The sequence below is a fragment of the Candoia aspera genome, chromosome 8 (assembly GCF_035149785.1).
Source record: "Candoia aspera isolate rCanAsp1 chromosome 8, rCanAsp1.hap2, whole genome shotgun sequence".
Classification (NCBI taxonomy): domain Eukaryota; kingdom Metazoa; phylum Chordata; class Lepidosauria; order Squamata; family Boidae; genus Candoia; species Candoia aspera.
Window position 1 is genome coordinate 7,015,782 of NC_086160.1, and position 71,922 is coordinate 7,087,703.

A 71,922-nucleotide genomic window follows, 5' to 3' on the forward strand; every position below is an offset into this window, starting at 1 on the left:
TGCTGGGCCACCATCTCTTACCCCATGTCCATCTTGGACTTTGGCGGGGTGTTTCTTCTAGGAGACAGAAGAGACTTGTATGAACGTGGGCACCCTTGTATGTGTTCAGTGTGAGAAAGTGGTCTGAGTGCATGTGAGAGAGAACATGGTTCATCTAAGCAAATAGTGGATCAACTGAATTTACTGAAGGGGCGTATTACTTTACAGGCAATTCACTTTAATCCATATTTATTAATCCTTTTTTTCTTTTTTCTTGGTCCTAGGTCTGTCAGTCCCTTTGAGAATAATAGAAGACACCCACTAATATTTTCCTGTTCTAGGATTCCCGTTGTTGTTGTTTATTCGTTTAGTCGCTTCTGACTCTTCGTGACTTCATGGACCAGCCCACGCCAGAGCTTCCTGTCGGTCGTCAACACCCCCAGCTCCCCCAGGGACGAGTCCGTCACCTCTAGAATATCATCCATCCATCTTGCCCTTGGTCGGCCCCTCCACTCTCCCTAGCATCAGCACCTTGGTGGCATAAATATCCAGGCTTGGTTTCATCTAGCGTTAGAAACTTAGTTTGACATCATGGGCATTACACAAGACATTTCCCTTCTGTCCTAACAGTCAGAAATCACGCTGAGACGAGGAGTAGGTCTCTAGTGTTTATTACTGCTACATAAGACAGAAAATCCTAACGAACTGAAGAAGCGTGGGAAAAACCCAGACAGATGAACCCCAAAAGTGGGGTTGAATGTCATGCTGCCTTTAAAACAGCTCCATTCTCCTATTGTTTTATGAAACACAGCAATAGCAAGAGTGCAATCAAAAAGGAGGCACCCATGCATAAAAAGGGAAAAATAAGCCACAGATAATATTCTATCCAATCTTTTCTCTATTTGCAGTAGACATTTCTCTAAAGAGAAAGGCAACATTTCATTTTAACTGTGGCTTGCTTGGGTAACTAGAATAGGAGAAAACAGTGCATTTCTGCCCTTTCTTTGAATCTACAATTAAATGCTGAGTTTCAGGTCAATCTAGATGTTCCAGAGTACACCTTCATTTTATGTCTCTCTGACCCCTACAACACAGAATGAAACTCATCATATGACATGAACAAATTACATTTCTTCCCTGGGTGTGTTCCATAAGTGGCCACCATTAGCACGACAGACAAACATGTAGCTATCATATAAACAATAAAAAGTGTTATGGCATCCTGGAATGCAGAAATAGTCACAGGATGCAGGTATTCTGGAGACTGGAAAGAACATCAGTTAAGCATCAGACCAAGGCCATCTCTAACTTTTAATTAATTCCATCATTAACTTTAGCTAGATTTTCATACAAAGGCCATTGTAATTGTGTGATCCTATGGATGATTAATAGGAAGTCCCAGTATGTTTATTGTGGCTTGTTTCAGACTATTATAAAGTTGCAAAGAACTAAAGGCAATTGAATAGTCTTCCTGTATCTGATGGTCTCCAGATCTGTTGAATGATAACCCCAAAAATCCCCACTTGTGTTGGGTGAGAAAGACTGAATTTTCACACCAAGATACCTAGAGACCACCAGGTTGGGAAGAAGGGCAATAGAATAAAAGATTTTTTTTAAAAAGGAAAGGTTCAGAAATGGGATAGGTAGAAAGACAGATCGATCTTGAGAATTTTGTGCAGGATTAAAAAGAGGAAAGGAAACAGTCATTTTTATATTGTATCAGTAAAATGGACTCTTTTGATTAATCATCATCAGTATTCATATAAAGAATAATGTGGCAATTAAAAAATATCGTGCTATTGTTCCAAAAACGCAAAGAGTTCTATGAAAAGGCAAACATTCATTATTACTAATTTGCAAATAAAGTATACTTTCTAAAATACCTGTGGTGGTGCATTCATCATCAAAACTTGAGGCATCATTTAATTTCTTGTCCTGAAATTCTGCTGGACCAACACACAGGACTTCCGAAACAGTGGAATTTGTCATCTTTAGCCACAGAAACAACCACTTGGCTTTGCAGTCACACTCAAACTTGTTTCCCCTCAAATCCCTAAAAATACATTAAAAATAAAAGTGTTTTGCAAAGATTTTGGAGTCCAAAGTCAAGAGATCCTTGCAATGTTTTCTTTTCAAAATACTGGAGCAGTTCAGACTTGACTGTAGTCAAGAAATAAGTAGTCACAAAATGGGATCTTTAAAGGCAGTGCATTGAAAGGGGGGAAGTTGTTTGTCAACGAAGTTTAATTAATAAAAGTGCTTTCTGTCATTTATGAGCTCCACAAGAAAGCAAAAAATAACCATTCCCACTGATTGGACTGAGAAGTGACTTTCAAGGATAATTTAAGGACACAGGTATTCCAACCCATGGCAATATTCTTAGGTACCGATTCATTCTTTAAATAGTAGTCCAAGAGCCTCATTAGCTGATGCCTTCATAATATTGCCAGGACTTTAACATGATTGGAACCAATTAAGAAGGGCTGAGTAATTAAGAAGTGCGTGAATCCAGAGACAGCAGAAGAATAACATGCAAAATACAAAGACAAATGTCTACCACTGCTTTTTTATTATTATTATTCTCTCCCACAGACTGAAAGTATTTCTTCATGCTCTTAGGAGTGAAATAGCACAAGCTTTTAAAACCAAGGATGAGATTAAAAACTGTCCTGAGTGCCAAAACAAGTGCACAAGACATCATCTGGTCTTCCCTGTTACATCCCAGCTTGCTGTTTTTGCCATATATAAATGCCATCATCCCCTACCACCAGGCTGGTTGAAGTTAATGGAGCTTCTAGTCCAACACAACTAGAAAGCACTAGGTTTGAGAAGGCAGTTATATATCACTTTGGGTTCCAGATTTTAACAACTTAATCAAAATTCTTCTAGAGCAGCATAGAACTAAGGTTGTCCCCACTGGGGCTGTTAGAGAAGAACTACAAATGTGAACACCTAAATAAAAACACAAAAATTGTAAGGTTAACACTATATGCCACATGGTTGGCTGTGGTACTTTTATCACCATAGCCAACAAATATTTTCTTGTGTTCCAAGAAGATGGTCTTGATGGAGACATGCAAGAACCTTTGCAAAAGGGGCTGAAACATTTTTTAAGTCCAGAATAATGAGACAGCATTCAGAATTGGCTCAGGCAGACAACTCCCTAACTCACTGAACTATAAGAAGGAAGAGGAGGCACAGCTCAATCAGACTTGCAAGCTTCTGTTATTAGAGCCAATAGCAATAAAAATAGTTTTAGCCTTCCCGTGGAGTTGGCTTCCTGGTCTGGTCTATCTAGTGGGGCTGACATCCAGATGATCTTTAATTCTTTTTTGTCTAAAATAAAAAGTGAGAGTAAGTTCTGTGTAGTGATTAAAGGCCCTAGGCTAGAAACCACGTAGTTTGCTTGGCCAGAACCCAAAAGGAAATTTTCAACTCTCTATAGAGCCTACAGCTACGGGATTTCCTTGGGCTCTCCATGTATCTCAAGCCTCTTCATGTACTATCTATGTCAACTTTGGTTTCTAGAGAGCTACTCTCAGATGCTCATTGGGCACTGATGAATAAGAGAAGCTTGTTGATTATAGGGCTCACCCTTTAGAACAGTGTTTCCTAACCTTGGCAACTTCCAGGTGTGTGGACTTCAACCCCCAGAGTTCTCATCAATGCCCATGCGGGCTGTGGAATTCTGAAACTTGAAGTCCCCACGCCTGGACATTGCCAAGGTTGTAAAACCCTGCTTCAGAAATTTGCCAGTGTTGTTAGAGTTTCTATTTCCTTTGGCACTGCATTCAGTGGCAGACATTTATCTGCTTTTTTTATTTATAATGCAAAGCTATATCTTGCGTGTATTATATGGCACACTCTAGTGGTCCTGAATTATTTCAAATAAATAAATACATTAGTAAAAGAACAACCATTCAAATCCAGCAGAGAGTCAGAAAATGAATGAGAACAAATGTGCTCAATGTTAGTCCTAATTTCAAGTCTTAACAGCTAAAATGAAATTCTGAATGCTAAGATCAGGTTTAAAATCCACAGAACAGTAATAACATGATTTAGCTTTACTTACAGTTCAATCAGAGAATCTAAGTCACTAAAGATGTCTCTTGGCAATGCTTTAATCTGGTTATTGGCCAGAGAACTGGAAAAATAAAATTAGATGTTAAAATGGTGTTAAAAACGACTGGAACCATATAGACAACAACTAAATTCAATAACACTTAGCATTGTTAATCATTGGAAGCTGCTCAGTTCCCAGTGTTGACATAGAAAATAATAGGATTAGGGACAAAATTAATAAAAACGTCTAAAGTGGACAGAAACCCAAAACATTTCAGAAGATCAGACAATGCTGAGTTCACTAGCATTTTTAAAAAATATACATATAGCATTGCATATTGTAGAGTATTATACTGAATCATGAAATCTTGATGGATTTTCATTCAGCCCTTTTGGACCAGCTATCCAGTCTTCGACAGAGAACTAACTTCTTATGTTACCAGCTGTTAATTATGCATCGACCTGACTGCAAACAGCCTCTATGAGATCACGAAAAACATTTTGTCCCCTTAGAGCCATGGCTCCAGTTCAGAAGTGATTAGCCACAGACCAAAGACAGGTACAGCCACCTAGGAATATTATCACAGTGGAGAAAGATGTCAATAAGGACTACAAAACCCATTTTGGGAATGCTGAGGAGCTCTGAGGGACAGAGAGATCAAACCTGACCTAAATACCTTCCTGAATGAGTGCAAAAAGAGGTATGTTGGGCTGAGTTTGCATGGCATGCAGGGCTAAACATGGTTCGCTAGTTTCCAGCTCAGTGTTCTGTGCACTAAGCCAGCCAAGGTGATAGGCTTATGGTTCACACCATAACTGCATTATTTCATGAAGTCATGGTTTGATTAGCTGTCAACTAGCATGCTGCACAAACATTAGGCATGTACGACGCTTTCTGAGCCAATTTTCAAAAACATCTTTTGGAGCACGCAAGGGTCTAAAAATAGTCCCTCGCTGCAACTCTTTAAAGCAGTAGCATCTTTTCCAAAGATGGCATCGCTGCACTCTACAGCTGTCCCATAATCCCAGGGAAAAATGCAGCCACTTTAATGGACTATGGTTGTTCAGCCACACAACCCACCTCTTTGGAATCAAAGCCAATGTCCGGCTTGGACTTGATAAGTAGTCACTCCCTTAGATCTCAGAACTTCACACGAGGGACCCACCATTTGCTTACAGACAACATCAACAACTGCTAATTTCTTCATGAGACAAGGTGCTATCTGATATCTAGTTACTGTGGAGTGGTGTTAAAAACACAATTCGAGTGATAAACTTATGGGCATGAATCCAAGCTAATTACAGTGAAAGTAAATATAGGATTTAAACATTCCAGCATAAATTGTTTTGTATCAGTGCAAGCTAGTGAGAGCCAGTTTGGTGTTGTGGTTAAGGCACCAGGCTAGAAACCAAGGGACCGTGAGTTCTAGTCCCGCCTTGGGCACAAATCTAGCTGGGTGACCTTGCGCCAGTCCCTTTCTCTCAGCCCTAGCAAGAAGGCATTGGCAAACCACTTCTGAAAAACCTGTCAAGAAAACTGCAGGGACATGTCCAGGTGGTCTCCGAGAATTGGACATGATTGAAAGGATTTGGAAAAAAAAAAAAAGGCTGGTAAAACTTCCAACGCTGTAAAATCTGAATGCAAACATGTCTGAAGGGGGCACTCTTCTAAGTTCCTATCCCAGAAATGTTTTAGTACCCCTCTCCTACACTTCTCATGCCAAGAATTGTAACTGTTCCTATATCTTCTTCCCAGAATCTCAGGTTGGTTCCAGCAGGAGAAACCAAAGTGTAATACCAGACTTGCACCCGTCCTGATGAACACCTATAATTATTTCCTTAATCAAAAAAGGAATATTGAAATAAAACATTTGCATTTGAAAAGGAATTGAATGTATTGTATACCACTTCGAAAAATTTTGGGGGGGATGGCAAGTGGTGTACTAATGTTTTCAATTAAATGGATGAGCCTGTTTTAATAATACTATTTTTCCCACACATTTAACACATTGATTACATATTTTAAGCGGGTGCATAAGCGTGCTGAATTATCATGTTTCATCAACATCTGAAGCAGGATTTATTTAGCATTTAGCCTATTTCAGTATTTGGTCTTGGCTGCAACAAATCTGCTTTTATAAAGATATGTTTAAGGAAAAGGTAATAGGACCATCTGTGTCTTTTTTAAAAAAAAAAAAAGCTCATATTCCCCATCCACTTTTCTTTGAAGTCTTCAACTGTTTTTATTTTTATTTTATTTTTTTCAATTGTCTTGGTGTAAATTGCCAACATCTCTTCATTCATGGACAAAGTATTACTTTGGCTAGTAACACTACATAAATCCAGTTCTTCTGGATCTTAGAACCAGCTCGCAGGACTAATTCCAACTGGTTGAGGAAAACTGGAGTTTTGGGGAACTTAGTTGAAGAAATAATGTGCTAAAAAACAGAAGGGAGCAAGGGAACAAGACTGGAGTAACGGCTGGTTGAAATTTCAGTGACCCTCCCTGTTCCCCTGACAGCTACTGGAGTGAATTGCTGGTCTTAAATTTCTATATGGGTAACTCTTCTAAAAGCAACAGAAGCTCAGCCGTATTGAAAAGAATAGCCTGTTCATACTACATACATCCCTACATACATAGAGGTCACACTAATACCTTTCAGGATAACAGGCTATATAAATTGAAATCAATTAATTAATTAATAATGAACATTATGTAAAGTGCAGAAAAAGAGTAATAAGCAGTCAGGTAAAGACATTTAAGGCAGGAGATAAGACACCCAGGGACACAGCCATTGTCATTTCTTCTGGCATGTTGTACTAAACCCAAACCAACCAGATAATGGCTTATCATGATCTGTGAAGTCCACCATTCTGGTTGGCAAAACATGGTTTATGCCGCAGTATTTTGGGTGAACCAGAACACAATGATTTATTTGATAAGCCACATTTAAAACAAATCACAGCTTACTGTAACATGTGGACCTAGCATTGAATATCATTTAGACATAAACATAACTGTGGTAACAATGATTCAAAATGTGAATTTCTTCTCATGGAAAGAGAGCATATAATCTAAATGATTTGTGAAGAAGATCTTACGAGGATCTCAGAGTACATCCTCTTCCATTCTCAGCTGAAGATTTGTTGATTCTTTGGTCTTAAAAATGTGTTGTGCTCATCTATATGTAATGCCGAGCCAACAGTTTTAAAATTATAATTTGCTGAACGAGCCACCTGACTCCGTGTAAGAACAGATGAGTTCATAAACAAACCACTTTAAGGCTTAGATATATGGACAAACCAGGGTAAACATTTATTGAAAGCAATGTGGACTTACTGTTTCATAAGAAACAAGATATGCAAAAAGCAGGAGACGGTGGTAGGAGTTTCCTCTGCATTATACTTGTATGCATAGACACATGAAATATAATTCCATGCTACTTAGCCAGGCATACTAGCATGTTCAGGCTTAAGCAAGATATAAAGTATTCAAATTAGCATGAAAAAACTTACAGATGGGTCAGGTCTCGAAGACCACGAAATGCATTTCTTGAAATGGTTTCAATTTTATTTCCTTCAATAAATCTAAGCAAAAAGAGTTATATGGAGATATAAAGAGGAGAGGTTAGGGCAATAGAAAAAGCAGGATGTTCAGGAACAAAGAACTGGAGAAATGCAGAGGAGGATGCAACACAAAGGGCATTATTGACCCTTTATTGGTCTCGAGGGTTGCTGTAATTTGACCAAATAGCTTCTTGTCCGTTTGCCTGCATGTTATACAGATGAGAAGCATTGCCAAGGAACAGTGCAGAAACTCTAGGTAAGCACTGGAGCTACTGAGTAGGCTTGGATAAGGTGGCTTTTTTCCCTACAGAAACCTCCATGCTGCCACCATTTCCATTTTGCAATGCTCCCTCGAAAGCAATTATTTTCACAATTATTTTCACTGCCACCAACCTTGAAACACCGAGAAACATGCAAGAACCAATCAATGTACCATCCAGTCCCTAATAAGAAACTGCAAAAAATAGCATCCTGTCCATGTCCCACTCCCAAACAGCCTTTTTCTCAAAAAAGGAGGAAAAAAAATCTGAGCTATCACTATGAGAAGGAGCTGCAAAGCTGCCATGGCACTATTCCTCTATTGCATTTAAGACCAGTGAAAAAATAACGTCTTGCCACCTTGCTGTGATGGAGGGAATTTACTTGTGCCTGAAATATAAGGAGAGGCAATAATGCCTACAATAGGGAACAGGCCTGCTCACTAGCTCTACAACGTTTCACCATTGCAAGTGGAAAAATTGCCTTTCTTGTGATTTCAGATACACTGCAGCCAAGTTAGAAACAAGCTGCTGAAAAGAGGCAACAGTGTAAGATTCCATTGCTGACTTCCGAACCCAGAAATGCCCTATGTGGCTATTAATTTATCAGCTGCAATCACAGGACAGACATTTCGGGTTGAAGCATTATCTCCAAGTACTAGCTAAAGCTTGTCTAGAGCCATTTAAGCTACGTGGTACCTTGTTCTGCTAAATGCCTCCTAATTCCACCCTGGAAGGACGTGCTCTGGCCAGCAGGTTTCCCTGCTGCTGGATAAAGCAAAGAAATCACGACAGCTAGCCATAAGTTGATTTAGTTACATGTCCTGAAACATTATTTTTATTTATGTTTTTATCTTTCTGCAGTTCAAGGGTAAGTGGTTAAGTGCCGCACCCTCACTTGACTGACTCTGCTTTTCAAGACGGTTGGCATCCCCGTTCATAACACTCCTACTGAAATGTTTCTCCTACTGAGTCCACATAATGCATCCCAATTGGAATGAGATCACAAATTTAGCATCAGCATATCAGGCTAGAATCCAAAGCGTTATGCATATCAAAGGCTATGCTTCCCAGGGGGGCGGGGTGTCTTTAATTTGGCTGAGGAGGCCCCTCCCATGTCATAATGCAATGCTGTGTTTCAAGGTCTCTTGACCTGTGGAAGTGGTGTCACATTAGCATAGGCAGTAAAAGCTTTCTGCTCAAAAAAGTCACTTCGGAGCTTGTCCTTGGAACACAGATCCCCAGACACACCCAATGCAATGTCAAAAGGACACCTTCTCCCATTTCTGCTTCCCACTAGAGATTGCATGGGATTAGAGGGGCATATGCTTGCTGCACAAACAGCCAGAACATCTGTAAATGCGAAGCTTCAGCATTTGGGGGTTGCAGAAATGCAGCACCTGCTATCTTGCACATGACAAATTGCAGTGGCAGGTAGAACTTGCGGCATGAATGGCAATAGAGTAGAAATGTTTTCTCTCCAAGGACAGCATGCCACTCATAAATGATCACAAAAGCGTCATTTGTTTAAGTCTTCGCATAAGATAGTAGAAGCATTGACTTACAGGTACTCTAAGTGAAAAAGACCACCGAAGGCATCGTCCCGTATGACAGTAAATGAGTTAGAATTCAGCAGCCTAAAAAAAAAGGGGGGGGAATGCAGATATCAAGTCTAAAAAATAACACTTAAGCTCATCACTTTACAATTACATACATCCCTGGGGAAAGAAAAGAAATCATCCACGCAAAACTTCCCTGAGCATTTAGCTACACTTGCTGGGAATGTATGCAACTTGAACCCCAACAGATTGAGGCTACAAGGTCAGAATGGCTGATTTATACTTTTGGAAAAGAACATTATACCTTCACAGTGGATAGACAGAGACAAAAAGGCTGCAGGAGTGAGAATCTTGCCAACGTTAGGCTTGGCGGTCATTTTTTCACTGACCCCTTGACCACAGCCCATTAAAACAAAATGGGGGCCAGGTGGAAGAGGGTTGGGCTACAGAAACATGGATGACAGCTAGATGGCGGCAAAGAACTACAGAACACTCTTAACTCTTTCACCCCATCTAGTTCTTGCCGGGATGTATGCTTGCAACCCCAATTTGGTGACGCTAGAGTAGATATAGTATATTTCCATTTTTTCCATATCTGATGTTTGTTCCTGTTAACTTCAACTGACTATTGGTCTGAGATGGAGCGCTTTTCCAGACAATGAGAAGCAGGCACATTATCAGAGGAGTAGCTAGACCTTTGCTCACCAAAATACGGTTCCCAGGCAAAGTCCTAGAGTTTTCTCCAGCAGGAATGCATTTACAGCCATTCATTTTTATGGGTGAAATTACAGTATACATTTGGCGTTGTCTGTTAGTAACCAAGTCTGTCCTTTTCTTGCACAGACTCTATCTTGGAGTCTTGTCTTTGATTAGAGGAACCTTCCTCAACTTGGAGCTTTGCAGATATGAAGAAGAACTCCCAGAATTCCTAACTACTTGGGCCATGGCTGTACTTCCTTGGAATTCTGGGACTTGTACCAAAATATCTGGAGAACACCAGTTGGGAAAGGCTGTGCTGGGATGTGATAAAAGGATTAGCAAGATATGGAAACTGATTGAGATACAAAGGCCAACATGGCTCATCTTTACTATCTTAATATTTCATTGTCCCATTTGTTTTGTATTTTAGAAGTATACAGAGCAGCATAAACTGTTCCATTTATATGGAATATTCCACAAATAATAACATAAAGATCCATATAATTATTTTTACTGAAGCCATGGAGGGTATCCATTAAGACTCCCAGCCCCATTTTTATGGCCCTTGGATCCAGCCATGACTGTGGAAATTCAGCAACTAACCAATTACACAATGGTGCAGCTTTCCTCTGGGTTTTGCCCCCAGAGCAAGAAAAACAGGTATGGTCAATATATCAACATTTTACAAAATCTCACTCTCCCAAAAGAAAGAGAGAGAAATTCTTTGATGACATTGTTACTATTGTACATCCCACAGTTGCAAAATTAAGTTTGACCAACTCTGCTGAAAGATCTAACTCAGATCAGCGAAACCATTTCCACAAGCAGTGTTCCCTTGATCTTGACCTCCAGGATGCTGCTCTTAATAAAAAGGGGCATACACAGAGCAGAAACAACTGACCAGCTTCATACCATAGTTTGTACAACTGGAACCCCATAAATACATGGTGTGAAAGCCAGTAGAACATAGCAGTGAAGGTGTTGCACTAGGACAGGAGAACCCAGGTACAGCTATACCCTCAACTATGGAAGTTCATTGGTAGTAAAATTATATTCACTTAAGTCAAGTTATTTTTACTTTGGGCCGATTGCTCTCAACCCTGTCTGGGTAGCTGATTTTGGAAAAGAATTGGAGAAAGTAGTACTGTACTATGTAGAAGAGAGATTGGATATAAATCTCATGCAAAAATAAATGTATTGCAAGGGTAGGATCAGCTGCTTAGCCATTAATACATAGCCAGGAGCTTCTTCCTTACTCAAAAGAAAGGTGTGGGTGCTTTTTTGAATGCAAACCCATTAAAAACCCAAAGCTTACCGAGAGTGCTTTTGGGACAAAAAGTTATTCTGCATCCAATCTGTGAAGTAACACAGGGCACATCCACACCATCATAGGTTTCACTCCCCAAACTTACCAGTGAAGGCTTCATTTCTGCCAACTTGTAATGTAGAAAATGAGAGAAAATCACTGCCCCCAAATTTAGAGGGAGGGAAGTCCAGCAACTCTGAACTGAAGAACAAAGGAGAGAAACTACCACATTCTTCTGGAGGGCAGAGAGGGGGCTGCCAAGCCATCAAGAGGGATTCCACTTACAGGACCTGAAGCTGACAAGCTGGGGGAAGGAATGGGGCAAGTTCCCTCCAATGGAAAACTGAATGACAGCATCTAAAGAAAAGAAAGAGCTTCTCTCTTACTCAGCAGCTGAGATTGAAATAAACCAGGGCAAGTGGTGCGCAATCCTTGCACGGAAATGCCTTGAATTCATGCTTTCCAACACGTACCTTGGTGCCCAAGATTCACTCAATGCTACTGCTGGCCCTGAATTCTGCCCCAGTCAGACTTCCCAGTTGCAACTGAATGGAACTGGTTAAAATATAAGATGAATTGTACTACAATCTTAAAGCAGCCTTCAGAATATCTTATAAATCTATTCCACTCAGCAATCATACAAATACACTCAGAGAGAGAATTACGGGGGCAATTCTAGTATCATCTCCGGGGACTTATGGAAGCTATTTTAAATCCTTACTGCGATGTGGGGCAAAAACGTTCTCTAAGATCTGCCGCATTTTGGTTCCTATTTTGGTAAAGGGGTGGCATATGAAAAGAAAGGGGCACATGGGAAGGGGGGCTGCAAAGGGATGCTGGCAAGTGAGATGGGGACCCCCATGGACCAGGCTGCCTGTGCCTGACCCATAGATGTTATTACATGTCTGTAGAAAGATCCCTGGTTGCATGGTAGGACACTGCACAGCTTGTTTTGTTCTATTCCTTCCCCAAAAAAGAAAAACAAAAAAATTCATGTGAAAATTGGACTGCAAATAGTACATAGCAACCACAAAATGCACAGTAGGTGATGAGTATAGCTCATTTCAGACCCCCAAAATTGAAATCTAGCATAACAGTGACAGTGAGGATAATTTCTCCATAAGGAGTGAGAAGCTGGCCAGAATGGAACGGATTTCTTCAACGCAGACCCCACTATTTTGCCCCAACAGACTCTCAAGGTGGCTGACGGACTTTAAGAAACACAGAATGGAACATTAAAGTAATCACCCAGCTACAAGCAAGAGAGACTTTTTGCAATTTTACTGACTTTGGGCTCAGTGTTTTGTGCCACAATCGCCAGGGATGTGTACTGCTAGTGATGAGTGGCAGAGATGAGTGAAGTGCCAGAAGTGAGACTACCTTTCCTACCTGGGTGTAGGAAATTTACGCGGATCAAACTAGACTGTGGAGGAGCCTGTGCACCCGCTGGTTTGGCTGAAAGATGTAAGAGAGGTGTTACTCTGCAGCCTTCCCCGCTGCTGTGATCTCTGCTGTAGGAGACAGGCTTGCTTGCTCTGGAGATCTCAGAGGGCTTTCCTGAGGTTGTGGGTCTTCTCCAGCACCACAACACCATCACCGGCATAGTGTGTTTTTCATGTTTTGCCCACTTTGAATGAAGATGTCAGACCCCAGAAATTTTTATGATGTTCCCTCTCTTCCCACATCTTCCAAGTAAACTAACATGAATCAGAGAGGTTGCTTTACCACTGCACGGCGGTGAAGTCAGGGTTTTGCCCGTGGTGTTCCACAGAGTTTTTTTCTACGGCTCTTCAACTTTTCATTTGCTTTACTGGACCCCACAGTTCAGGTTTCACTCACCTGCTTCCAGATCAAGAGAAATCAAATTCACCATGTCTTTTTCATAAGGAACCAGAAAAAGGGGTCCCAAGGCTGTTGACTAACCAGGAGAGGGAAAAGGGAAAAAAAAAAATCCCCAAATAAGGCATTTTCTTCTGAACCTTTTTCATCCTGCTGTCAAGAGAAGAACATAAGCATATCCATGTTCTTAGTACTTACAGCAGCTGCAGGGAAGGCAGGTGAGAAAACATTTTTTCTTTTATTTCAGAAAAGGTTCCATTTACCAGGCTCCTGAAAAGAGGCAGCGGAACAGAAAAATTGATAGGAACCCATCGCAATACTTGTTACTGTAACCTTCCCCAACCTGGCGCCCCCAGACGTCTGGGTGATCATTTCCATCACCGGCAACTATCCTGCTGGGAAGGATGGGACCTGTCATCCCATGCAGGAGACCCTCCTTGGTGCCCCCTTACTGAGACTGTGCCTCTTTCATTCTGCCCAACATCTGGATGTACATGCACATGTTCCCATTTTGGATTAGGGCCATAAGATGTCCTCCAGGATCCCATTTCACCATCACCACTGGTCTAACCTCACGTCTCTCCAAAAGCCCCATTTCTTTGCTCATCTTTCGAGGTTACTGTTTTAAAACTTTGGGGAAGGGGGCACCAAAGAGAATTCAGCCACGGGAAGCAGGCTGAAAGAGGGCCGGACTCTTCAGTCCAACAGAAGTCTGCTCAGCTCCTACAAGGCTTACAAGCCTCGGTCTGGATGCCGCCGCCGCCGGTGCTGCTGCTTCTAAGCGCAGCAAGTTGAGCCCTCGGCCGTTCCCCAAAGCGGTGCCGCTCACTTGGAAGTTCACCCAGCTTGCGCGCCCCTCTCCCCCAGGCAGCGCGTGCCCGATCGTGGATCGCCTGGAGGCGAATCATTCCCTTCCTTTCCTGAATACGGCCACGAGCTCTACCACCCGAGCCTTTAGCTTAAAACACGGGTGCCTTTTAATGTCACGGCCTTTGGGCCTTTGGGCGCCTCTCGTGTGGAACTGCCCTGCACCGGCACCAGCACCAGCACCCGCACCCGACGGCGAGACTCTTGAGCAGGAGAACGCGAGGGGGCACCATCCTGCTGTAACCTTTTCCTTGCCTCCGACGCGGCCCGGGATGGGGGCAAAGTAGCTTTCTGTCCGCCCCGGCTCTCTGCCCTGCCCTGCCCTGCCCTGCCCTGCCCCGCACTTACAAGGAGCTGATGTCTCCGGGGAGGCTCCGCGGCACGCTGGCCGAGCCGACGCAGATGATGGACTCTTTGGTGCAACTGCAAGTGGCCGGGCATCGGAGCAGCTTCCTCAGCTGGGCGCGCTGCAGCAGGCACGCCGCCGCCAGGAGCAGGAGCAGCGGCCAGAAGGCGCCGCCGCCGCCACCGGCCCGCCCGCCAGCCATGCTGCGCTCTCCGCCGCCGCCGCCTCTCCTTCGGGCCCGGCGCGCCCGGGCTGAGCGAGGCTGCCGCCGCCGCCGCCGCCGCCGCCGCCGCGGTTGGAGAAGCTGGAAGTGGCGCGCCCGCCAGGCAGCATGCTGCAAAGGGGCTCGGCTGAGCCGCTCTCGCTCGCGCCCTCGCTCGCGCTCTCTGCTGCTGCAGCGGCGGCGGCGGCGGGGAGCCTTCTCTGCAAGGGCTGCAGCTGCTGCAGCGGCTGCTGCGGCGGCGGCGGCGCTGCCTCCCCGCCTTGGCTTTTTCGCCGGCCCCTGCGCCTTCTTCTGAATAATTCAGCCAGGGCCAGCTGGGAGAGTTTCCAAAGGCTACCTGTTCGCCCGGTGCCAGCTCTCTTCCCCATGTGCCCCTCCAGCCCCTTGGCATGGAAAGACCCCCTTTTCTTGGGAGGGCAAGGAGGTGGCGGTGCATGCCCGCCCACCTGACTTGTTTTAACCCAACCCCAACCTGGCAAGGTAGGCTAGGTTGACGCAGCCATCACTCTGTGGGCATTTGCCAGCTCCTCAGCTACGACCCTGGGCCTAGCAAGTGACTGGTGAAAATCCAGGTCCAGCAGCATAACCATGGTGCCACATTCCTTCTACTTGTGCATCTGAGGGTTGGGAACAGGGTGAGGTCATCGGCAAGGATTTGCACCCTTGATTCCACTCGTGCAATGTCTGCATCAGGATGTAGGGGAGTCCCACATAATCCCAAGAATCAGATCATGATGGCTTGGCCCACTGGGACTTGTAGGGGACAAACCCAGTGGATAGAGATAGCAAAGCCCATTGCTTCTACCTGTCTTCCCATCCTCTTCTTGGATAACAGCCCTGCTAAGCCTTGCAATACAACTTGTTAACTTGCTTAACTGAACTTCAGCATAACAGCTGACCCTGGTTCTCAAAACTTGCAAGTTCTCATAGAGGATTCTCTGGTGGAGAAGACCACCTCCTCCAGTCACTCCACCTTCTGACTGGTCCACTGTTCCAGGAGGAGAAACAGCAAGCTTAGGACCAGGATGGTACCAGGACTGGGTCTTCAGATCCCAAGCTGGAGAGTAGAGAAATTGAGATCTTCAAAGGGCCATCTTCCCAGACTTTGGGGACTGATGGCTTCCCTCCTGCTTGGCCTTAATGGGTAGGTGGCCCTTGGCAATGTCCTGCTGGGCCTCTTCTCACCTCTGCCCATTCCCAATTGGTGGAAACGGGAATTGGGCCAGGGCTGCGATGTTAAATATTTATTGTCTTTTTATACGACTAGACTTCAGACAACTCCTGGCAGTTGGAATACAATGTACAAAACGTAAAACAGTACTCAAAGATGAGATCAAATCACTGTTGAAAATGCTCTAAGCCTATTGACAGGAGGAGGCAGCTAAAATTAAATAATAAAAGGAGAACGCCAATGGGAATTAATGGCATGGATCCCTCTCGATTTAGGGCAACCAGATCTGGTAAGACAAACAGGAGCAGTATTAGAGCACATGGATCAGAGGGTGTTTGGTCTTTGGCTAAGGCCATCATTCAGGAAAGAATGTTCTCAATGTTCTCTTGCTATTAATAGTCTTTCTTATTGTTTGCTATGGAATAGTCTGAGGGAGCCTTCTCTAGGTTCCCTGCTGATGGATTTCTACCACGTAACTCTATGAAGTGGGATTCAGCTTTGACATTAAGTCCAGTCGTGTCCGACTCTAGGGGGCGGTGCTCATCTCCGTTTCAAAGCCGAAGAGCCGGCGTTTGTCCATAGACACTTCCGTGGTCATATGGCTGGCATGACTAAACGGAATGCCGTTACCTGCCCGCCGAAGCGGTGCCTATTAATCTACTCACATTTGCATGTTTTCAAACTGCTAGGTTGGCAGGAGCTGGGACTAGCAATGGGAGCTCACCCTGTCACGCGGTTTCGAACCGCTGACCTTCCGATCGGCAAGCTCAGCAGCTCAGCGGTTTAACCTGCTTGCAACCATTCAGACCAGGTTTCCACACCATGTTTTAAGCAGCTTTTTACATTTTGAACGTGACCATCCACATCAAAGCAGGCCTAATAAAGACTGAATCTGGGGCCCAGATGAAGATATCTCGCTTTTGGCTAAAACTGCATTTTTCGTAAGGGTTGAGCTTCTCTTGAACACTGAAATGTCCCTTTCATGCATTTTGGAAGCTGAAGGTAGAGGAAAAATTCCACCACCCCCCTGGTGGTGGTGGGAATGGGTTCCAACCAAGCAAGGGAGACGATGAGATAGAGGCCTGCTGAAACAGATATGCAGGAACATCCATACAAATGATTAAGAGAGCACTCAAGAGAATCTCACTCATTGAAAACTCTGCCCATGTGGGACAGATGGAATAGGAACACATACCCACATCTTTCTGTCCTGCTTCTTCTGTAAGGACCTTCATAACACCACGATAGCCTTCTTAACGCATGCATTTCCATCTGATCTCAGTGACTTTTATATTGACTTGCAGACAAAGGTTCTAAAACTCACGTGGTGAGTAGCAAAATTTTGTTTAGCAGCTTTCAGAGAAAGTGAAGGAAGATGGAAATCAGCAGCCTTCCCTTTTATTGTTGCATTTTGCACTGATTCGGTATGATTTTATGCAACCCAAATAGCCATTATTTTGTTTTTATCATTTGAAGTAATGTAATGGTTTCTTTTTTAGTGGTTGAGCCATAACAAAGTGCATTGATTGGGATTGATTGATATTTATTGAGTCAGTTTTATCCTCTCTCATATACACACACTTTCTGAAGAACAACAATTTACAGGAACTTCGCATAGTTTCTTCCCCCATCATGTACAAGTCACTTTTTAGGAACTAAACACTGTCTCCCAACTTCATTCCATGTTTACTGTTTACAGTTAAGAACAGACTCTCTTCTCCCACAAAGCAGCTGCTTCTTTCTATCTTCGTGCTCAAAGGAAAGCCATGATGCTTCTCTCTTCTCAAAAGGAGACTGTTTCCATACAGGGAAAAGGGCTTTTAGAAGAATCGGAACCAATAGCAGCAAGCTGGTATTAAGCCTAGGTCAAGCCGCCTCTGCTGGAATTGGCACATGCATTGGCAGACATTTTCACTGCCCCTCCACACCCTTGATTAGTCAGTATCTTCAGTAGGACTAGGGACGCGGTGGCGCTGTGGGTTAAACCGCTGAGCTGTCGATCGGAAGGTCGGCGGTTCGAAACCGCGCGGCGGGGTGAGCTCCCGTTGCTCGTCCCAGCTCCTGCACACCAAGCAGTTCGAAAACATGCAAATGTGAGTAGATTAATTGGTACCGCTTCAGCGGGAAGGTAACGGCGTTCCGTGAGTCATGCTGGCCACATGACCCGGAAGTGTCCTATGGACAACGCCGGCTCCAAGGCTTTGAAACGGAGATGAGCACCGCCCCCTAGAGTCGGACACGACTGGACTTTACGTCAAGGGAAACCTTTACCTTTTACCTTTCAGTAGGACTCCATTAGCCAGCCCTGCCATTCTTCTGCTCCTGTTGTCCCTGGCTTCACTTTCCTTTGTTTCTTCAGAGGCAGAGATGAGCTTTGTCCCTCACCTAGAATCTTAAGAGTGGAAGGGATCTTGTAGGGAGGAATTAATTTACCAAATCCTACAACCACAGGACTGAGGATGACTTACCAGGCACTACACCAATGTGGAGTGGTTGAAAAATAAGGAAGGCATCATGGCTGGACTTGATGGGGCAGATTCTACTGAGTAATGTTTGGCTGCTTGTTTATTAATCAACGTACTGCCCACTCATATAGACTCTGGGCAGTTTACAAAGTAAAAACATCAGAAGAAAATCCGAGCATTTTCCCCAATGTTCCCTCAAACGTAATAAAAATGGGAACTAGGAAAACAGGTGGTTCAGAGCAGACTTGGGTGACAGAGGCACAGATTCATACTCCTGTTCAGCCATGCAACTTTCAGGAGGGGGTCTATGTTCCCATTAGCAGGAACCCTTCCCTCAACCCAGCTCCCAGCAACTTAGCTGAAGCCAAACATTCCCTGTTGGGCTTCAGCCACTGTGGCATTATGCTGAAACATGGGATATCATGTTTTTTTTTTAATGCAACAGAGAGTTGGTATCTTGGCAGCTTTGGGGCTTCCACTTCAGAGCAACCTCTCAGTTTCATGAATGAAAAAAAAAAATGGGCATGGAACAGATAGCATGTATCTTCCCTTTTTGTGTGGGGTGAGAATAAAGGATTTTTGTAACTATGCGATCAGAAATACTAACGAGCATTGATTTTTGGACTCTCTTATCAATCAGCTGGCAAGAGAATGATGTCCACAGCATTTCTCAGCATTCTGAGGCTGCTGGACATGAAGACTACCATTGGGTGGAAGTTGCCATAATCTGGGTCAAGGATTTTCCAAAGACTGCTGGGGAGGAGGGGGAGAACCCAAATGATTGTTGCTCCTCTGCTTGGGGGAAAATTCATTTGTTAAATCAGTTTCCACTTTAGGCAAAGCACAAAATCCATGATAGACCTGAGCACCGTTCATATTTCCTTTGTCCTTTAACTTGTACTGTTTTAACCATTTTATCTAATAAAATGTTCTTGAAAACTGAAAAGCGTGTACACTAATTAGTAACTCTGAACTGGATGAACGAAAGAATAGCATAGCATAGCATAGCATAGAATACTTGATTGGCCAAGTATGATTAGACATACAAGGAATTTGACTTTGGTGGAAGAGCATTTGAAATATTTACGTCACATCAAAAATAAACAATAGTAAAGTAATAATGTTATTTACTAAAACTATACAATCAAGAAAGAAAAAAAGATGGAGGAAATAATGCTACAGCTATTAACTAACACACACCCATATTTAAAGGGAGAATTAAGGGGCAACATACTGCATCTGTTGCCTAACATACATTCACAATGAACAGAGCATTACCGGTCACATCTTAGCAGTCATGTCAATCATTATACCAGGCTACATTGATTAGGAGTTCAACAGAGCACTGGCACAAGGGAAAAAACTGTTTCGATGTCTAGATGTTTTGACATACGGTACTCTGAAGCGCCGTCCTGATAGTAAAACTCGATTGTCTTCATGTGGATTTTGAATTTCCTTTTCCTTACAGCAAACACAACTTCCTTCGCCTTCCCTCCCTCCCTTACTGATCACTTAGCCCAATTTTGTATGGTTAAACATTTGCTCCAAGCGGGAAGAGGATGAATCTCCACTGTGTGCTAATCTGCCTTTCATCTCACACTGGTACCATTAAGATACATATTTAAAGGTGGAAGCCTAAAAGCCTCCCAGCTAGGTGGAGTGTAAAGGCATTATGCTGTTGTTGCTCTATGAATAATAAATACCTATGCAACGCAGTATAAAGAAGAGAAAGAACAAGAGGATGACAAAGCAGTTTTCAAAAGCAGCAACTTGTTGCACTTCGTTTTCTTCACGAAGGTAATTGCTCTTTTTCTAACCCAACAAGTTAATTTTGCCATCTCTGCTAATTCTTTCACCTTTACCAACCATTTCTCCCTTGTGGGTATTTCAGAATCTTTCCATTTTTGCACATATAGTAGTCTCACAGTAGTGGTCATCTATAAAAATAACCTTCCATGTTTTTTTTCTAGTTGTTTGTCCATTAATCCCCACAAAAAAAAATATGGTTTCAGTTGAATATTACTCTTTACAAATCTTTGTATCATTGTACGTACTTGAACCCAAAATTTTCTGGCTTTTTTACAAGTCCACCAAGCGTGATAAAATGACCCTTCCTGTTGTTCCACATTTCCAACATAAATTTGAGGAACCTTTATACATTCTTGATAATTTTTCTGGAGTCATATACCAACAGTACATCATTTAATAAATATTCTCCTTTAGATTATAACATAATGTGAATTTCAGTCTTTTCAACCACATGTTTTTCCAATGTTCCAACAATATGTCCAAAATTCTTAGCCCGCTTCACTTGTTCATCTTCCATTTCACATTTCAGCAAGAGCTTATACATTTTGGCAATGACATGTTTATCATTTGTACATAATTCAACTTCAAATTATGTCTTCTGCTGCCCATATTCCAAATGTCCTATTATCTCCTGTACCTTGAATCTTTCTCTTAACTGTGCATACGAAAACCATTGGAAACTAAATCCCTCTGAAACCAGTTGTTTTCTTAATTTCACTTTATATTCTCCATGCTCTTGTTCTAAAAACTCCCAGCAGATTAACCATTTCTCTTTACCTGCTGTTTCTTTCCTATAAAATGCTTCTTGTATGGAAACCCGTAAAGACATTTTTGGGCACAGTCTGGGTTTATATAAGATCAGCCAAGTTCTGGTGGGTCTATATGTTTTTATATTTAGTTATATTGTATTTTATATTGGTAATTTGTTTATTTTATTGGATTTTATGTTTATTGTTGTGGTTTGAATTTTATTGTGAACTTCCCAGAGTCCCTCTTGGGGGAGTTGGGCAGTAACAAAATTTGAATAATAATAATAATAATAATAATAATAATAATAATAATAATAATGTTGCTGTGAACCTCCTCTGAATGGCCCTGCAGAGTAAGAGGAAATGCCTTGTCTAAACTACTTCTTTTCATCCCCAAAACCCATCAATATGGTCTGAAACTTAGAAGAGCAGCATCATGTTACACAAATGCTATTTCCTTCATGCTCTATGAATGGACAGATAGGACAAAAGGTAAACAGGACGAATAGAGATGGATTCAGTTTCAACTATTAGAGCTATTAAGTGTAAAAGGTTTGAAGAAGTCTGTAACTCCTAGGATAGCTCCATTTTAGAAAGAAAATACTGGTGAAATATAGCAAAATACTACAACAAAATACACTAATGATTGTGCAGTTCAGAAAACCCTACCTGGGTTATGGTCCTTAAAATAAATTCAACATAAATGAGGAAAAGGGAAGTAAGAAAAAAAGAAAAAAGAAGATCCATATAGCATCAATATACGACTAATTCAGTCCTTAAACTCGTCATTGAATCTAGACCATATGGAAACATACTGCATATTTTTGGAATATAAAGACATTTTGAAATTTGATAGTTAAGTTTCTCTCCATTTACAAAGTTATCAGCATTAACAGTGATGTTAACAGTAGCTGGAATTCTTATGACCCCATGGGGCAAAATAATCACAGTTTGTTGACAGCAAAAAAGACATGGTCTAAAACTCACAAGGGCATCCCCTGGAGGGTCAAAAAAGTCAAGATGGCAGCTTGAACGGCATGATTGGAAATCCATCCATTTACAAGTGAGGCTTTGCTTGTGTAGTCATAGCTACCATCTTGACTTTTTTGACCCCCGTCTCCCAGGGATGTCCCTGAAGACACATTCAAGGGTAAAAAATTCAAAACAAAAGAAAAAGAGATATAACCAAGAGGAGTCCTTAAATTCCAGCTGATTTGCACAGGAGATATTTAAGGGTATTCTTCACCCTCTAAAATGAAGGAAATGTAACACTGCAATAGTTATGCGTTATTAAAATCTGCATGTAAGAACGTATTACATTAGCATGTTCCAGATAAAGCTATTACTTTTATCAATAAATCAGTTACAGTCACATTTTTTTTTTAGCCAAGAAAGGTGGACTTTTTTGATCCACTTTCTGTATACAAATCCACTTAAATATTTCCAAGGAACGTTGAGAGGCAAAATAAGAAATTCAGGGAGAATTATATGTTCTCTTGAGGAACAGTCACATACAATTCGAAATACAGGAAGGTACAAAGCAGAACCTTAACTTGGCAAGAATTAAATGGCACAGAAGCTCTTAGCTTTTGGGTTTATGTTATGAAGGGAAAGTATATTAGCAGGAGTTAAATATTCTGGTCCAGACGTCTGGATTAGTACTGGATGTACATTGCCAAAATATATTGTTGCGACAGCTTCTCCATCATCCATTCACAGCATGCAATCTTCAGCCATGCTAATTAGCACCCACATCCATCCTTCTTCCATTTTGGCTTGGAAGGAGCCCATTTATCCTGCCAGTAACTGTTCCTCATGACTCACAGGACTGCCTCTGGAAGAGAGGGGCACAGAACCTCTCCCCAAAGGTTTTTAAGGAATTTGTCTTTTGTTTTTGCCCACTGTAACCCTCCCCTTGGAAGACAATGGAGAGATTGCAATGGTTTGATCCCGCTGATCTTTGCCACACATATAAATAAAAGTGGGCTGAATAGATGGACAAGGAGTACTCCTGTTTTCCCTGAGAAAGCCAACACCTTTTCTGTTACAGTGAAAAGGACATTTTTGCACAGCTGGATCTTCTTCTTTTCAACCATAAAGCCCCTGAAAGGTGACATGGTGTTGTCCTTTCTTCCTCCCTCATTCAATCTATTCAGTTTCCCTTTTTGACTAGAAAATCTTATAGGCAAAGCTCCATTCTGGATCTGGCATGAAATGAGTTCCCTGTTGATCCGATAACATGGTCACTTGGTGGTGGCCCTTGTGTCAGATTCTGTTAAATTCCTGCTGCATTCAACATATGAGGCCAAGCCATTTGAAGATGGCTCATCCTGCCTTGGAAATAACAAAGCAACACAACTTTTCACTTTCATGGGACATCTGTGTTCCCCTTGGAGAGGACCCTGCTCTCATTTTCTATGTTCCCAGCCTCTATTATCTTAAATAAAGATGCTCAAATGGAAAACCACCATCACAGTGGGCTCAGGAGTTTGGAAGTCACTGGCGGCTTGCCATTTGTGAAGAGTGAAACAGTTAGCAAAGTTGTTCTCTTGCATTTTTGTCAAAAGAAGAAGAGATCTGCTTTCAGGATCTACCTGGGGTCAAACAAGTCTGGCTGGCAAGCAACCCCACTGATTGGGTAGTCATTTTTGGGAAGTTCATAAACTCCCTAACATATAAACATGCCCATCTTCATAGTAGGATGGTACCACGCTGGACTGAAATTGGACCAAACAGCCCATATCCATTTTTTAGATTTTCAGGTAGATTTGGAAAGTCTGCAGGATAGAAAGACTAATTATCTGGAAGTACCCTAGGAAAGAGAAAATTCATTATAATTATTTGGCAACTGAAGCATGTCCTTCAAAGCACACCTAGCTCAGTTTCATTCATTATCAAATACAACATCCCATGTAGGGCTTAGACTTATATTTATTCCTGTTATTGTACTTGATCATCCAGAGATTTAATTATCTTCTCAGGATTTCAGTAGCACTTTCATCTTTCAGAATACTCTGCCCACCAAGATCAAAATGGCTCCCTCCCGTTTGTCACTCAGAAAGGGGTCAAAACTATCTTCTCTCTCAGAATGATAGGTCCTCAGCAGGGGACAGCAGCAGCTAGAGATGTGGTCTATTTTATCTTGAATTTATTGTATGATTGTGTTTTTACACTTTTAATATTTTTATCATTACAAGCCATCTACAGTCTAACTTGTGGATAGCATGCGAATGAATGAATGAACGAACGAACTGAAGTATGGCATTCACATACTTCATTCATCTTTTTATGAAGGAGCTTTATTCTGACACAATTAGACAGACTTACATCACTGTTTTCCATGTGGCTCTTTTTGTTTAACTTTCCATAGTGCTAAAAAAAGACTAAAAATAATGGGCACAAGCATTATTACCTTTAACATTTTACCAATGGTATAATTGGGCAATTTTAGTTTCTGGACTTATTAAGAATTTCCTTTAGACAGCCAAATGTATTTCTTCAGCTGTGAAATTCTGCTAATGTTGATCATTTCTCCACTTCTATCACTCCATGCTTTACAGATGCTTTTACATCTCTGCTACATTGCAGTGAGAGCCAAAAAAAGAAAAACAATTCACTCTTGATCTCTATACTTGTGGTTTCATCCTTTAACCATGATTAAAGAAAAAAGAAAAGGTATAATTCTGAGTTGCCTCTGAAGGAAAAGGAGAATGAAGTTGGTATGCTCCTTTCAGAAAAGTTCAAGTTTTCTTGCCTTCACATATCTCACTGGGAAATCCTTGATCAGCTTCCAAGGAATGAATCTCTCAAGCATCATAAATGTTCAGTTAGATGCCCCACGGTAGCTTTTGAGAAATGGGGACCAAGCTCCTTAGAAGATAGCATGGAAAAGAGCAAATGAAGTCCTTGATGATGGCACTGAGGAAGTTTCTTTCTGCACACACAGAGGCACCAGCGTCTAATCTTGGCTCTTCATAGCAAAACCAGAGTGTTTCAGTGAAATTTGATTCAGCCAATAGTTCATTTCACACAGTGAGCGTACCGCCTCTCTCTCTCTTCCAAGATTTGGTTGCTGGGTAAATTCTTAGCAGGGGGAACTAATTTGTATTCCACACTCTGAGTCCTGATGATCAGGAGCAAAATACTGCTAGGAAACTGCACAAATGAAATATAGCACGCAGGAGGGGCGCTATTTATAGAAACAAAATATCAGCATTTTCCACACATTTACACAAAGCAATTTCAGGCTCCTCATGAAGAGAAAAAGAGCAATGCTGGCACTCTTTCATTTGCCTTCCTCGCAGCCCCTCGTTCTAGTTGGAGAGAGCCCAGATGGGGGGAAAAGATCTCCCAGGAGGGCAGATTGAAGACTGATGACAGATTGTCCTCCTGACAACTTCTTGGTACTAATAATGAAAAAGGAACTCACTTCTTTTAGACATTGAACAGAATCAAAGGGGTGAACTGGTGAAGTGTATACTAGGATGTAAGTTCACCTTGACAGTGACATTTGGCCTAGTACTGGAAGACTTTTGCAGTCACTGGGGCTACTCAAGCTGAACTTACCTCACATGGTCATCATGTCCTTCACTGGTGCCACCTCACCCTGCCCAGACAGACAGTTCCCAACAGCTGTGAAAGCAGAAAATGGCAACTCGATCCAACTCAGAACAGCCCTGGGAGCTGGCAACGTACTAAACAGGCAATCTAGGAAGCTATAGAGAAAGTAGAAGTCCCTTTAGTATATATTTATTCAACCTATGTATTAATCCTATGTCTGGACAGGGTTCAACCAAGGGAAATGCCAAGGGAACAATAAAATCCAAGAAAACCAAGACAAAGAAACACAAAATATGCCGACAGAGATGGACACCTACAGCCAATCAAAGGGAGCAAAAAGCCTGAAGAAATGGGAAGCTTTTCATGTTCTTCCAGAATGTGGGAAGCAATAGGGAAGGCTGTTTCCTGGGATGGTGCCACCATGGAGAAGTCCTGTTGCTTTCTCTAAGTCCCATGAACCGCATGAGGGGCAGGGACTCACAGCAGGACTTCCTGAGGTTTTGTCTTGTTGTTTAATTTTAAGCCCCAATAGGAAACATCTAAGTAAAGTAGCTAGTACAGAAATATATGTTAAGTTTCTGTGAAAAATTGCAAGGATTTGCCCCAAATGTACAATACTTTAATTTCAGACTTTTATCATTGGAAAACAAAGGACAAAGCCTGAAACCCAGTAAGCTGTTGCAGTTCCCATCATTTAGATAAGGGATCAATATTCTTCTTATGCTCCATGTTGCTTAGAAACCGAAGGCTGCCTGCTGTGTAAGTTTGTGCTTTTTATTTATCTCTGTCTCATAACCAGACTTGGCTTGGTACTTTGTGGTTGAAGTCTTCTCTTTCTCGTCCCTTCCACCTACTTGATTTCTTTCAGAAATTGCTGGGCTGAGCACCTGTCAATGGTATTTAAAATTGCCACTCTCCCCTGGGTTTTATATCACAAGGGAAACTTGCTCAGCAAATCCTTATAAATGTGCACAATGAATATGCCAACAGGTATCCAGTTTTTGGGATTGATGTATCTGCCTTTCATAAAGGAGTGCTCAGAAAGACATGCAACCACATGGCTCAAGTTGCTGCTGAAATACACTCATTGTTAGGCACATTCTTTGCTCAGATGTACAGTCTTCCCTGCAGAAGGGACATAAGAAATAGATGTTTCTTTTTGTTTTCAGCCAAAGCTGACTGTGCCAGACTTCAGGTGGCCCAAGTCCCAAATGTCTTTATTCCCGAGTCTCGAATGGAACGGAAGCCAATGGAAGCTTGAATATAATGGGCTAGAAGCTGTAAAAAGGATATGAGCATACACACAGCTCTGTGGGAAATCCACTAGGATTCTTCCCTGCTTGTGCCTGTGAGAACTTCACCTCTACTCCAAATTCTGAAACTCTGCCCCTTATACTGGAACAAGTTTGGTCTGCTCAGTTACTGCCACCCAAAAATGTCTATTTCCCTCTGTAATTAAATTATATGACCAGCTGATGTGCAGTGTACAAGCATTCAGAATCCAAGATTCAAGGGAAATCAGACAAGTTGTCCTGCCTTAGATTATAACCTAAAACTTCGGCAAAAAGGATGAATTACCCAGGTTTATTCACAATAAGATCGGAAAGCTAGTCTGGAATTAAGGTATACAGGCAAAGTACAAGAACAAGTGCAAAGGGCTGAGTAGCAAAACATACTCTAACAAATAGTAAAGAAAGTTGCTTAGGAAGTCAGTGCTTAGGTTCACAAGTCATGAGCAATGTTTCTCAGTCTGGGCACCTTCCTGATGTGTGACTCCAATTTCCAGAATTCCTCAGCCATTGGTGAGCATTCTGGAAGTTGAAGTCCATCCTTTTGGAAACTGCCCAGGTTGGGACACATTAGGTCAATGGATATAAAGTAAGGCTATTGCTCAAGATATTCCAGGAGAAACACTGGGATTTTTTTTTTCTAGTAACTATTTTCCATTCATGGACTTCAGGATGGGAAGGCAGACAGCTGGAAACTATAACTTTGCCAATAACTACATGGCAGTTGCCAAGTACATCCCTCATATATGCTTTTCAATGGTTATGTCTTCCTTAATCTTTGGACAAGGATGTAAATGGGTTTAATGAGCTCAAGGTCTATGGATATCGGGTCATCTCCAGTGGCCCTGTGTCTGCAGGTTGAGCAGGAAGGCCTAATGGATGGTTCTACCTGTATTCCCTGGGAAGTTAGAGGTCAATACTGTTTAAACACATTCCGTCTTGAGGAATAAGCCCAATTGATCACCAAATAATAGAGTCAAGACAAGAATGGCTAAGTACAGTGTTTTGCCATTAATCTTTCTGGTGATTTGTTATTGCTGAATCATTGGCAAAAATCCAGTCAGGAAAGAACGAACAGAGACAAGAAGGATGGATTCCACCTTTTTGGCTGGTACCGGTCCTCCACCTTCAACACACGTCATTATACAAAACGTTATCCTGGAATCTTATCACCAAATGGAGTGTCACCTGTCAAAGCATTGGCTCCTCACACCCCTTGAAAGGCAGAGAAGACAGAGCACATAAAAGTCTTGACAACTTAAACAAGAACATTTCCTCTCAATGACAAACTGGCCTTTATTTCCCGGAATATTCATTTTGCAGCACCTGGATGATGATGATGATGATGATGATGATGGTGATGATGATGATGATGATTTATTAAGCCCATCCAACTTCAAGAATACTCTGGGTGGCTTGCAAAATATCAAATTTGTAATTTAAATGCAGCTTTAACAAAGCATGACTGCCTGGATAAGACAGTGACATTAAAAAAAAACTTGGGGAAAAAACACAATGGGGGGACTCAACAAGCACCCTAACCTGAAACAATGCTCTTCTAAGGCTATTTATCTTTCCTTCCAAGATATGTCCTTGTCCTAACGGTCAGGAATCACGCTGAGACGAGGAGTAGGTCTCTAGTGTTTATTACTGCTACATAAGACAGAATCCTAACAAACTGAAGAAGTGTGGGAAAAACCCAGACAGATAAACCCCAAAGTCAAGGCGGGTCTGATCTGTCTCTCTCTGAATGGCTGCTTAATTCCTCAGTACTACACATGCGTTTTCCCCCCTGGATAGGGGCCCCCTCCTGCTCACCATCAGTACTCATGACAGTCCTCTTTGATTCTGGAATGCAGCCCTCTTCCCACACTTACCTCTGTCAAGGTCAGCGGGTAATTTCTAGGCAGAATTTAAGAGAATTTGCTTACTCTGGATAGAAATGTTGCTAAGAAGGGGACAAAAAAATAATGACCCTATTGAGGGGAAACACATGCTGTGGTATCGTATCAAGCTTGCCAGCCCTCCCCTCCTTTTTTTCAAATTGTTCCATAAAGTTAATTCCCCATTTCAAGCATTTACATACCACTTCCTCCTATAACATATCTCAGAGTTGAATCTTAAAAATATTAAGAAGCAATAAGGTAAAATAATGAATCAACAATATGCACATTGGAAATGGACGGGAGTATTTTTTAAAGCAGATTTTGTCTCTATTATTCATAGGGGGAACAAGACGGTGGTTAAGATGTTTCTTCAAAGGTATGTTCCAAAACACAGAGGTCCCAAGATTTTTATCCCATGAAGACTTTTAACAGAGATTGGCTGGCACAATGCACTCATGTCACAAAAACTTACACATTTCCAAGTGTAAGTTTTCATGGAGAAAACCTATTTATGTGGCCGCTAAGAGTCAACGACGACTTGATGGCACATAATCACAGCGTAAGCTTTGTTTGGAGGGAAGACCTACAGTGTGCCAGCCTCAGGCAGCTTTTTAATGATGGTGACCTGAGAGTTGTTCTCCTGAGGAGGCCCAAATGGAAGAGCCATCTTGAGACGGTAAGTATTGATTTCTTATTTGCTAGATTTCTACCCCATCTTTCCTCAAGGAACTCAAGGCAATGTTCATAACACTCTTTCCTTCAATTTTTCCCAACAATGGCAACCTTTTGAGGTAGGTTGGGTTGAGGGATTGGCCCAAGTCACACCGTGAACTTCCATGGCTCAGGATGGACTTGATCTTGAATCTCTCCAGGTTCCCTAACTCACACGTGGCATAATGATTCATCGCCATTAGACAGTATCTGAAGAAAAAGCGAAGGTACAGTTTTGTTTGCAAGCTTGGAGGAATATGGCATTTAAATGACTAATGGTGCACATTTTGGTCAGTCATGATTGAGACTTGACAAATCATCTAAGGATGAATCATTGGCAAACACACACTTCTGGTTTGGCTAATTCTGAACTTTGGTTGCTTCTGAAACCTTCCAAAATGAAGTTCCCTAGACTGCATCGGTAAAACACTGCAAATCTGCAAGAAGGGAATGCTACCTTCATTTTTCAGAAGTACAGATTGCTGAAAAGTAGGGCAGAAGTTTGCAGAGGAAGGAGAATGCACAGCAACCCCAAACAAAACAGAAATAAAGAAATAAAATGCTGATGCAACACAGATTACTGGGTAAGCATCTGCGCACCAGCCTCTTTCAAAAACTGATGATTGTACAGATCTCTTGGCCTGCACAGGTTTTAGCTGCAGTGCCAACCTTTTCCACTTATAGCTCTTTTGCTTTGCTTAATATAAGCCTGGTTGCTGCATTTTATTGTCTGGGTTCTGTGCTGCAGCAATAAAAAAAAAAAAGCCACTGAAATGTATGCATCCTGTGTCTTTGCATCACGATGCTCCCTATAAATCTATCTTTCAAATGCACCAGGCTATGGGGCGACCATATCTGGGCTGCAGAAATGTTAATGGCCTCCAAAATGATACAAATAGCACTTGCAGTTCTAAGTGGCAGATACGGGTATGGGGAATGCCAGGTTTTGCTCAAACAGATGCAACTTCTTTTTCCATCTCAAAATCATGGCAAAATTTTTCTTCTCCTTTGTTGCTTGTATTCCAGTTATAAAAACAATTCTGCAAATTTTAGAATGGCTGTCAAATTTTGCCTGTCTTTCTGTTTCTCTTCAAGTTAGGCAATCTTTTTAGCCTTTTCAGTGTGGAGTAAGTGGTTGGTGCCTCAAAAATCATTACTAGTTGAGTTTTTTTAAGAACTTTTTTTAAAAAAATAAATATTTTAAGGAATCTGATTCTTTTGGAGATACACAGAGAAATCACAGGTCACCTGGCTAAAGAATTACAAATACAGGATTTGTTTTATGAGTTACAGGTGAAACTGTAGCTCTGTTGCATGCAGCTGTTACTTTCCATAGGTGAAATCTCAAACCTGCCCTTCCCAGCCTCCCACTCCCGCCCACCCCAGTCCACAGTTGGTGGCTCCATCCACAACCTTGCTAGGGGTGGAGGAGAGAGGAAGATTTGCAGATGGAAACAGTTGGGAGAGCAGAAGAACAGAAAAGGGGGCTGCATACAATATAATTCTCCTTTAATAAATCCTGGGGTTATCATGGGGACCTGCATGGGCCTGTAAAACGATATGAAGAATGAGGAAGGCAGGAAGAGGCAAGAGAAAATGCTTGCCTTAAACCAGAGCCTCATTTCTGGGCAATGACCCAGCAAGCCCAACATCCTGGCAGCTATCTTCAAGCAACATGACCCACTATTGTTTCTCCTTCCTTGCTTCAAATTCCCCTGCGTTATCGTGGAATTAGAAAGGATCTAAAATAAATTAAAGCACCCCTGACCAACAGCTGTCCAGCTCTGCTTGAAAAGATCCAGTAATGGAGAAGCAAGGCCATCAAGACGACAGCTGCAACTGAACAACTGAAGCTCCCCACCCACCCCATTTTAACATGCACTGCACATGCAACTCATATTATAATTGGGTGGTGATTCTATCACAGCCACCATCTTGACTTTTCTGACCCCTTTCCAGGAAACCCATGATTGCTGCTAATTGGTTTCACTCTCAAATTGCTCTTTACTTCTGGTCGTTATATCCCCAAAGCAATATTGCAACTTATCACCAATATTAATGTGATTTTATATTCTTAGCTCCACGGCATTGTAAGGAAAATTAAATGAGAGCTTGAGTTGTTGTGCCCAGGTAAATCTGACAGAACTTATCAAATCCAGCCTCTATGGTTTTTTTTAAAAAAAAAGTCAAGAAAAACGGAGGCAAGGATATCAATTAAAATGGAAGGTTCAAGAATTGCTGGGCTCACAATTTAACTGCTACTGTTGATAGTTATTAATAGATTTATCAGTCGTGGAATTATTCCATTTTATAAACCATCATCATATCACAGAAACGTTCTGTAGTATTCTACACTGTGGGAAACGGCAGAATGTACTACTAAAAGAGGTTCAGAAGATCAATGTACGAACAAAGTCAACACACCAACAAAACACCAATCTATTCAAGTGAAAATTGAGACCAAGAACGTCTGTGTGTGTGTGTGTGTATGTGTGACCCATAAAACATGCAAAACAAAAGGTAAATTAGTTTTAATTTATATGATCTGAAGAGAAACCAAACCTAAAGCTGACATCATTTGAGAGTGGTCATGTGCGAAGCAATCAATGGTAAATCAGATTGAACAGTCTTAATGTTAACAAATCAAGGGATTCTTTGGTACACAGAATAATTTTGCATAGTTTTTGTTAAGTTTTATTTTTGTTTTGTGCCCACTGGCAGAACTTCACCAGTTGGGACTTGCTTTCTGAATAATTTAAGGACAGAGTAGGAATTGAAATATGGCTAAATGATTTTGGTGAAGTAGACGCCTTAGTGAGATAAGTGTGACATTCCATGTAATCCTGTAGAAGAGGGCTCAAAACAAATGAGGGCTTTTTTCCATAAAAAAGAATGGAACAACAAGAGGTACAGCTTCCTCATCTGAGCATAGCTTTGCGATTCTGACAGCACTGATAGGACTGTTCCATTTATTTATCAATGAATATTACTGCTTTATATATAAATAATATACATAAGAAGCCTGCTTTTACCAAGTTCACTCAAACAAGGGTTAAAAGTGTGTTGGGCATGCATGTGAACCCTGTCTCTGTCTTCTCTGTCGACAGGTAATTGGGGCTCCACAGCAGTTTGGATTCGGTTCCAAGAAGGCAGAGGCACAAACAGAACCAGCATGCAATTCCTTAAAGCTTGTTGGGTCTTCCCCCAGGCTGCCATTCAACCTTGGAAAAAGATGCGGCTGCTTTAATGAGTTGCCAGCAGGTACCACCATATTTGGTCCTAATAAAGGCATTACCCAACTACAGAATTTACAAAGAACTCGTTTGAAAAATAGCAGATAACATGCAGAAGGGTAGCCACACAATGTCAGTTGCTGCTGAATGCCAGGCTAATGAATGAACTCTACTTCTCTTTCCTCATGATGTGTGACTGTCCCAATTCCTCTGAAAAAGTTTTGAGATGATCAACTCAGCTCTCAAAAATTTAAAATGGATTTATATGAATCCTATGTGGAATGGAGGGCTTCTATTGTTTTGCTTAAAATATATCTAAATCTGTGATCTATGAATCTTTTTAGGTAGGATAATCTCTTCCGTAAATCCAAGTAGGTGAGCACCACAGGGTATCCATTCATTTCAATGGGACGTGTCTAGCAAGAGAGTGCCCTGAGTTCATTTACATCTGATTATTTTTCTACTAAAAAACATTCTAAGCTGGAAATAATTTTTAGTAATTTTAGTAAGTTTTAGTAATCTAGTAATGTTGAATATCTCCTTCTTCTATGTTGCATTTTTCCATATCAGAATCAATATCTATGTTCATCACAGGTGAATCTTTCTGGTCCTTTCCTTTTCTTAGAGCCTTCACACATTTATCAAGCCTTTTCAAGAACACATCTACATCTTCTTTCTTTATTCCAATGGCTGAAGCAGCATTGAGGTACGAGCACTGGTATTTGTCTGTATGGGCCATAAATCCTTTGAAAGTGTATCCACTCACAGTCTGCAGAGTCCCAAGGGAAACCACCCTGCAAGCAAAGAAACTTGAGTCAAAATGCATTTCTAGCACAACTTGATTTGGAATAAGTTAGGGTTCAGTCCTAGCAATCAAAGGAAATAAAATCCACTAAGAGTGTTATCTTCTGTGGATCTGCACAAAAGCAAGTTCCTTTAAAATCAGTAGGACTTACTTCTGAGTAAAAATGCAGTGGTTAAGCTGTATATGCTCTGTTTGACAGACTCTGCATGTCTTTGGGATCAATTCAGATAATAAGTTCTCTGATACCCTGAAACGTGAATTGAATATTTTTTTATTTATTAGACTATTTAAAGCCTGCCTACTATCTGTAACTTGTCTGCAGGCAAATTACAATCCATAATGCACATGGCATGCCATGCAAATAAATACTGTAAAATATTAAAATAGCAAAAGTTAAGAACTCAAGGACCACAACAGTTGAGAGTCGCAGATTTTCACAAGGGACCCCAGGGCCCAACCAGGCTATGAACCGAGATATTCCTGAATTGAAATGTTAATGAATGGACCAACCTTGCTCCAGAAACTTGTCTGGTGAAAAGCATTGATCCAAGCTGTGTAACAGCTTCAGGGTTTTGTTCATCTAGCTCTTTGAGTGACATGGCTGAAAATACAAATAGCTGGGTTAGTTTCATATGTAGCAATACTGTACGCATTTCTCCTTTTGACTCTCAAGCGCTCTGCAGCCCTGGAGAACATTGTTTAGAATGGCAAGGAGGAAAAATGTCTGTAAGAAATTTTTCATTTTGCACAAAAAGGCAAGCACAACAGATTTTTTTTAAAAGATCCAATATTTCAGGCCTCAGCACATTGTGGCCATTGCAGACACAATTCTGCTGTTGTCTCAACCAATAATTAAGAGATCAAGAGTCAGCAGCAGAGCCGTACATTTTTTTCTTTTCTTCTTTCCAGACCCAATGAAATTACCACTAACTCTCTTAACATGGTTCAGTATTATATAGGCATCAATTTAAATATGCATATTCACCAAAGCCTTGGAATCAGAATTAGGTGCTCAAAAGAAGACTGCAAAAGATGTTGAGGGTGAAACATTCTGATCTCAAAACCAGTATTTTCAAGGGTAATTGGAAGTGATCCAATCTCAAACAAGGAATGTTTTGGCTCTGGAATGTTTTGAACATCCCTAATACTTCTTGCCAATGCATAATTACAAAGTAACTTACTTAGCATTAATCATCTTCCACAACACAGCAAATGTAGTTAACAACCAAAGAGCAGCAAACATAGAGACCTAGGTCCTTGGTGGAGAGGTATTTTAGCACATATCTGCATATTTAGATCTGTATATTTATAACCAGCAGTAACTCTGATTCCTTCAAAACTAAGTCGAAATTTAACAATGACTGCATTTTCGGAAAGAATAAACACGACGAATTAAAAATGCTAAACTTCCCACACCCTCCAGAGCAGACTGTTCATGAAAAAGATAACTAGTACCAAATTTAATTATGAATTAAAATCTTACATCAGTTTATCTTTTTAATCCTCATAACACTGCAAAGTAACCTAAAAGAGTTTTGCACCAATGTTGCAACGATTTTAAAACAGGGAACCTGGAGGAATCAGGTTGGTTACACCTCAGTTTTTCTAACAGTTTTACAAAGACAATTTTTCAAAAGCTCACTTTATTTACAATTCTCGGCAGATCACGCAAAATGACAAGCCCCATGTGGTTCTCTGATAGAAGATGCCTGTGCAGTCCTTAATCTTAAAATACTAATTCCAGCTTTCTGTGTGCAGACAGACGAAGCAGCTAACAAATAAAATGTACAGAAAGTATAATAAAAACATGTTCAAATTAAAGTAATAAAACAGCACCTGAATCTGAAATATAAAATGAGCAGAAAAGATAAAAATGGAAAACAAAAGTTACATCGAGGATCCAAATAATTTGAAATCTCTTCTCCAAACACCTTTGGAAAGACAAATGCTTCACACAAAAACACATTTCAACTCAAGGATGAGGAATCACAAAGAAGGGTCCCATCCAGGTGAACAGATACATTTATGAAGGAAGAGATTTTGATGCCAGCCATTTGACCCTTAAAAGATCACAAACAACCACTTTGAACTTCCCACTTTGAGACAGGTTGGCAATGGAGAGCCACGTTTCAGTGCTCCATTTCATGCCACTAGCAGGGCCTTACCCTCTTCCAAGCAAACTCTTCATGAACAGCATTCCTGATGCTAAGGACAGGCCGAGCTAGCATTCAGTTGGCAGATAAATGAATTATGAACTGCTGATCACTCGGGCTGTGGATAATTTGGGACCTGGCTGCGCTCACAACTGCACTTGAAAAGAGTGGGCAAATGGCATCAATAGCGGCATACCAAGATGCAGTGCGAAGAGAACAGCTGTGATATTTAAGCCTGAATGAAGCTACCAGGATACACAGCTTCTCCTGCATAACTGCAGATGTGCCATGACCCAAAGTCATTCTGCCCTGAATCTGACTTATAATGCACCATATACTGCTACAGGAGGGAAATCAGCAGCTGTTACAGGAGGGAAATCAACAGTCATTCCATGATGCCAACCTTACCTAGAGAGATAGGATTGTGAGGTGTATCCAACAATCTTTCATTGTAGCTTCCTGCTAATTTTTTCACCTCGTTTGCAAGGTAGGAAAACATTTCCTAGAAAAAAACAGAAGGGAAAAACAACTTGTTTTGAGTCTTGCTAGTCTCTGGAACAAGCTTCAAATCTTAAGATGCCAAACATTGCCTGCAAAATGCACGCAGGAAGGGTCTGCAACTGCTTTGACTCCTGGGAACCACTCTGCACCTCTCTTAAAATATGTGCCATGGGTGTGACCCATGGTTGCTGTGGCAATAGGGCTAAGCATAAAATATTGGGAGTGCTTCTCCTGCCTTTGTATGAGTTTGCTCACAGGTAAGAGAGGAGGAAGAAAGATGGGAAGGTGGGAAACAGAAAAACAGACTGATGAATGGAGAAAGACAGAGTGGAGACCGGAGAGATGCAAGACGAGCAAGTAGACAGGGAAGGACAGAACAGTTTTGCTTTTTTTCCAGTAGGAGAATGATTTCCATCTCAATTCAAATAAATGGGAGGAAATAGCTCCATTCATCTGATAAAGGAGAGGACCCTGAAAAATTGCTGAAGAGCGATGAAGTCAATGAAGTTGTCGCCCAAGAATCTGGCCAATTTTTGGATGAACAGAGATCTTCCCCAAACAAAGCCACTTGGCAGATTCTCACCTCCCCCTTCTCCCTCCCAGGTATACCTCTGGATGAAATGAAGAAAAAGCATACCCATAGCCCATGCCAGGGAATAATATACATCTTGGACAGATACGTTCCAACAATAGAGCACAAGGAACACACTGGGGATTTTGAGAACACATTGGAGGCCTTCTTGCAAAACGGCTGATGGATGCGTTTTGGCCGTGTACAAAACAACTGCCATGGGGGCCCAGAACATGGATTTCTACTAGCCACAACCTTGAACCCTCTTCCTATTTGCTAGATGCTTTCTACCCTATTTATCTGTGCCCATTTTCTTGCCATATGGGTACTTTTACAGTTGCAGCTACCCTCATTTCTATTTTTTGAGAATGCCCAGAAGCATTCTTAGGAATCTAGATGATGTTGGTTCTTTGCAGACTGCCAGCTTCCATTTTTTAAAAATAGGTTTTAATGTAAAAGGTCAGTTTGGAAGGGACCAAGGGAGATTTCCATTGCCCCACTGATGTTAAGGGAACAGGGAAACAGTGCTCCAACTTTGCCCCTTTTTCTCAGCACAGTAAAACAAAGGAAAAATGAAACAAACAGCTCTTACTCACAAGACGGTCTACATTTAAGACTTTGTTTCACTGTAATTAGCTCCTAGATCTTACAAACAGCTAGCTAAGCAATTTGCTGCACAATAAATTAATTGTCTTTTATACTGAGTACTATTCTGTTGGGAATTTATGATGACGCCAAGCACAAGTCTTACTTTAAAAATGTAACTGAATTCTATTGATTTTTCTACATTGCCTATCCTATATTTAACCCAGACAGAAAAGAATATTATCATGCTAGAGAAATATTAAACAAGTTATGCACTAAAATGTCACCTAAATTGGGGTAAGTTAGTAAAAAAAACAGCGAAGCAGTCAATTAAGCAAGTCCAAGCAGCAAGTTTGAACAAAAAGCAACCCATGCTTCCTTTAGCTTCCAGCGCCTGAGTTCTAACTATTAGAATGGAAGGTAGATTTGGTCACGTGATCATGATTTCCGATGTTTCCTGCCAGATTCCCACAAGCAAAATCAATGGGGAAGCAGGCAGGAAATTGGAAATCGCAGTAATGTGAGGTCCTCGCTCAAAGACCCATGTGGTCGTCACCGAAAGATGGCAACTGGGACTGCCAGAATTGCCATAGCTAAGTGACATGGTCACGTGACATCGCGTTTTATGACCGTGTCGTTGAGCAACAGCAATTCCAGTCCCACCTGCCGTTGTAAGCCGAGGACTGCCTATATTATGTATGCCTGGGGCTTCGAACAAACACGGAATGCCTTATGCATTCAAGAAGACCAAGATTCAAAACAGAATTGTGCCAGAAATAGCACCATATAGGGCTTCCAGAGAGAAGGGCCCTTGTACTACCAATCTAATGCCATTGTTTAGTCAGTCAAACTTTTCCTTTCCATGGTAAGGAAAATGAAAACACGGGAGAAAATGGAACATGGTATCTTTTAGACTCCCTATGAAACTCTGCATCTACCTGAAACTGGAAGATTGTGTGGGAAAAGCTTTTTTTGGGAGTACTCTTATTTCAGAACAGTATTCCAACATAATTACCGAGATAAAGTGTGTTTCCAAAGAAAGACTGTCGGATTTGGAAGAAGAAAAACTGCATTTTGGTCCCTGTTCAGCAATAAAGATGGGTAAGAGAGGAAGGAAGGGCAAGCACACTAGAAATAGGAAAAAGATGGTTTACAAGTTGTTCTCGCTTAAATGACCACTACTGGGACCAGAATTTCAGGTGCTAAGCGAAGCGGTCATTAAGTGAATCCGACCCATTTCGTGACCTTTTCTGCAGCAGCCATTAAGTGAATAACCACAGGCGGCAAGCAAACCACATGGTCGCTAAGTGAATCATGCAGTTCCCCATTGATTTTGCTTGCCAGAAGCCAGTTGAAAATGGTGATCACATGATCATGGGATGCTGCAACGGTCATAAATGCAAACCTGTTGCCAAGCACCCAACTTGTAATCATGTGACTGTGGGGATGCTGCGACTGTTGTGAGTACCAGTTGTAAGTCGGTTTTTCCAGCACTGTCGTAAGTCTGAACCATCACTAAACAAATTATTGTTAAGTGAGGACCGTATTGCGTCTTACCTGCTCAACCGGTATATTTTCAAGCAAAAGAGATATTAGAAAAGACCAGCTTTAAGAGGCTGCCATGAAACTTGACCACTATTTAGAGATTTCGAGAGCATTAAAAAGAAAGGTTCATTTGTACCATGTGAAAGGAGAAAATCTGCAGAACTATCTACTTCTGCTGCAGGGATTAACCTCTCCTCTGCAGGATGCTACCTAGGTTTCCATTCACTTGTGCTCAAATGATCTACAATGTATTATTGATGTGGGGATTAAGGAAGGAAAAGGAAAACATTGCCCTATTGAAAAAATGGTCTCCCCCCCCCCCCCAATTGGTATAGTGGAACCAATACAGAAAAGTACACTTGGTGTCAAAGTGTAGCTCTACCCGAGAACATAATAGCTGGGACTTAGCCTTCACAGAGCATAAGGTAATAAACCATTGCTATTAAATTTTACCATTCAGGAACCTGCCAAAATACATCCCCAAAGGGTAAGTGGGAGTATTAAGTCTTATTTCTTCAACGTATCTAATAGCAATGGATTTACAACATTTCAAGAACTGGAGTTACAAAACCAAACTACATTTTAGATGAACAAATTTATTTTTGGACTGAAATGGTTAAATAGCTAAGGCTTTGTCCTGAATGTGGTATGATCTTGAAGTTTATTATCTATCCACCAATCGCCAATTTGTAGTTCCCAGCAATCTGTAACATTCTCCAGTATTTATATATTTATTGCTATTGTAAATACTCAAATCGAGAGAGCCAGTTTGATGCAGTGGTTAAGACATCAGGCTAGAAGCTGGAAGACTGTGAGTTCTAGTCCAGCCTTGGGCATGAAACCAGCTGGGTGACCTTGGGCCAGTCACTCTCTCTCAGCCCTAGGAAGGAGGCAATGGCAAACCACTTCCTAAAAAAACTTGCCCAGAAAACTGCAGGGACTCATCCAGGCAGTCGCCAGGAGTCAACACTGACTTGAAGGTGTACACAAACACCAAAAAACAAAACAAAACAAACCCCCCCCCTCTAATCGAGATAAGCTTTCTGCATGGAGGACGGGAATAGGCACAGCAGCACCTTCTTCCAATGTTCAGGAGCTCTTCTAGGAGAAACACTAGCAATTTTTTATCGCCTGCCTGCCCAGCACCCCATGACTTTTCTTGAGCAAGTAACTTGCAGTTTCTGCTTTATGAAGACTGACTCTCCCCATTTATTATAAAGACAAAATCCACATCCCCCCTTCTCAAACATCAGATGCATGTTGGCTCTTCCTCTGGAAAGTCTTTTAATGCAGAAATAGAAGCATTTCTTGACCTCCCATGAGCTTTGTTTGTTCTGTGTGACTCCTAACTCACTCTGCCTCTTTACAAGAAGGTGGCAAATGCATTACAAGGACTCATACAGAGACAAAACAGGGAGCCTCCTCTGACAGCAGGTATTAGGCCAGGTTTCTCTATCAGGCAGGACTGACTGGCCCAGCTACACCAGATACGGCCATAACAGAATTACGCCCCTGCCCTGATTATTTTCCTCCATCTAACTGGAAAGAGGTAGGATCAGAGCCATACTTAACAGATTGATGGGAGATGCACATGACCTATCCTGCTTATACTCTGGATTTGCAGAAGCCTTGGATAATTTATTTAGCATGGGTATGTTACTATGCCTCTGTAGTTTAAGAGTTATCGGTCTAACTTCAATATCAAAAGATTCTTAGAGCAGCTGGAGATGTGGAAGAAAGGGTCGTGGTTAAGAGGTCACCTCCAGCAATGACTTACTATCAAAGTTTGAACATGTGTTTTACTTTACAAGCAAGTGAACAAATGCTACAGTTGTTCCCCCTATCAATCAATCATAGGGGATCCTACTTCAGATGACACTGCCATTTTGCTTCTGTCTCATCCAGTAAAATAGCACTAAGCTTGCATAAAAGGGTTTAGAACTAAACATGCCCAAGTCACGAGATTCAATCATTGAAGTAATATGAATCTAAGAAAGGTGGTGCCATTCTGGAATCCCCTGATTTATTAAAGGCTTTATAGCAAGAAAAACCTGCATGCAAAGTTTGTGCACTTTCATCATTTTCACCTCCCTACTGTTGAAGAGTATGGTTTCTATTCTGTAGTTTCCTTAGTGCTGCAAAAAACAAGTTCTAGCTAGAGATTCTCAAAACCAAAGTATTTTTTTTTCTTGCAACTCCCTCCTCATATATTCGAGCAGGATAAATGTACACATTCAGCAGAATCAAGGAGTTAAGTCCAGCTCAAGTAATAGACTCTGTATAAACCCAAAGCCGTGAGTTTCAATACTTTTATAAAAACGCTAAAACCTAATTTTTAATTCACCACTGGCATTTCTGCGCTGCTGTGCTCCAACATGGCTCTGAGCTTTGGGAAGGTGCAGTGGTGGTGGGACAAGTTCATCCCATCCTTCTTCCCACAGGACTAATGTTCTGTGTTAATTTTGCAAAATTCCACTCATTCGTATTGCCGCTCACAATAATTTGAAGTGGTATAGTCCAGAAATAGTTCTTATTATCTGATTCTGCTGACGCAAGTGGAGAAGGCAGGGTCAGGCAATCAAATGGGTTTCGTTCTGCAAGCCAGTACCGAAGTTGCAAATAACAAGATGATATAAATTTATTTAATAAATAAAACTGCATTGTGAGTGATGTAGATTGAAATGGGTGTAGAATTGGTCCGCTGCTTCTAAACTTTGTCCTCCTGTTGCTAAGGGTTTTGAAGCCCTTCTGAAAAAACACAGAACAACACTAAGAGGAGCTGTCCCCTCTACACTGCTGAATCTTACAGTGAAACTGCACTTGTGATTACATTTTATCGTTTTAAGCTATGGGACAATAGGGAAATTACACCCTATTGATCGTATTAGATCTAATAGCAATTGACATGGTTCCTTGCAGAAATGTTTCTTAACCATTCTACTTCTTTTTGCAGGGGAGGAGTGGGATGGTTGCTAGCAATCTTGCAAGACCCTCCCCAAATCCATTTTGATCAATATGTATACCATGCGCTTCATAAGAGGGAACAGAGCAGCTGATACACTAATACCAATTCTCTCATTTTCCTTCACTGTAGCATAGATTTCCAGCCTGAGAGGAAATCAGGATGGTGTGAAGAGAATGAAACCTAGCTAATTTGCAAATCCAGAACTAGCAGATCAATTATAACATCATTTTTACTAGATGATTTTGGGTAAATCACTTTCTCTTAATCTTATTTATCAATGTAAAGGGGCATAGGAGTAGCACACCAGAGATTAAGATTTGTTCTAACTTTCGCTGCCACTGGCAAAAAACCAAAATAGAATTCAGAGATTGCCCAACACAGCAGCTGAAGCGCTATAAATGTCTGCCACATGTATCTTGTAAGTGAAAACTGCTATCTCAGATCCATTAATTCTGAAATGCTACCTTTCTTTCTCTTAGCAGTTGTTGATATCCTTTTGTGCCCAAACTCAGCAATGTAATGAGCACATCTAATGAAGGAGAGGCTGAGGCTCTTCCTAGAGAAAAAGAAAGACATCAATCATTTCTGCTCTTATTGCAAAAACAACCCTCTTGGGACATTTTTTACAGCAATTTCCACCCTCCAAAAATCTATTTAAAAACTAGGTACCTGGATACATTTTGCTGATTTCCTGTATGAAGGAGTCACTGAAGCCAGCAATGATAGCACCACCTACTGGAACCATAAAATTTTTGTCCAAACTTTGCACAAAGGCATCTATCCTGCCTCTTCTGGCTCCCTAAAAAGACAGACACAAAACCAGGAAAAGAACCAAAGCGATAAAGCTTCCTTCTATGTTATAAACCTAAGCCGGGTTCACACAATTCACTAAGCCATGTGCATATCTGGCCTTGGCTTTCTGTGTGAGGTGAACCCAACTAACTGCAGTCTATGTGGGTGTTCCTTTTCCGGCAAAATGCATTAAGCGCCACTGCTGTTACCACCTGGGGCAGGAACAATATCACTGAGTAAGACCATATGATTATTTTGGTACACTTAACATACTCCTTTTTATTATGCTTCTAATCTCCCTCCTGTGAACAAAACTGTCCAGTGGGATTATGAAGTGGCTAAAAACCAAGGAAAAACCATTAGAGCAATGAAAACAATAACATATGAAGAACAAATGGCACAGAGGTCCAATCCTGTAGTTAAGAGAGATCATTAAAGCTTCCTTGGAGGGGAAGTATTCACTTCACTTAAGTAACAACTGGGAAAATTTGGGTGATGGAAGCAACTGGGAAAAAAACTGGCTGGTCTCGAATATATCATTTTGAGGCAAGAAGACTGAGAAGGTGATGGCCATACAACTCCAAATATCTCTAGAAGGTTCTGATCATCTGGACCCACGTTAATCAGACTTTGGGTGAAATATAGGGTGCGAACCCCTTTGGTCACCTAAGCAGGGCTGAGCCTTATAGGATGGACAGTTTCGAACCCATTCCGAGAGGAGTTAAAACTGGTTCAGCCAGGGCTTTTAAGAAGTTACGTTAATAATAATTTAAACCCTTTTCTCATTTGTTTTAATCATTGGTAGGTTACCTTAGACTTAGCTAGCGTAAGCTTCCATTTGGCAGAAAGGCAAGCTTTAAAAGCAAAAGACATAAAGGAATAAAAATAGCAGCAGCCTAAAGCAATTCAGCTAAAAACTCTTGACACAAGCAAAAAGGAACAGAGACAACAACAATAACAACAACATTTCTAGTTCTTGTGGTTGGTAAGCCAAACTGGATGATGGTGGATGGAGCCGCAATTTGGGAACCACCAATCACAACGCTTAGAACTGTGTGCATTAAAACTGTGGGGACAGGCTGCACAGTAGGGATGTGCTGAGGGGGGAGCAGTATCCCCTAGAGGCTCCAGGAAGGAAGGGCAACACGGCAAAGTAGCAGTTGTGTGGATGTGGCCAAACAAGAGGCAACCTACAACATTTACTTCCGCGTCCAGCCTCAGAGTAGCACAGTGGTTAAAGGCTTATATTTCACGCCATTCGGGCCTCCCTTTCCCCTAGTCTTCCTTAATATCATCCTTTTATTAATTTCTACACCTTCAGACACAAGCTGCAAGGTTTTTTTTTTTTATCTTTTATAGCACCTACCGCCATACACAAGATGAGGAAACTTAAAATTTCATTCTCCTAAGAGTCCACGTTTTTGGCCTTTTACCAAATGATCATGTAAGTTATCCTAAGGATAAAACAATGAAGCCATAAATACTTGGCATCTGCAACGCTCTGGATGCAATCTGGCAATATCCCCCTGCAGCAGCCGCGTGAGCCTGGAAAAAGATGCAGCTGCTTTAATGAGTCACCGACAGGGGCTGTGTAGCCTTAAGCCTCGTGCCTTCTGAAGCACCTTGAATCCACAGCTCTGTAAAGCCCTAGGAAATACATACATGCCTAAAGCCTTTTTAAGGTGATGTGAAAAACAAGTTTTACAAGCACAGTTAAAATTAAAAGAACTCTCTTTTCTTCCTAATACAGCACCACCTCCAAAAACGAGGTGAGGAAGGAGCATGTGTTTATGTGGAATAAAGAACGTAGGAAATGTCTGAGAACTGACTATCCAGACTGCAAACTCTGTTCATTAAGATAACAGAATACAACCTTGGCACACTTTTCTTAAGTTTGAACCATACAGATCAGCGTTTTTCAAACTCAGCAACTTTAAGGTGTGTGGACTTCAACTCCCAGAATTCCCCAGACAGCATACTGGTAGGAGAATTCTGGGAGTTAAGTCCACGTCTTAAAGTTGCCAAGTTTGAAAAACAGATTTAGAAGTTCAGAATTCTGTTCTAACTATTGCTTCCATCACCCAAATTCTTCATTAGGCAGATAAGCTACACTCATGTTTTTAAGGGCTGCCTACAATTGTTATGGTCTAAATCAGCAAAGCAAAACTAGACCTCCTTGTAGGACTTTCTTGCCTTTTCCATTATCCAACGGATGTTAGCAATGGGATCTTAAGTGGCATTTCTTTTGTGTCCAGCTTATATATCTGGCAGTTCTCTTTCCAAGTATCATTGATGTTTGGGTTGCAAAACCTTGAGTATCATGCTATGAGCATATATGCAATTCTTTGGCGATCTGTACATTCCCTGGAGCTGCCCTTTTTCAGTCCTGGAACATAATCTGATCTTTTCCAGTGCCTTGACTGCTCCCAAATTTTCCATTCCTGCTTACAAACCACATGAAACTCGTTAATTGCAACATATTGTAAGACTGTAACCAGTTCCGCTGGTACTTCGTAAATCCCTGAAGCTTAATTGTTCATAATGTTTTCTAAGATCCATTAAACTTCACTTTTTGGAATATCTGGGCCTACTTCAGTGATCAAACCTTTGAGTGTATTATTGATTTTGGGATCTTTTTGTACTGTCCTTCTGTATCTTCATGCCATCTCTTCTTTGTATCTTGTTACTCCAGTAGATCTCTGTCTTATCTTTTCCATCTTTACATAAAATGTCGCCTTGATTTCTGTTAATTTTCTTAAATAAACGTCTTGCTCTTTCTATCTGACTGTTACCCTCAATTTCTGCGCACTGTTTATTTAGGTATAACTCCTTGAATCTTCTTGCTGCCTTCTGGAATTCAGCATTTAGTTAGACGAATTCTCCTTTGTGGCTGTTGCCCAGTGCTTTCTGCCTTTCTTTGGCTGTTTTCAGTGTATCAGCAGATGGCCGTTTCATCTTCCTCTGCTTTTTACCGTTTGGAATTGTTTTATTTGCTTCAACTTTTAAAGATCTCATGAATTTCAGTTGAGTGTTTCAAGCACTCCATTTATCAAATCTAATCCAATAAATCTGTTCTTTACCTTCACCCCATGATCATATGGAATACTGCTGAGGTCCTATCTTGTTGGTCTGATGATTTTCTCCAGTTTAACTTGTAATTTTGCAAAGTTTGTGACCTGAACCACTGTTAGCACCAGGCCATCAGTCATTCATTGCTGGCTGAATAGAGCTTCTCCATCGTTGCCTGCAGAATAGGTAGTTCATTTGATTTTGGTATTGCTCATCTGGTTGACGTCCATGTCCTAGAACAAGGTATCTGCTATAAATATTGAATTTTCCTGGCAGAACCCTACTAGTCTTTATCCTACTTAATTTGATACACAAAGGCAAACATTTCCCATTATTCAGAATGCTCTTTTACTCCCAACTATAGCATTTCAGTTTCCTATAATTAATAAAATGTCTGTCGTTGATGTTGCATCAATAAGAGGTTGTAAGAAGTCATCACAGAACTGTTCAACTTCCACATCTTCTGCATCTGTGAACAAGGAAGTACTGTATACTGTGTCATTTCAAACTCAGATTGGAAATAAGTTAAGTTTACTGGCAAAGGTATAAACCCAAAGTTGCTATTTATTGATTGATGTGTTATGTGGCTCTGATTTATCTGAAAAGTAACAAGGAAGCATGTGAGGTAAGCACACCTTACCTGTTGAATGAGGTGCATACATTTGGAAGACTGAACTCCATATGCATTATTGACAATGTGGGGGATGTCATACTTCGTGCAAATCTCAGCCAGTTCCTCCAATCTGCAAATACAAAATTAAAATTCAGGCAAAAAGGCAAGAACTGAAAAACCAGAGGGGGTAAGTTCTATATATTTTGCCATATAAATCTGACAAATAGATAGATAAATATTTTGAAACAGGATGTTATACCTGGACCAAGGGGAATGGGGTGTAACTTGACTTTTAAAAGTCAGATGAAGTTACTATTTTAAGTAACTTATGGAAATTAGGATTTCCTGTCCAAAGGTGGGCATTCATAAGATGATATAAACTGAAGGCTAAGGTACTGGAATTTAAGCTCCCAGGAGGTCAGCATCTCAACCTTTTTGAGGTACTTGATTATAAATCTAATAATCTAGTCTGATAACTGGGAACTATGGAAGCTAACTTCTATGCACTGAGAGAACATCCAAGTGGGGAAATCTAATTTTGCCTACCTCTGTTCTGTAGCCTACAGTCTTGGTCTAAAACACCCTACATCTCAGGCTACAGTCTAGGACTAAAACATCCTACATTTAAACCTCCCCTTGTCATTAAAATATAGAGTAACAGGCATATACTTGAACTGTACCAGCATTACAGGGGCCACATTTAAACATGATGCCATACCATACCATGCTGTGATCACATTTTGAGAATGAACATGTGCAAGTATTCCATTAACACGGCCTACCATCCCAGACAGCAAGGGGATAATTTCTAGTCTTAGTTTTAGGGAAATCAGTACCAATCCAAGTGTACTGCATTCTATGATTTTTAAAAGTGTTATACTTGGTTTGCTAAGCACAAAGTAAAATTGACAGGAAAAATGCTTCAAAATGATTAACGATCCTCAGTTTCATGTCCCAGCCATAGCGCAGATATCTTCCCCTCAAGGACAAATATAGGTCACATTCTAATACAAAATTAGATTAATTTAGATGAATGAAACTGATGGATGTAAGCAACTCCAACGTGGGCATGGTTTGTAGACCAGCCACGCAATCTGATAAATACCCTTTCAGGACTAAGACACATTGGGTCTCACATCTAGCTAGGTGGGTGCATGAAGATTTAAAGCCTCAGTGTAGTACAAGAAGACCACCATCATCATCATCATCATCATCATCTTGATCATCAACCAGTACAAAGCAAGTAAACTGGTTGAGGCTATATAGGGAGAACAACTTATAGCCTAAAACATAGGGTTAGAGAAGGCTACAAGACTTCCCCTCCCTCAGTGGAACTACTGAGTTGGGGGAACACAGTTCAAATATTCTTTATACTTAAAGGTATATTAATGGAAACTAATACTGCACATTTTAAGCATAATAGGGTTGACCCGATCCCTAGGCAAAATGTTGTAACAATGTAGAAGCGTATAAAAAGTTATTTTCTGAAGTTGCAGCACTGGGGGAATTTGTCGAAAAGATAAACGTGTGACCTTCAGGGGTTGACGGCAGTCCTTTAATAACAAAAAAGCCTGACAAATGTCACTGGATACTTTAAATTCATAGTCTCCAGAACAAGAGTGAGCACAACAATAGATGGAATAGGAAAAATGGCAGTGGATGAACAAAAGGCAAATTACAGTGGCCTGAGATCAGGTTGTTTTATTTCCACTGTCAGAGATTTCAAGTTAGTAAATTCTTCCACCTGGTTTTGGAAATGTTCAGGGTGCAAAACAGAAAGCTGATGGAATTACTGACCCTGTTTTAGAATTCTCTGCAACGCTCTTGCAAAAATATATAGCACTTCAATAAATCAATCTTATATTTAAAAAATCAATTCAGACTAGCCAAACTCATTTAGAGTAAAAGAGAAGAACATTACTTGAACTGTTAACTTTTATTTGACTCTAAATGCACAAAAATGCTAAGATTTCCACGAGAACGCTCACCCAATAACTGGAGATACCACAGTACCAATAAACTGCCATCCATTTAGACCCAGAAATGACAATTTGATTAGCAATGTGGAATGATTGTGCAGGTAGGTCAAATGTCAAAAAATTACGTCAGGGTCAACATTAATGAAGTCTTATTAATACCACTCTATAATATGAAAACTAAAATCTCTCCTTGTATCTGTAGCAACACGAATGCAAAGATACCTATTTGCAAGTAAGAAAAATTCTTTCCAGAACATTGTTACCAACACTCCTCAAAAGACAATTTAACCGGAAGGATAAAGGTTCTCATTATACTGTAACCGCAATCATAATTGATTCGCTCAGTCACTGGCTCATCCATGCACAAACCCAAATCACCAACACAATTATAATATAATTCAACCTTGAAAAGGGAGGCAACGGTCAAGCCTCTTATCTACAGTATTTTATTAAGTACCGTTTGCTATTACTTCATATAAATCTTGCTGACATAAAGTGCGCAGAATAAGTTTTGATGTATTTTATGGAATTAAAAAAAGATCTTTAAGTATTGCTGATTTAACGCTTCAGAATTAAAGGGCTTAATGGAACTTCCTATACATTTATCAAACAAGTAGAATGAAGAAGTAGCTGGAGCAACATTTGATGAGGCTGCTTATCCACAAATAGCTTCAAGAGCTGATGAGGTGAGATTCAACCTACTTTTAAGTCTTCACATGATGCATGTTTTAAAGAATTTCTTAAATCCATTCAGTTGTGTCTGATTCACAGAGACTGGACAAGTCCCTGCAGTTTTCAAGGCAAGGTTTTTCAGAAGGGGTTTGCCATTTGGCTGCTTCCTAGGGCTGAGAGAGAGGGACTGGCCCAAGGCCTCCCAGCTGGCTTTGTGCCTAAGGCGGGACTAGAACTCACAGTCTCCCAGTTTCTAGCCTGGTTACCTTCACCACTACGCCCAAATGTAAAAAGAAAAAAAGAAAAAAAAATCATTTTTATGAATTACCTTCCTCCAAATTAAGTAACAACTGTATTTTTAATATAAACAAAGTCAACAGCCTTCTGTCAGATGTCTTACTTCATATTTTTTGAATAATTTTTCCTAATCATAGGAATTCCTTTTAAGAACTTAAAAAGGAAAGAATAGCCAAGGCTGAAGCCCATTTTTGTCTGCCATTTTGTTTCCAACAATAGGCAACCAGATGCCTCTGGGGTGCTCCCAAGCAGGAGGCAGAGACATATGTGACCCCTTCCCACTATTGTTCCACTGCAACTGGTATTTGGATGTCTGCTGCTACCCAACCCCGAGGTAACAATAAATCCTCAAGACTCATCACCCTTGACTGACCTATCCTCCATGAATTTATCCACTCCCTTTCTAAAACCATCCAAACTAGTGGCAATAACCACCTCCCTCGATTATGCATTCTAGTAGATTAAATGTGTGCAGTGTGAAAAAGGGCTTTTGATTTATTTGTTACAGATTTCCAACCAACCAGCTCCACTGGATGTCTCCTGGTACCAGTATTTTGATTTTGATAAAGGGAGAAAAACATCCCACTGTCCAACTTCTCCACATCCTCTCTGTCGCCTCCTTCCCCGTGCTAAACCCTCTAATCCAGTGTTTCTCAACCGTAGCAACTTTAAGATGTGTGGACTTCAACTCCCAGAATTCCCCAGCCAGCATGGCTGGCTGGGGAATTCTGGGAGTTGAAGTTCATACATCTTGAAGTTGGTACGGTTGAGAAACACTGTGCTAGCCTCTTCTCGTAAGGACAGTGTTTGAGCCGCCTGACAGTTTGAGATGCCCACTTCTGAGCTTTTCTCAGCTCTGTTATATCCATGCTCAAATGTGGCAACTAGAACCATAGATAATATTCCAGGTGTAGACATACTACAGATGTATATAAAGGCATTTCAAAGCTGACTGTTCTATTTTCTACCCCTTTCCTAATGACCCCTAGCATGGAGCTTGCATTTGATAATTTAATCACATATATTTATAGGCTGCCCACTTCTTCAGACAGATAACTGTACTTCCTTTAAACCTCTCTGCAGCACTTCACCCCTTACAGGATATAGCTGCTGCATCCATCCTGAAAGCCATAACATTTTTTAATGGGCAGGAAATCTTGCTTCAATGGGGGAAAGATGCAAACATAAAATGCACTGCCTGCAGCAGGACTATCAAAGGAACTCTGTTGCATATATGCCTCCCCCATAACATCAATAAAATCAGCTTTGAAATTTGTATGCTTTTCTAATTATTTGTACTGTAATGGAAAGGTCATATTGTTACGGTAAACTTTAGGCTTTATCATTAGCATTTTAATAAAGGTGATATTAGCATTTTAGCATGGCATCCATGCCTCCTTTTGAAGTTTAGGAAACCATGTTTTTCCTCTGAGCCAAAGCCATTTCCTTTGATGTGCAAAACTAGCCCTTTCAAGGCAATCAGGCAATAGGGCTGTATTCTGAAGTCCTTGAGTGTTGCAGGTCTTAAAGAGACAAACCCGGTTGGGAAAGGAGGTGATGCAACGTATTTTAAGGGTGTCTGTCTTTTTTCACGTCTAATCTGTGTCTTTTATTGTTTGATTTGCTACTTTCTGCATCATCATTTGTTTCTGTACCCTATATAAAGACTTGACCCCCCCCTTAAAAAAATGCCTTTCGCTTTGCCTGATGTATTTGTGGTTCATATTGTTGGGAGGGCGAAAAAGCTACTCTGCAAAGGTATTTTGTGTTTCTTTCAAATTCAGGGACTAGGTTCTTTCAAGCTCCATGCCAACTCTGGTGCCTGAATTTTATGGGCAACAATATCAAGCATCTAGCAAATTATTTCTAAAACTGTTATTAAGGTCCTCTCCATTGACTCCTGACTCTGTGCAGCCTTGTTTTGGCTCATTTTCCTCAAGCCATCTTTTCCTATCATTACGCTGGGTCATTCTCTCCTCCCACTCCACCTTCCTAGAATCCGATCCCAATTTTGATCAACCTGATCCTGTCCTAGTCTTATTTGGATCAATCTTTGTTTTTCTACCTACTCACTGGTATCATGATTTTATTGTCCACCACAGCCCACTCCAGAATCTGAGCAGCCAACAACAGCCTCAAGGAGAGTCTCCTTGCCTCATCCCCGACTGAGCAGCTCAGCCAGATCTTACTGCCAGCAGCTCCACCACCACCTTCAAACACGTAGAGCTACCAAACATTTACATTGGGGTTTATTTACCTGTCAGGTACCCTTGGAGCAAAACATGATGTAGTAGAATGAACACAGAGAATATTATCAGCCCCAAGATCCAGGATTTTAGCTTCCACTGCCTGGAGATCTGTACGCAGTTCATCACCTTCTAAAACATTTTCTATCACCACTGGCTCAAAACCTAGTCCAGCCAACAAAAAGAATGAATGAGTGGGCATCCAGGGTCCTCCTGCAATTAAATCTTTCATCGGCAGCCCCCTCCCTTCCAGTTCATTGTTTTTGTTCTATTTACTTATGTGTGACAGTAATTAGTTTTGAAATATAAGATTACTTATTATGGATATTGCATGCAAGCAAGCATTCCTTCTGAAGATACCCAACCACCTGAGGGCCAGTGGACATGCTTGGAATTTTGTCAATATGTTGGAACTCAAAGAAAACTCCTCTCAACTGATCACCCTGGCAGGCAGGGCCAGTCATGGAGCACCCAAGTTACCGTTGATGCTGAAAAAAAGTTGATTGCCCAACAAGCAAAGTAAAAGAAACAAAATTAAAGCCAGCAGAGACAACAAAGCTGGTGGGAATCAATGAAGGTAGGCATGGGTAACACATTTGGGGCCCCAGAATTAGTACATCAAGCCAGGGCATCACTGTGTGTCATGTAATTTTGAATTTTAAAACATTCTCACGATAGGTTAAATGAGTAAGACAGAGAGTTATAAAGCTGACTTTCTGTCCTAACAGCCAGAAACCACGCTGAGACAAGGAATAGGTCTCTAGTGTTTATTTACTGCTACATAACAGAGAATCCTAACAAACTGAAGAAGCGTGGGAAAAACCCAGACATATAAACCCCAAAGTCTAAGGCAGGCCCGATCTGTGTCTCTTTGAATGGCCACCTAATTCCTCAGTACTACGCATGCGCTTTACAGCCTGGATGGGAGCCCCCTGCTCGCCATCCTCACCCATGACACTTTCACTTATCTAGTTGGCACCTCTACTAAAGATTTCCATTTGTTCTATGTGGAAAGACTTAAGATGTAGGGCGGGAAATGACAATTTTAAAAAATGTGGTACTCCCTTTTTGACCACTGCCTCACAATGTGTTAATAAAAAGATGTCCCACAAATGAATAAAAAGATCTTGAAAACAATGCAGCTTTCCTTTATTTGAAGATGTCTCTCTTAATTTTTGAAAGTAAAAACAGACAATGGAGAATTGGAAGGGAGATTCACATCAATTGTCCCGTTTATTCAAAAACAAATAGGGAAAACGTAGCACATGCATTCCGATTGAGCAATTGTGCTGTCAAAACAACTACCACCCAAGAGAACACGAGAAGAGGCAACAAACAGTAGTTATATAGCCAGACTAGTTTCTAGTTGTTAGTACTTATGGAAGAGGAACTAGTAATGCCAATCCCTTTTTAAAAAAATCAAGCTTTGCAGTCTGCTTCAAACAAAACTGCATAAATTGAAATTCATTTCAATATAACCACCTGCAGACATCCTCCCACTTATAAACAGCCCTGCTAAGCTAGAAACCAAGCTACGGTTACTGCACAGTATTTGCTTCATATTGCGACTGCTGCAAAGAGGAAGGTCAAGGAGGGCATGCTCACAGAAAAAGAAAAAAGAAAGCAGTTTCTAAAAGTGAAATAATTGGGTTGATCACAGCAGGCTGTAGGATGTGTGCATGTTTGTAAGGGAAGGAGAGAGCAGGTCTAGAGAAAATGTTCATGCCTAGAATGCAATAAAAATATAAGCACTGTATTCTGAAATTTGTTTTTTTTCCTAAAAATTTAATGTAAATAAAGGAAGATGTACTTACATAAAGATGTAAACAAAGAGCAACTGGCTAAAAGGAGCAAAATCAAATAGCTATGAGAAATTCAACCTGAATCCGTTGAGTGCATGGTTGAAAACTGAGGACTGGGTACAAACCGTGACTATAGGGAATAAGATCTGTTGACCAAGACACTCTCAAAGGAATAGAGTAACAAAACCATGAAGTCAAGGACAATATAAGCTCCAAAAGCAGCATCCATCTGCCATCCCTGCAATTCCTAAAGTATCCCTATATAAGTCACGAAATCCAATTGTCCTGTCAGGACATGCCAGCTAAGTTTCTAGCTATGATAAAAACTTATGGCCGGTGCCATTATAAAATTCCCTAGCACTGTTCACACTGCAGAATTTTCTCACTGCTTTACTGAAATCATTAGAAGTTTTGCTAAAAATGATAAAAAGCAATAGAATTACTCAACTTTTTTTTAAAGGACATTCTTTTCTTTTCTTTTTTGGTGCCTTCAAGTCAGTGTTGACTCCTGGCGATTGCCTGGACAAGTCCCTGCAGTTTTCTTGGTGAGGATTTTCAGAAGGGGTTTGCCACTGCCTCCTTCCCAGGGCTGAGAGAGAGTGACTGGCCCAAGGTCCCCCAGCTGGCTTTGTGCCCAAGGCGGGACTAGAACTCCCGGTCTCCCGGTTTCTAGCCTGATACCTTAATCACCACACCAAACTGGCTCTCGAAAGGACACTTAGATAACGTATATTATGCTAAGGGTAAAAAAGGAACTGCAGAAGCAGCAGGCTATATTGGGGTGGGTGGGTGCAGAAGAAGGACGTAGAGCCCATTCATAAGCACTAAGTTGGAAAAAGCAGCAAGTCAGCTATTACGCAGCCCTCCACAATAACCCATATGAAAGAGCTGTGCTCAATCTAAAAAATTGTTTGGTAGATCCCATTTATTGTACTCTCCAGCTAGTTGAGAAATGTTATTGCTCCCTGCTTCTGCAATGATGCTTACAGCGTGTACATTAAAAGAAAAAAGCAACATGTTTTGAAATTCAGTCCTGTGCCAGCCACCAGCTCCCACCTCTGCGGACCATGTATACCTGCAGTAATCATTGATTTGAAGCAGGACTTCTGGTCTATACGGGGCCAGATGATGTATCTTGCCTTTGGTCTCTTCTGCCGCAGCGTTAAGAAACATAAGGTGAGGCTCATGCCAGTTGCCATGGGAACCACAAAGCAGCTACTTGTTGTCTTGACACCTGCAAGGAAATGAGAATTCATATCTGAACTTTTATTTTAAGGGAATTGTATGCATTTGTCCAAGGAAACACACACTTTATACGCACCAGCAAGCTTTATAATATCCAAGACAACTGAATTAGTCAATTTGTTCAAGAGACTGGAGCCTGCCGCTTTTGGTTGGACAGCAGATATATCTCCTGACCTTCCAATCCCATGAATCAATCTGGAAATCAAACAAAATGTCAGTGAAAATACGTTACATTTAAAATTTGAGAGACTAAGGACTGGACACCATGAAATCTTGCCAATAAAGGGGCAGTTCCTCTTGGCAAAATTGTTGGGGAAGTACTTGTCATCAAATCTATCCTAATAGGTTGGAATTCCCTCTGGTTCAGGCTACTGGACCATGCAGTGGCTCTGGACAGAAAGGGGAATTCTACATATCCACGGGTTTCTGGGTTTCTTCAAAATGGAAGCGAGTTCGATCAGATGTGTTAACATTTGGTCGAGGAGTCTGACACAAGTTTTGGATAAATTATGAGAAATGCTAAAACCTGCTCACACAAATAGTCTCCTCATGGAGAAATGCCACATTTAAGAATAACTCTCTTTTAGAAGCCAGGAATTAGCTGTTATTCTCTGACTCAGGTCAGAAAGTGCCTGCTGTGACACCTGTTAAATGGGGGAAAAAAAAGGTGCCCCACTCAACATCATGAAGATGCAACACACAGACCTCACAAAAAACTAACAAAACTTGTTTTCTACCCTACTTTGAGTCTTATGCCTTATTGATGAAGGACAGATGTAGAAGAGTAACTATATTTTTCATCTCTGAATATTGGCCACCTTCTTCCCAGATTTTTCTTTACTGCCTTTCAATGGCACGAATCCATTACGAACGCCAGCTCAACATACTCAGGGATACCTATGTGTAGTAAGAGGACTTTTTTCCCCTATTCTTTCATTTATAAAACTGACAAACAAATGAACAACTTCTGCTCAAAATTCTCTCATTGCATGAAGGCATGCACTTTCCTGACATCTGGAATGGACATATAAAAATGACATGACCTTAATAGGAGATTCCATCTAGAACACAAAGGCACCAATGTTATACCACTGCAGTAATATTCTTGAACACAATGTGAGTGTAATGCCATAATTTGTGATGCAATAATGAAGTGACTGTATTTTTTGGCATCCTGTGTTAATAAACTACAGGAATGCCCGAACAAACATTGGTCAAAACAAATTACCTGAAAAGGCAGCGTTTACCTGTAATGTCTACGAGCGACCAGCTGTGATGCGACTCTTCCTTCTCTTTCGCCCACACCACAATTGCCCAGAAAATTATTGCTATCCATAATTGCAAGTTCATGAAGAAAGAGTTCAATTGTGCTTTCATCCCATCCAACTTCAGGACATTTGCCCTTCAGAAAAAAACAGGACAATATAATATAAGTAATGTATGCAAAGGTACATGCTGTTGTTTTGTTCTGCCACTGCTTCTATCTGACCAGGACCCTGACATATCTTTCCAGGTTGCCTGATTTTGTGCTATCATTTATTGTATCCATCCTATATGTGATTGAGGTTTAGCACAAATTTTGGTGATTGCCACTGCTATTTGTACTACAGTTACTATAATCATGCATTTTGTGCAATTTTATTGCATTTTAAAAAAAAGTTTAATTAATAATTACAGGTCTACGTATTTTACCCTTGTGCTTTCTGGCCCAAGGCCATAATAAAGGTTTGATTTGATTGTTTACATAGCCAAGCCAAGCTAAAATAAGGAAAAAGTAAATTTTAACAGTAGTCAGGATTTTAATTTTAAAAAATACTCAGTAATTGCAAAGTGCAAAAGCTTTCTGTATTTTTATCCATTTATATGGTGCAGAAAAAAATCTATTTTGTCAAGATAATCGGATTTACTGGCTGAAAGAAGACATCAAGCTAAGTCACAATTTGTTAACTGTGATTTGTTAAACCAGCTGTAGTGGTCTAATAAACATATTATGCCAAGCCATACTAACTGGATTCAATCATTTCACTAAGTCAAAACCAGATTATGGTTTAGCATTTCATGGGCTCACACCCAGCAGACTGAACTAAACTATAGCTGACTAGTTTAAGGTTGTGAACTTAAATGATTGGATTAATTCAGTAAAACACAGTGATGAACACATATTAAACTATGGCGATGCCAGTGGGTCATTTTATTATTGGAAATCAGAAGCGGGCAATAGCCTTGCATATTCCTTCTTTTCTGTCAGGTGCAGATTTCCTAGTTTTTTCTCTGATTATACCTTACATGCAGCTAACTATGTCATGCTAAGCCACACTCCACTGAACAAACCAGGCTCAGCGGAATGCCTGAATACAGAGGCCAGGTTCACACAATTGCTAAGCCCTGACAATTCAAGGCCAGGTGTGTTGTGCACTCCCAGAACCCTGCCCCAAACACAGTTTAAACAGAGCATCTTAATCACAGTTTGTGTCCAACAACAGTCACTGATTTACTTACCTTCTTCTTTGCATCTTCTATTTTTTGAAAGAATCTTCGTCCTCACTGCACTGACATGGGTAGGCCAAGGGGTTGCAGAAGCCTTTCCCTGCCTCTGAACAAGGCATAAGGTGAACCCCTTCCAGCAGATAATTAAAAGCTTTTCCTGTTTTTTTTAGACTTGTATTCCATCAGTCTCATATTCTGCATTATGTGCTTCAATTATATCTTGAACAATTAATAATAAAAAAATATTTAAAAAAAAAACAGAGAGCAGGAACCTGCTAGTCCTGCGCTTCTGAGTGAGGCACATCATGCAGATGTGCCAAGCCATTGTTTTGATGGGGCTCGTTCAATGGAAACTAAGCTCAGACTTCAACGCTTATTCCTGTGGCACCAAATTAATGAAGTTGCCCATCACACTCAGGGAGGAGGAGATCACGTATCACACCAAGCCAGTGTTTCTCAACCTTGGCCGCTTTAAGCTGCCTGGACTTCAACTCCCAGAATTCCCCAGCCAGCATTCCCCAGGTCTGTATAATGTATGAATCCAGCAGCCGTGTGCTTTTAAGCAGAAGTTATTCACGTATTATACTTAAAGCATAAATTAGCATAATGTGTAAACATCACCCCCCCTTCTTCCACAAATGCCACTGAGTCGCTATTTTCACCATGGTTGATTGAATAAACCGCAAAGAGATGGTCCCCCTTTCACTTATGGCTGGATTCCTGACCCCACATAACCCCCCATCATGGCTCAGCACAGCAAAACATCCCCTCTTGCCGCTTTCATGCCACTCCCTACTTAGCTACCTCACAGGGCTGCCCAGAAAACAAAAAAGGCGATCATAAAACCTAGCTGACACCCTTAGGGTCTCCTGGTGGTCTCCCATCCAAGGACAGACGGTACAGACAAGCACCTCTAGCAAACGCAATGCTCGCGGAAACAAGCCCCGCCCTACCGCGGGGGCGCGGCCAGACGGTTCCGGGGGCGTGGCTTCCTACGAAACCCCGCCCCCTCCCTCTTCCCCAACCGCTCCGGCGAGCAGTACCTGTTCCAGCAGCGTCCGGACCCGCAGCTCGTGCGCGCGGCGGCTCTGCGATCCCTGCCGCATGTAGGCCGCGTTCACCAACCTCTCGCCGGCCTGGAAGCTCTCCGCGTTCATGGCGAGCGGCGAGACTAAACGAGGCCGGCGCGCAGGCGCCCTTACCCCTGGCGCGTAGCCCCGCCCCCGAGCGGCCGGCTGGCTCGGCGACGCGGCGTGAAGCAAGGCGGCGCGCGCCCTCTACGGGCGAGGAGGAGGAAGCTCAGCGGGGTCCGACCTGGCTGGTTAGTACTGGGATGGGAGACCATTAGGAAATCCCCAGGCTGTAGGCCCGACTGGGAAGTCGGAAGAACATCCCATAAAGAGGCAGTGACAAGCCACTAGAAACTGATGGATGCCTCTTAAAGACAGCAGGAGTTGAGCTCAACTCAGAAGACACTTTCTTTCCTTTTCTAAAAATTCTGTCTGTTCTGCAGGGGTATCCATGTCAACCCAGAGTCATGCCCAAGTGACAACAAACTCTAGCCTTAGGCACTTGTCTCCCAGTGTCTGATGCAAGTGCATCAGCCATGGCTTTTGCATAATAATAATGGTGTCATCACCCACCTGTCATTTGCCCTCCATCCCTAGACAGCCATGCTGCTCTGAATTCTGTCTGACTGGGTCCAAAGTTTCTATAAATACACACAGTAATGGTATCCCTGTCTTCTTCATTAAGTCCAACTCACAACTCAGAAAAGCTGGCGGCCTTTTGAAGTTCACAGAAGTCCTTCTTGGGCAGACTATTAATGAGATATGGGTGGAGAAGAAAGCAAAAAATTAGGGGAGGAGCAGGTGTACAGCTTCCTTCAGCTGGCCTTTGTAAGGCACAAAACCCAAGTTGGTCTGCTTTTCATGGTGGGCTGGGGGGAGGTTTCAGGGGCAAAATAGGCCCTCTGTAATGTGTAAAGTACCCATGTTGCTCTTTAAATCCAGTCAACATGGAAAAGAAACAGACCCCTCCCACTCAGCACAGTACTGATTTATATAATTTGGACTGTAATATATAAAACTAGGGAATAATAATTAACCATAATTAAGAGCAGCTGACATGAAATATAAAGTCAGTCTCTCACTAGTATCTATAATTAAAACAATACTGAATACTGACGTAACTATAAGAGTATGGTGTAAAATAATATGGCAAATAGAAAGGAATGCCACTAAAGGCTAAAGAACTAAGCATAACCAATAAAATATAGATTTATGGACAGAGTCAGTCCCTTGGCTCTGGGTGAGTGGCGTATCAGTGTATCGATTGTATCAATGTGGTCCTGAGCCATCCATAACAAAGCAAGTACCTTGACTACACTGTTAACAGTGACTGATCGTCTGTGGATGGAGTTTATATATAATGTCAGAAACTTTTGCTACATTTAGGGAAGTAAAATAATCTTGATCATCTAGTAAACAATCTAAAAAAAGCGCCCTGGAAATTTACATGAGAGGGGTAATCGGTTGGAGGTAAATGTCATAATAGGAAGATAGTACAAACTGAAGGAGGAAAGAGGCAGAAATTAACAAAAATATCCAGTCTGGATGGGTTCCATTTTTTGTTTAATGCTGACAAAAATATTGAATTGACGAAAAGGGGGACAGCATGAAAATCAATTGGAAATGCTCAGGTTTTGAGATGATATGGAAAGGTAATTTAATGTAAATCTTTAACACATTTATAGAAATGTCGTTTTTGTCCACTCTGATTCTAGTTTGGTATAGCCCTTCTGTCCATCACTAGCTGTACTGTATTTTCATGAGCTGGAAATTAAGACTGATTTGAGTGTGCTTGGAAGAGTCCTCTGTCTTAGAAACACAAGAGGGCGCCGGTTTATAACTCAAAAATAATACACGAGTTGGTTTCCATTGTATGGTATTGTATTTCTTCTGATATTTCTCTGACTACCAGGTGATGGAGCACAATGGGAGGAGATGGGCAGGGACAAATTAGATAAATAAATAAAATAAATATATCCATGCATGTAAAACCTGAAATGCATTTGAAGTCAAATAAATGTACTATATACGGTATGAATCCATACTAACAACATACAAATTAATGAAATCTAGGATTTTTATTCATTCTTATGTAATTACATACTCAAGAGCTAAACAGAAGGGGAAATGTTCTTGAACTATAACTGGGGTTGCTTCAGGTATATATGCCTTCATTAGTTACTCATCTAAGCCAGGGACAGGTAATGGATGTCTATGCTGTTTTTATTTGTTTACTTACCAGTAGATTCTCTTAATTTAAAAGTGGGAGAAGGCATTTGGCATAATTTTTATTTGCAAGTGTGCTTTTAATCCATCTTGGCCCCACAGGCCTTCCAAAGAAAATACAAATAGGGCACAGTTGAAACCTACTGTTTTCTTTCAAAATGAGGGTATGCAAAATGTTTCATCATGAAATATTCTGCCTTGAAACAAGATGCGCTGGAAATTCAGAAACGGCCCTTCTGAGGTCAAATAATTCCAAGGAACCAATTGTCAGGGACGAATGGACATTTTTAATTGCACTCCTTTTATTGTGCTGTAGCTCGACATTAAAGCCATTGGGGCTATGCAGTACTACAAGGGAGCTGGATTGCAATTGAGGGACAATTCATTTTAACCATAATAGGAGGCCACCAGATATTTTTTTCAGATTTGACACACTCAGGGTGTTGATTGGAAAAGAGGAGGGCATTTGGCCGTTCATGCATTTATTCAAGGACTGCCGAATGAGTTCCTTACGCGCACTGGCATGATTGCTGCAATGCTTTATGGCGCATTTTATTTAAGGATGTACCCTACGAAAGACACTCTGTGTGCTCCTGTCCGATACAGACCAATACTTCCCTAATAAGCTGATCAGGACTTGGGCTCCGGACAGAGCGCTCCATGCATTTGGCAAATGGATCCGGGCGGGCCCCACCTTCTTGCGCGCCCTGCATCTATTCCCCGTTTCTGCGCTGCATTTAGTTTTCCTTTCTACCGACCCAGCTGTCAGCAAAGCCCCGCCCCCTCCTTGGCCCCGCCCAGGGCGCTGATTTCCCCCGCGCGCAGGCGCGAGAGTCCCCGCCCCTGCCGCGCGGGGCGCATGCGGCCTCAGCCGTCCGAGAGCGGCTGTTGCCTCCGCGGGCCCCCATGGCGGCGGCCGGCCCGGTCCTTTCCCCAGAGGCGGAGGAAGAGGAGGAGGCCGACGAGGAGCTCCTGCAGCTGGAGACGGACCCGCCGGCCGTGGTGGTCTCCGGGCGGGCGGCGCGGGCCGCTCCCGGCGGCGCCGTCCGCGTCTCCGCCGGCCGAGACCTCTCCGAGGCGGCCTATGAGGACCAAGAGGCGGCCGAGGGGGACGGCGAGGAGTCGGAGCCGCTCCTGGGCGCGGCGGCAGCGGCGGGCTGGAGCCGGCGCGCAGGTGAGCGGCGGCGGCGCCAGCGCCAGAGAGAAGGGGGTGAGCGCCAGAGGGGACGGAGGGCGCGTGCGCGGGAGGGGCGAGAGGGCGTGGCCACGGGAGGGCCGCTGCTGCTGCTGCGTCGTCTGTCCCTCCAAAGACCCTGGCTGGGTGGTGCCTCTCATTGAATCCCTGCGGGAATATGGCCCTGTGCTTATTTGCTACTACTATTATGTATTTAACGTAGAGGGCCAGTTTGGTGTAGTGGTAAAGGCATTGGGCTAGGGACCAGGAGGCTCTGAGTTCTAGTGCCTCCTTGGGCACAAAGCCAGCTGGGCCACCTTGGGCCGGTCTCGCTCTCTCAGCCCCGGGAGGAGGCAAGGGCAAACCACTTCTGGAATCTTGCCAAGAAAACTGCAGGGACTAGGCCAGGCAGTTGCCAGGAGTCAGCACCGACTCGAAAGAGAGTGAGTTTGGTGTAGCAGTTAAGGCAGCAGGCTACAAACTGGGAGACCATGAGTTCTAGTCCCAGTTTGGGGATGAAGAGCTGGGTGACCTGTGAGTTAATTAAACTTTTAAAAATGGGAACAAAGAGTGCTTTGAAGCTCAATGCATGCTTAGGGAATCTTTTATGTGCTGTTCCTTTGTTGCCAGCATCATGTAGGAATTAGTGTCATCTTAGAACTGGGGAGACTCAGAGTAGAGTAGTGCACAGGATGAACTGGAGCCTGTTGCTCGTTTTCAAGGTACTGCATTTCACAGGTTTGTTCTGAAGATTTAAATGGAACCTCTGATGCTTTCAATCTCCTGGGAGATAAGCAGGGATGTAAATGTCACGTGTAAGTGGTGTTCCATCTGGGTCTGATATGATGTGTTCTATGTGCTGTACTTGTGCCTATGTGGACCACACCTCAGTAATTCCAACAGTTGTATAGTCAAATTTCCAACAAAGTAGCCGTGTTAGGCAGTTGCAGCAACAACAGTAGATATTATTTTGGCATTTCTATTGCGTCCCTGTATTTTTTCTTGTTGTAAAATAAGCCAGTGTTAACTGTATATTGAGATGAATGGAGCTGAGAAAAAAATCAATTGACAGCACTAATTTAAAATTACTGTCATAGTACACACAGGAAATGTTGGAAGTACTGCAGAGATGAATTTCTTTTTGGATGATCCTGAATTTGCTGAAATCATGCAGCGAACGGAACAAGCCATAGAAAATGAAGTCTTTCCAGAAAGAATCTCCCAAGGTTCCAGTGGAAGCTACTTTGTCAAAGACTCTAAGAGAGTGAGTGCACTGTGGGTCAGAATTCTTTGTGTATATATGTTATAACATAAAACACTTGAACAGTCTGGTCAAGGTTGAGTGTGCATATTTGCACACAGTCATACCAGATTTCTTTTATACTTATCAGAAATGAACAAGTACGCAGTACTTCCTGCTAGCATCTCTTGCCAGCAGGACTGCAGAACAGATTTGAGCAAATCTGTTTGTTGAGCATTGTGCACATTTGGGTATCCCTCCCATTAACCTCTCCTGATATGCAAAAGCCAGGAGTTTGTTCTTGGCTTATGATTTGTTATTAGGAGAATAACAAATATGCGGTCCCAGTTCATACATAATGCTAAACAGAGCATGGATGGAGGCAACCTGGACTTTTTAGTCACAATTAAAATGTTGCCTTTTTGTTGTGTACATATGCAGCATTATCAGGTCAAGATTTCTTCAGTTAATTTTATATGGAAATTTCCACAGAGTTCATGAACAATTAAAAGAAAAGTCTTATTTTTGGTCCTATAATAATCTTAGTTTACAGATAAAGGGTCAGAATTCTTTAACTGAGGATCTGATTTCTGTAATGTATTTCAAAAGTCTATGTTTGTAATCTATATGAAAGTCTATGTGGTTGCTAAGTGTTGGTACCAACTTGATGGCACATTTTATGTTTAAGTGTGCCCATGTGCATATATGTTTCCCAACTTTAGATTACCAAGTGTTGTTGATCTCCAACTCTGATCATAGTTGATCAAAACTGACAAGTGTTTGGGAGTTACGATTATCTGGAGAACTTGGATTGGAAAAAAGCTGATAGAGGCAAGGTTTTATGGCTTTAGTCCTTTTGTGGTATAAACTGGAAAAATCTTTGTAACCTGAGGTGAATGCTAGATGCTAAAGGATCTTGCATCTTTTTCCTGTGAAATGAAATGGTTGTTTTCCTCTGGATCTATTCTACAGATCCCACTTAACAGTAAAATATGGGTGATATACTGCCACTTGTGATGAAACGGTATAACTGAGTGGCACTACCTCATTTGGAACAGGGCCTTTTGCCAGGATCAACAGCAATTTCTGGACCAAATAAAATAATTTATTTGATGAAATAAGGTTGCTTGATAGACAAGGAAAGTAAAATTCATAAGAACTTGAAATACATGTGATGCACAACAATGCCATTAGAGGGCATAAGAAATTTGGATGAAAGGACATTAAAACAATATTAAGCAAAATGAGATGTCATAGTATCATAACTATTCTTCCTTAAAGAATCCCAGAGCAGCTGTCCCAGCAAAACAGGTTTTTGCAGTAATACTCTTCTTTCCTAGGAAGTAAACATGAACCGGGCAAGTAATTGGATATGGCTGCAAGTGTCAAGAGTCATAGGAGACAAGAGAAAGCAAAGGAGCTAAATTGGAAGTAATTGTCTATAATGAATTCTGGTATGAAAACAAATGTTGCAGCTGTCTGCTCCAAAGCTCCTTAGAAATCCTTTAATTATAGTAGCAACTGGGCCTTGCAGTCTCTGATTTTGGGTAATCCAGTTCTTCATGCAATCAAATTTTAAATTTCATATATCTGTCTCTGCATTCTCTTACTTGAGAGCCATCCATTATTAAAAAAGACCAATGGGTTCAAGATTTGGTACAGGCTTGGTTTATTTCTGTGCCTCTGGTTCCACACCGGCAACCAGTTTGCACTAAAGCATAATACTCAAACAGCATAACTAGCGAAACCTGCTCTTGTTTATCTTCAGTTGCCATCTAGTCTGTGTCTCAACTTCTGTCCATTTGGTTGTTATTTTAGTCTGTCAGCATTTTGTATTGCAAAATTAACACTGTATTAGAGTCAGTACTATAGCACATTTGGAGAGCATGCAGTGATTGCTGTGGGTTGAAGAGCAAGGGCAAATTCAGTTGCTCAAGTAAAAATCTCATTGCTATGGGAGTAATGCAAGTTTTAATGCCAGTTTTATTACTCCTTCACGTTCAAAGCCAGGACTTAGCTGCATTGTCATCTCTCCTTTCCATCCAAAATCAGTGGCACTCCCAAGCAACAGTATCATACCGATCTTTTGGTTTATTTTTATTCTGCTCATGGATGTTGTGTAAATGAAACATGATCTGTTGTGATTATGGTTTAAAATATGTATATATGTTTTGGAAGGTTGAGTTGCAAATGTATGAATTGTTTATATTTTGATGCTCAGTCTGTAACGAGTTTTGAATTTATATAACTTTTAACCTCTCAGAGCAAACGTGATCCTGCACTGAGCCCTGTGTGTCTTTTTTTTAGTGTGAGTGTAGTACTTGATGAGTACTGTGGTTGCATGATGGCTCTTGTAGGAGCTGTTGGGGCCTTCAGCAGGAGCCAGTAAGATAATGTTTCTATCATAGATGTAATGCAACTGTGTCACTTAGCATGTGATATTGTACTCATTTAACATTGGTGACATTGAACTAAGGGTAGCTTTTGCCAACCAAGGCCATGGAATGCTTATCTTCTAAGATGTGTTTTTGTAGACTGTTTCCATATATGACTGCCAAACAAATACACACTTTTCTGATTGCTTCCCTTACGATTCCTTATGCCGTCTTGCATTTTTTTCTCCTTTAGAAAATTATTGGAGTATTTAAACCCAAATCTGAAGAGCCTTATGGTCATCTGAATCCAAAATGGACCAAATATTTCCACAAAATCTGTTGCCCTTGCTGTTTTGGCAGAGGCTGTCTTGTTCCTAATCAGGGATATCTCTCTGAAACTGGTGCCTGTCTTGTGGACAGTAAACTAGGATTAGGAGTGGTACCTAAAACAAAGGTAAGGGTGGTTTGCGATATGAATTGAGCATGAAGAAAAGTAATTCTGGTCGCAACTGTAAATAAATGTTGAAATAAAAACTTTTAAACTAATTTTCAGACGGGGAGAATACTTTTGGCTTTTGGAGTTTGTTAGGCAGAAGACTGGTCTCAGTTGGAATTTGGTGTCTTCTGGAGATGGCAGCATAAGGGGGAAAGTCAGCTTGAGCAGCTGGGTCTTGACCAGGGCCCTCAACTTTTCTGGCTCGTGGGTCCAGTTGGAATTCTGTGAACATGTAATGGAGGTGCTGTTATGTTAAGGATATGGGGCTACAGACACCCTCCTACCGTGCAGATTCTGTGATTTCAGGGTGAATCCAGCTACCCACTTTTCTCCCATTACACCCTTTTGTGCCTCCTTTTTGCCTTAGCTTGCAGATCTGGAAATTCGAAAACTTGCAATTATTATTATTTGCAATTTTTTGTTGTAATTCTCCAAAACCGGCCTAATAAAAATATTGCTGGAATTTAATAATGAATAGCTTTGGTTAACAACTACAGCAGAAGTCAGCTAGAAATTTCTCTTATTGATGGCTATACATTTATAGTCCACGCCAAGCGCTAATTTGAAGGGCATCCTTCAGGTGTACATGACTAATCAGTTAAAAATGACTATGTTACTTAACTTACACATGCCTCTTAGCTCCTCCTCTAGGATGCTCTGTCTTATTCTGGCTTACTTTTTCCCCTTTCTTCTGGACAAGTGAATATTGGTTTTAGTATTTTTTTTTACGTGAAAAGTCAGTTGAGATGAGAAACCTGGTAGGAGACAAGAGGATGGTCTATGGGCACCTCTATGATATGCTTGCTCTGATTTATTCCTGTAACCGAAGCATCTGGATAATCTAATACAGCTAGTTCAAGCAATAATCCAATCCAGACATAGTCATTGTTTCCTAACAAAGGGTTTAGCTGCTCTACCAGCTTAAGTTAGTGACAAGCACCATTGGCCAAAGCTGTTACAGGCCAGTTCCACATTCGTCTCTGCCATCCAAGAAGGGTATGAAATCACTAAGGAGCCTCAGCTGACTGTCCTCTGACCATTTGGGGATGTAGCAGAGGAAGATGAACATTTTGATCCTTAATGTTCTATCACTAGAAGGGATAGAGACAATATATAGCTTAATAAAAAGGTAGGTATAGTGAGTACAGTGTCAGTTTAAAATGTTAAATGTTGTTTTCTCTGCGTTCTAAGGTTGTCTGGATTGTTAGCGAGACATTCAACTACAATGCAATAGACCGTGCAAAATCAAGAGGCAAAAAATACGCTTTAGAAAAAGTGCCAAAAGTTGGCAAAAAATTCCATCGAATTGGACTACCTCCTAAGGTAAAGCCTTGGCAGTCCTGAAAATGTTTTCAACTGCAATTGCATGAGGGTTTGTTCTTCCATTGTTCTCCTGCCTTGGGATAATTTTTAAATACAGTGATGAAGAATGGGTGGTGGTATAAATAATAAGGAAAAGTTTAAATTCTGATGCAACACTAAAGACTGTAAGGTTTGTTTTCTCCACAGAGGAACTGTGAAGCTAGAAGAGTATATTTCCTTAGCAGAGTGTATTTATTTAATTAAGAAATTCAAGAAACCATGGACAGAATTCCGTCCTGTTTGTTAGAAGCCATGGAGCTAGTTCCCTGTGCCCCTGAGGACTTTGGGCCTTTGATTCTTGAACAGTAGCTTCAGATTAAAAATACCTTTTGAAACGGAAGGCATTCCCAAACAAACTGTAATCTAATACTTAAAAGTGGAATCTTCTTTTCCAATAAATGTTTTTTTTTAACATTGATAATGCCCATGGCTATACTTATAAAGGGCATTTGCTTTAATGTCTTTCTTTATTTGCTTTCAGATCTAAAGAACATTTTAAATGGTTTATGCATTCAGGTCTGTTTCATAAATGCAGGCTTTATTTTAAATTGCAGGTTGGCTCCTTTCAGCTTTTTGTTGAAGGTTACAAAGAGGCTGACTATTGGCTCAGGAAATTTGAAACAGATCCCTTGCCTGAGAATACAAGGAAACAGTTTCAGTCACAGTTTGAAAAGCTGGTTGTGCTTGATTATGTTATCAGAAATACTGGTATTTAATAGTTTTTCATTCCTCTTATCTATTATGACAGTATTATTCTTGAATTCTTACCAAATTCAAGCAGAGGAAGATGGGCTAGAAAATTCCTTTCTTTGAGGCTTAGTATGTACGAATTACCACTGCTTTTAAGAAGAAAACCATGCTAGATTAATACTCCTGGTGCACTGCTGCTGGGCTAGGATGATTCTGGTTTTTATCTTGGTTCTTAAGATGATAGAAAGGAGTGGAAACATTTACTATTTTGTGATTTTCAAATCTTTCTGTATGGAAAGAAGCAGCTGATGCTGCTGACCTAAATGATGAACACAATATCAAACATCTTGAATACGTGCTGCCTTGACCAGGATCCCGTTAACAGCTTAATTTTTGTTTTTCAGTAATGTTTTAATTGGCCCACATAGTAGAATAGCTTTTTTGTTTATTTCTATTTTCTGTATTTATTTTCAAAGAATTTAAAGAATAAAGAAAACAAGAACAACAGTTTATCTGTTATAGGCTGCTCCTTTTTTCTTCTCTTAGAGAACTCAGGATAAAACCAGTTTCCAAAAACTCCCCTGCCTTTGGTTCTGATGACACATGGAACCAGTTTGCCCCTTCCTCATATTCTGAGCAGAAAGGCAGAACAGCTTTCCTATATGAGAAATAAGCATGTAACCTATCCTGCTAATGGGATGATGCTGCACATTTCTTCAGACAAAAGTGACTGGCAAGATAAGATGCTTTATTTATTCATTTGATATTTCATATTTCATCACCACCCATCTCATTAAGAGCAACTCTGGGCAGTTTACAATAAAATTACAATAACTGCGGAGTAAAATACAATAAGAACAAAATTCTTCATACAAATATGAAGTATAAAATCCAAGATGGTGACTCAAAAGATCTTAATTTAAATACATATAATTCCTGGGGCCTCTTCAAGGGCCTCCCCATGACTGGTTACCCCTGCCCCAAGCAGGGTGGCGGTGCCAGGTCTTCACTCCCTTTCAGATGGACGGGGGAGTGTGAACCTGCCTCACCTCTGGGGACAACGTATTCCACCGGGCAGGGCCCATGGCAGAGAGTTTATAAACTACAGGTTTCCGACAGGGCAAGGAGGACATAACTATGTCTACCAAATTCTCCCTTCGTTGTGAGCTAACCCTGTCTTACCTGATTATGTATGTATGTATTTATATATTGTGCCTTCGGGTCAGTGTTGGCTCAAAGTTGACAAATCCCTGCAGTTTTCTTGACAAGGTTTTTCAGAAGTGGTTTGCCACTGACTCCTTCCTAGGGCTGAGGGAGAGAGAGTAGCCCAAGGTCACCCAGCTGGTTTTGTGCCCAAGGTGGGACTAGAATTCACTGTCTCCCAGTTTCTAGCCTGGTGCCTTAACCACTACACCAAACTGGCTCTCCTCACCTGATTTTAAAATGTTTAAAAATCATTTAATTAAATCAAAAATGAAGCTAGGATGCCGCAAAGCATCATCCTCACACATCAAAGATCTCATAAGCATTGTTTGAAATTCTTTGACAGTAAAGTTGGGTAGGTGGCTCCAGTTTGGAATTGTGCCCAACTGCTCAGAACAAAGACAAAGGCAAATGTACAGAATATTCTGGGAACAAATATTCTGGGACTTGTGGGTGCAATTTCACTAGTTCACCTTCTGTTGAATGGGTGTTTTGTGACTGGCCCTGCCCATCAGAGCAGCTATTTTTGAGAATGCCCAGAATATGCTCACAAAATTCCATCATCCCAAAAAGGCAGAGGATGCCTGATGTAAACATATAAAATAGCTTGTGGTTTATCTCAAAATACGAAGAGAAACATGCACAGGTCATTTTCTGATTAATATTATTTAATGAAAGAACCTGGAATTGTACTACTTCTGCAATTTATGTTTAAATAACAGCCTAGATCATTAAACATGTTACAAGCTAACATATCTTGTACCATATTTCATTACTGTGGCGGAATTACTGCGTTACCCTTGCATTTCACTTAATTTTTATTCTCCTTAATTTCTTTGAAGACCGAGGCAACGATAATTGGTTAGTCAAATATGAAAAGCCGAGCGATGGGACTGATCTTTCTGATAAGGTAGGACAGAGGGTCTTCTGTTTTGATAACAGATATAGTATGAACAATTCAGTAGTCTATGTGATCTGTGTTCAGTTTGACATGGGCATCTGATAATAGACATTATAAAATAAGGAATTCTTTTCTTTCTCATCCTGCGATCTTATGGAATAGGATAGAGTTAAATGATGTGCAATACTCCCTTAATTATCAATGTTACATACCTATGCTAGATTATTGAAGAATAGTAAAGCTATGTGCTAATGTATTGCCTTATGTATATTGGGCATAATTAATATTTTGTTCAAATATTAGTTTTTGTTTCAATGTTGAATATATATGCCTTGGCTACTTCTGAACTTGTTTTTAAATTGTTTTCAAATAGGAAATCCAGTGGATTAATGAAAAAGAACCTCTTATTAAAATTGCAGCAATTGATAACGGTCTAGCTTTTCCTTTCAAGCATCCTGATGAGTGGAGAGCATGTGAGTTTTTGAATGTGTGTGAGCTTCTCCTTCATGAGGCTTTAATTAATAATTAAAATGTTGTAAAGTGCCACATAGGAAACGTTAAGATCTAATGGGAGTGTCATCCTATCGCTTTTATTGAAGTTGGGAAGAATACAACTTGGTAGGATGGAAAACTTACCTGGTTATACCCACTCCTTTAGGAATTCCTATTGCCAAGATTGCTAGGATTCTTATGTTGCATTTTAATCATTAAATAAAAATGTGATTATGACTTTAAGGAAGCTATACAGAAAATGTTTGTTTCCATTATTAACTGACTGCTGGGCTTACTGGTTTGATCATACCGCTTTATATTTAGATATTTGTATTTATATGTCAGTTTTAATCAAGTTAATAAAAATGTAACTTTGCAAGACATGCTGAGTAGTCAATTATGAAACAAGTTCATTTGATAGCTGGACATGATGGACAGTTAATGTTTTAGAAAAGATTATAAGGAAATTACTTCTCTTAAAATCAGTTAATTGAACATTACATCTGAAAAGTTAAATTTGACATGTTTATTTGGAAAGATTTCTCCTCACCTCCCTTTTTGTTTCTGTCCTCTCCTAGATCCATTCCACTGGGCTTGGCTTCCACAAGCGAAGGTCTCCTTTTCTCAAGAAACAATAGATTTAATACTTCCTCGTATTTCTGACATGAATTTTGTACAGGATCTATGTGAAGATCTTTATGAACTTTTTAAGGTAATTTCAAAAGTACATTGGGCAAAACTTTTTAAAGTAGCATGGCAGTTGGCAGTATAGTGCCATATTTGTTCTTCTGAACTGCAAATATAGTGAAATGTCAAAATAAGGAAGGTTAATTGAACCCTTCACAAGATTTTTAATGGTTCAGTATTGCTTTTTGCATATTATTTTAAATCTGATTATTTATAGGTGGATCTGATTTGAATTATGAAAGTTTCTCAAATCAATTTATTTTTCTTCCAATAAAGACTGATAAAGGGTTTGACAAAGCTACATTTGAAAACCAAATGTCTGTGATGAGAGGACAGGTAAGGATATTTCCTCTTGGATGGTATGTTTTAAACATACATTTTTGCATTTTATGGTTGTAGCAGTTGTTTTTGAGTTAAAGGCCTAAGTACAGAATCCAGTTTTCTTCTTTCTGAAAAAAATGTTATTCTATCCCCAGAACTAGGAGGGTGTAGTTTCTTCTCACTAATGCAGTCCTCTCAAAATCTGCTTTGGAGGGTTATGCACAAAACAAAGTTAATGTTTTAGAAAAGATTATAAGTAGCCTCGTGTGGTGCAGAGTGGTAGGCGGCAGTATTGCAACGGAAATTCTCCCCGCGAACCGGGTTTGATCCCAGAGGAAGCTGGATTCTTTCTTGGGTAGCCGGCTCAGGTCAGCCTTCCATCCTTCCGAGGTTGGTCAAATGAGCACCCAGCTTGCTGGGGAAGGTGACGACTGGGGAAGGCAATGGCAAGCCACCCTGCTATAGTCTGCCAAGAAAATGCCGCGAAAGTGGCATCCCCCCAAAGGTTCAGACATGACTCGGTGCTTGCACAGGGGACCTTTCACCTTAAAAAAAAAAAAAAAAGGAAATTACTTGTCCTATCTTAGAGCGAAGAACCATGCTGAGATGGTAGCTTGAGTCTCTGGTGTTTATTGTTCTACTCTACTAGACAGAAAATCCTGCCAAACTGAAAGGCTGTGGGAAACCCTCACAGATTAAACCCAAGAATCAAGGCGGGTCTGCTCTGAGTTTCTTCGAAGGACAGTTCAAAGCCTCTAAACTATGCATGTGTTTTTCCCCC

At 41.1% G+C, this 71,922-nt stretch overlaps 3 protein-coding genes across 3 annotated transcripts in view; 1 reads left to right on the forward strand and 2 right to left on the reverse strand.

The window, feature by feature from the left end:
- The window catches only part of LGI2 (leucine rich repeat LGI family member 2), a 20,280-nt gene extending 5,588 nt beyond the window's left edge, over positions 1–14,692 (reverse strand). The window contains exons 1-6 of the mRNA XM_063310024.1: positions 14,484–14,692; positions 13,467–13,538; positions 9,431–9,502; positions 7,558–7,629; positions 4,052–4,123; positions 1,863–2,032 (exon numbers count right to left, since the gene is read on the reverse strand). Coding sequence (XP_063166094.1) covers positions 1,863–2,032; positions 4,052–4,123; positions 7,558–7,629; positions 9,431–9,502; positions 13,467–13,538; positions 14,484–14,683 — 658 coding nt within the window. The 5' untranslated portion in view covers positions 14,684–14,692. The remainder of the gene's footprint in view (positions 1–1,862; positions 2,033–4,051; positions 4,124–7,557; positions 7,630–9,430; positions 9,503–13,466; positions 13,539–14,483) is intronic.
- A 17,168-nt stretch (positions 14,693–31,860) lies between these two features.
- SEPSECS (Sep (O-phosphoserine) tRNA:Sec (selenocysteine) tRNA synthase) lies at positions 31,861–58,096 on the reverse strand. Its single transcript, XM_063309840.1, has 11 exons — positions 57,948–58,096; positions 55,665–55,819; positions 54,494–54,612; positions 54,248–54,406; positions 51,382–51,535; positions 46,204–46,306; positions 42,372–42,501; positions 42,167–42,258; positions 35,944–36,037; positions 33,893–33,983; positions 31,861–33,371 (listed from the first exon to the last, which is right to left on the reverse strand). Exons 1-11 carry the CDS (start codon positions 58,059–58,061, stop codon positions 33,098–33,100), a joined length of 1,485 nt encoding a protein of 494 aa, XP_063165910.1. The 5' UTR covers positions 58,062–58,096; the 3' UTR covers positions 31,861–33,097.
- Positions 58,097–61,061: 2,965 nt separating this feature from the next.
- The window catches only part of PI4K2B (phosphatidylinositol 4-kinase type 2 beta), a 12,828-nt gene continuing 1,967 nt past the window's right edge, over positions 61,062–71,922 (forward strand). The window contains exons 1-9 of the mRNA XM_063309839.1: positions 61,062–61,374; positions 62,472–62,638; positions 65,243–65,443; positions 66,677–66,808; positions 67,402–67,555; positions 69,583–69,650; positions 70,015–70,114; positions 70,712–70,845; positions 71,097–71,156. Of these exons, the coding sequence (XP_063165909.1) occupies positions 61,107–61,374; positions 62,472–62,638; positions 65,243–65,443; positions 66,677–66,808; positions 67,402–67,555; positions 69,583–69,650; positions 70,015–70,114; positions 70,712–70,845; positions 71,097–71,156 (1,284 nt within the window). The 5' untranslated portion in view covers positions 61,062–61,106. The remainder of the gene's footprint in view (positions 61,375–62,471; positions 62,639–65,242; positions 65,444–66,676; positions 66,809–67,401; positions 67,556–69,582; positions 69,651–70,014; positions 70,115–70,711; positions 70,846–71,096; positions 71,157–71,922) is intronic.

Coding starts and splice junctions, on each gene's coding strand:
- SEPSECS (XM_063309840.1), bottom strand. CDS start 58,061: ATGAACGCGGAGAGCTTCCAGGCCGGCGAGAGGTTGGTGAACGCGGCC. Junction 54,407..54,493: donor GGATATTATAAAGCTTGCTG/GTGCGTATAAAG, acceptor ATTTCCTTGCAG/GTGTCAAGACAACAAGTAGC. Junction 42,502..46,203: donor GTATGCACCTCATTCAACAG/GTAAGGTGTGCT, acceptor CTGTCTTTTTAG/GGAGCCAGAAGAGGCAGGAT.